Source organism: Leptinotarsa decemlineata, unplaced genomic scaffold, assembly GCF_025532065.1.
Source record: "Leptinotarsa decemlineata unplaced genomic scaffold, Ldec_3_MD MMD2_tig00078422_RagTag_RagTag, whole genome shotgun sequence".
In the NCBI taxonomy this organism is placed as follows: Eukaryota; Metazoa; Arthropoda; class Insecta; order Coleoptera; family Chrysomelidae; genus Leptinotarsa; species Leptinotarsa decemlineata.
Window position 1 is genome coordinate 4,077,156 of NW_027412747.1, and position 60,948 is coordinate 4,138,103.

General features: G+C 34.4%; 2 protein-coding genes across 3 annotated transcripts; one reads left to right on the plus strand and one right to left on the minus strand.

Annotated features, from left to right (window-relative positions):
- Positions 1–8,308: 8,308 nt before the first annotated feature.
- Positions 8,309–38,694, minus strand: LOC111511470 (flavin reductase (NADPH)). The gene is given in 4 exon segments (XM_023167481.2): positions 8,309–8,788; positions 8,791–8,829; positions 26,402–26,788; positions 38,494–38,694. Coding segments are annotated over 4 exon segments (606 nt in total). The 5' UTR covers positions 38,567–38,694; the 3' UTR covers positions 8,309–8,681.
- A 368-nt stretch (positions 38,695–39,062) lies between these two features.
- On the plus strand, positions 39,063–59,510 carry LOC111515633 (uncharacterized). Of its 2 annotated transcripts, XM_074186481.1 has the most exons (5): positions 39,063–39,349; positions 39,398–40,768; positions 51,414–51,546; positions 58,243–58,442; positions 58,499–59,510. In XM_074186481.1, the coding sequence occupies exons 1-5, from the start codon at positions 39,215–39,217 to the stop codon at positions 58,661–58,663; spliced, it is 2,004 nt and encodes a 667-aa protein (XP_074042582.1). In that variant the 5' UTR covers positions 39,063–39,214; the 3' UTR covers positions 58,664–59,510. The 2 variants fall into 2 exon arrangements, with proteins under 2 accessions (XP_074042582.1, XP_074042581.1); XM_074186480.1 differs by having other exon boundaries at positions 39,064–40,768.
- The last annotated feature ends 1,438 nt before the right edge of the window (positions 59,511–60,948 follow it).

A 60,948-nucleotide genomic window follows, 5' to 3' on the forward strand; every position in this document is an offset into this window, starting at 1 on the left:
GTTGGCTTCCCGATTCTCCATCTTGATACGAAAAAATGTGAAAATATCTCTAAGAAAGAAATGAAGCAATCAATTTCGAGTAGAAAGCCAAACCTTTTCTTTATCGGAAATCGATATCTCCTAAATATATATCTCCTTTCAAATCAAACAAGATTTTTCAAATTCGCTTAGACAAAAATTCATTTTCATTCAAAAACTACCTGCGATATGATAGAAGATCATATCAAAAATTAATATGCGGAACGGTATCATTTTCATCATGTACTTACTAAGTTCATAATATCCACATTAACTTCAGATCATTCATCTCATCAAATTTTCAAGATTTTACCTGAACCTGTTTTACTCATCTCCTATTGGCTGAATTTACCGTTAATCACTCACAAACCATTTATAAAAGCATTACAGGTATGCAGCCCCTCATTTAAAGATTGACTCAGTACGGTGATTGTTATAAATTGAAAATATATCTGCGAGAATTGTTTATTCTTTCGAAAATCCAAGTTCCAGAAGAAATACGCTTGTTTTTTTCGCTTTCATCATCTGTTTGAACATTTTTCAAAATGAGTTCACGTAGAGGACTATCAACGACATTCTACGGCCGAGAAGAACAAAACTGTAAGAAACGACTACATCAGCGTATTTGGTCGCTGAGCTCTCTTCCGTGCACGAGATATGTGCCTCAGGTAAACCGCAAACGAGGAATGGATACCATATCGAGTCTTCAGATGCGGCGGACATCACGAAGAATCGAGCGAATATCGACACCACAATTCAACACTTTTTCTATTCTTGAGTATGTATTCGTCACATTGCTTCAAAACTATTTGATCACATTCGACGAAATGGCAAGGCTAGGATACACTACTCCGATTGATATAGAACGTTTTTATTCCCAAATCGATAGAGATTCCACCGGAAAGGTCTTCTCGATTCCCGGTTATTCAAACTTCACGACAGCCAGCAAGAATAAACTCTCGAATTATAATTCTGCAGGATTTCTTCTGAGAGAGTCAGACCGTTATCACTATTCGAGGACATGCTGTAGGTGCGGGAAGACATTCTACACAACAGCCGATTTCTACCTCACAACTGAAAGATGTTGCTATCATTGGGGCAAACTGCGGAGGTCGGTTCACCCACAAGATCCTACTCGTTGCCAGATGACTCACGAATGCTGTAGAAGGCCGCCAGGTTCCATTGGATGTACCGAAAGTCGCGTTCACGTTTGGAGAGGAGCAACCGAAAGTTATGAAGATTACGTTTTCACGACACCTACTCGGAATCCCCGTATATATGGAACTCATGGTGTTTATGCTCTGGACTGCGAAATGTGTTACACAGTAAAAGGCCTCGAAGTAACAAGAGTTACTATAGTTGATTCGAATGGAAGATGTGTATATGAGTCGTATGTGAAACCTCTTCATGAAATCGTTGACTACAACACACGTTTTTCCGGAATAAAGGCCGAAGATATGATTCGTGGTCCTACTAAGAGTCTGGCTGAGGTGCAAAGGGATTTGATGAGCTTCATCACAGCAGAGACGATATTGATTGGTCACGGTTTAGAGAATGATTTACGAGCCTTGAAAATCGTGCACTACAAAATTGTGGATACCGCATTTACATTTCCCCATGACAGAGGACTCCCTTATCGTAGATCGCTGAAAGATTTGATTTCGGAAATCCTCCATGATGATATACAGTGTAGTTCGAAGGGCCACGATAGTCGTGAGGACGCTACGGCTTGCATGCGGCTTATGTTATGGCGAGTAAGAGTAGACTTTTCAGGTTATCTGTAGTCTTGAAGAACGGAGAAGCGTGCTCATTATGGTTTCGGAAATATCAACGGGGTGCAAGATGCAATGACAGCATTTATTATTTTGTGACAATATTTTTCAATAAAACTTTTGATCTGTATCTTATTTTTTAATTCATTCAAATCCTTCAATGGATCGTATTCACGAAAAATCATATATTCACATTCAAGGGCCCATATGATAAATATTTTTCGCCAATCACTATTATTATAATAGGTGCCCATAGTAATTTCATCGAATTCATCTTGAATTCGTGACATTATTTTTTAATGAAACTTCCGATTTGTTATGACATTTCAATAAATTTTGACATAATTTAGTAAGAGAACAAAGACAACTGCGGAATTTTCCATAAAAACAGTGTGTTAGTGGCATTCTGGTCACATGCCAGGTTAACTAATATCCTTTTCATTGTCGAAGATAAAGTGGACAAGATGGAGGAATCTGGAGTTTATAACCTTGAAATTCCGGACTGAGTGTGATAGTGATGCGGGTTAATGTGGCTGAAATTCCTTAAAACGATATGCTGAACATGAAAGGTCGTTCGGACTAGTTGAAAATGTTTCGACATTTTTAAAGAATCCTCTGCGTAACGACATTGTTACAGGTGAACAACATTCAGCTAATGAAGTCATTAAGTACTATCTGTTATAACTTACAATGGTGTATTGATATGAAAGGGTTAAACATTGTTGATTATTTCAATTCATTGTATTCGTTTGAGAATGTCCTTGCGGGATGAAACTGCAGTTACGTTAGTTGCAATTATGAGCGGTACAGAAAAACAGAAAGTAACATTTCTCATTTTTCAAAATGATGCTTTACGGAGAAACAGTGTTGGCTTCCCGATTCTCCATCTTCATACGAAAAAATGTGAAAATATCTCTAAGAAAGAAATGAAGCAATCAATTTCGAGTAGAAAGCCAAACCTTTTCTTTATCGGAAATCGATATCTCCTAAATATATATCTCCTTTCAAATCAAACAACATTTTTCAAATTCGCTTAGACAAAAATTCATTTTCATTCAAAAACTACCTGCGATATGATAGAAGATCATATCAAAAATTAATATGCGGAACGGTATCATTTTTATCATGTACTTACTAAGTTCATAATATCCACATTAACTTCAGATCATTCATCTCATCAAATTTTCAAGATTTTACCTGAACCTGTTTTACTCATCTCCTATTGGCTGAATTTACCGTTAATCACTCACAAACCATTTATAAAAGCATTACAGGTATGCAGCCCCTCATTTAAAGATTGACTGAGTACGGTGATTGTTATAAATTGAAAATATATCTGCGAGAATTGTTTATTCTTTGGAAAATCCAAGTTCCAGAAGAAATACGCTTGTTTTTTTCGCTTTCATCATCTGTTTGAACATTTTTCAAAATGAGTTCACGTAGATGACTATCAACGACATTCTACGGCCGAGAAGAACAAAACTATAAGAAACGACTACATCAGCGTATTTGGTCGCTGAGCTCTCTTCCGTGCACGAGATATGTGCCTCAGGTAAACCGCAAACGAGGAATGGATACCATATCGAGTCGTCAGATGCGGCGGACATCACGAAGAATCGAGCGAATATCGACACCACAATTCAACACTTTTTCTATTCTTGAGTATGTATTCGTCACATTGCTTCAAAACTATTTGATCACATTCGACGAAATGGCAAGGCTGATACACTACTCCGATTGATATAGAACGTTTTTATTCCCAAATCGATAGAGATTCCACCGGAAAGGTCTTCTCGATTCCCGGTTATTCAAACTTCACGACAGCCAGCAAGAATAAACTCTCGAATTATAATTCTGCAGGATTTCTTCTGAGAGAGTCAGACCGTTATCACTATTCGAGGACATGCTGTAGGTGCGGGAAGACATTCTACACAACAGCCGATTTCTACCTCACAACTGAAAGATGTTGCTATCATTGGGGCAAACTGCGGAGGTCGGTTCACCCACAAGATCCTACTCGTTGCCAGATGACTCACGAATGCTGTAGAAGGCCGCCAGGTTCCATTGGATGTACCGAAAGTCGCGTTCACGTTTGGAGAGGAGCAACCGAAAGTTATGAAGATTACGTTTTCACGACACCTACTCGAAATCCCCGTATATATGGAACTCATGGTGTTTATGCTCTGGACTGCGAAATGTGTTACACAGTAAAAGGCCTCGAAGTAACAAGAGTTACTATAGTTGATTCGAATGGAAGATGTGTATATGAGTCGTATGTGAAACCTCTTCATGAAATCGTTGACTACAACACACGTTTTTTCGGAATAAAGGCCGAAGATATGATTCGTGGTCTTACTAAGAGTCTGGCTGAGGTGCAAAGGGATTTGATGAGCTTCATCACAGCAGAGACGATATTGATTGGTCACGGTTTAGAGAATTATTTACGAGCCTTGAAAATCGTGCACTACAAAATTGTGGATACCGCATTTACATTTCCCCATGACAGAGGACTCCCTTATCGTAGATCGCTGAAAGATTTGATTTCGGAAATCCTCCATGATGATATACAGTGTAGTTCGAAGGGCCACGATAGTCGTGAGGACGCTACGGCTTGCATGCGGCTTATGTTATGGCGAGTAAGAGTAGACTTTTCAGGTTATCTGTAGTCTTGAAGAACGGAGAAGCGTGCTCATTATGCTTTCGGAAATATCAACGGGGTGCAAGATGCAATGACAGCATTTATTATTTTGTGACAATATTTTTCAATAAAACTTTTGATCTGTATCAATTCATTCAAATCCTTCAACGGATCGTACTCACGAAAAATCATATATTCACATTTGAGGGCCCAAATGATAGATGATTTTTCGACAATCACTATTATTATAATAGGTGCCCATAGTAATTTCATCGAATTCATCTTGAATTTGTGACATTATTTTTTAATGGAAATTTCGAACTGTTATGACATTTCAATAAATTGATGATTGGATTTTGACATAATTTAGTAAGAGAACAAAGACAACTGCGGAATTTTCCAGAAAAAACAGTGTGTTAGTGGCATTCTGGTCACATGCCAGGTTAACTAATATCCTTTTCATTGCCGAAGATAAAGTGGACAAGATGGAGGAATCTGGAGTTTATAACCTTGAAATTCCGGACTGAGTGTAATAGTGATGCGGGTTAATGTGGCTGAAATTCCTCAAAACGATATGCTGAACATGAAAGGTCGTTCGGACTAGTTGAAAATGTTTCGACATTTTTAAAGAATCCTTAGCGTACCGACATTGTTACAGGTGAACAACATTCAGCTAATGAAGTCATTAAGTATCATCTGTTATAACTTACAATGGTGTATTGATATGAAAGGGTTAAACATTGTTGATTATTGAATAACTTTTTTCGAGATCAATTGCCCTAACACCAAACTGATATTTTTGCACTCGACGCGCGTTTCGCCAACAAAGTTAGCATCCTCAGGATGCTATTTATAAATTGATATTTGTATATTGTTGTTATGAGAAGTAGTTTTAGTTGTTGAGGAAAAATTCCATATTAATTCCATATTTATTCCATATTTGAATGAGTTATTCATTATATAGGAAATTATTTTGGAAATATCTATGCATATTTTCATCAGACTTACTAGTATTTCGTCATCTATCTCCACACGTGTGTTTGTTTTTTATTTTCCGTCACAGATTCTCAATTTCTTCTTCAGTGACTGGTAGAAGAAACATTGATTGTGAATTATTTGAAATATTACATGAAAATTGGGTCTTATCTATTTTTCCAAGTATTTCACATTCAACAGAAATTCATTGTAGGTACTGATTGGGTGTTTGAGTTGGATTTCCTTCAAATATTGAATCTGTGGTGTTATTTCTGCCTACTATCTCTTCATATATGCTCCACATTATCAGAATTTCTGATTTTTTCTTGGTAACACTCACTTCTTTTCCTTTTCAAAATTTCATGACATTCCCTTTTTTTCATTATAGACACTTTTCAAGTTATCGTGATGCCTTGAAATAGTAAGCAGTATATCAAGTCTGTTTTTACACTCTTCTATCTCTGGATCTCTCATAATAGTTTTTTTCTTTTTTTCTTTGACTAGTTTTCGTGGAAAGCATTTATGAAAAATATTGAGAAATGAATTCATGAAAGCATAACATTGTTTATTTCCATCTATTTGGTTTAAATGATATATTTCCAACAATTTTGATCTTTTATTTTTTCAATAAACATATTTTGATTGTCTATCGAGAATATTCTTCTGTATTTATTTTTCTGTATTCTATGTTTATTTATTGAAAAACTAATTTTCTGTGCTGTATGATCAGAAATAGAAGTATGTAAAATACATGTGGAATATTCATCTTTTACATTTGTTAAAATATTGTCTATGCATTTTGTTGTTGTTAGGTTGATTCTTGTGTAATCTACAATAGTGAAAATAAATGAATATGAATTCAGTAAAAAATTCATTCTTGTAATGTTTTTCTCATCGTCTTTTAGATCAATGTTGAAATCACCTACTATGAGGATTAAATCACGTTCACTGCTGATTTTCTCAAGAATTTCCTCAAGTTTATAATAAAAATCATCAAGGTATTCGTTTTTTGGAGGTCTGTAGACTTATCACAATGATATTCTTATTATCTATTGAACATTCAATTGCTGCACATTCAAATATGCCTTCTTAAGATATTATGTGGTAGGTAGGTATATATGTCAAAAAGGAAAGGTGTCAACTAAGCTTCAAAGGTTTTAGCACCTCTTCAGCATCAAAACATACTCTCAAATCATAAATTGATGAATATAGGGCATCAAAACTCAGATTGACCAATTCCCAAGCCATTTTTCTTACTACATAATCAACCACTGCTTCCAGCCACTCTTCGTCTGAATATTGCATCCCCATATTTCTAGGAGAAAGAGTTCTGAAAATACACAAATTGCATTTATTAGTTTGGAAATTAAAATGTCAAAGAAAATAGAAATACTCACTTGAAATTTGACTATGTAGCACGATTTTTCACTATTTACAAAAAGATGTTGGAAATTGTACTCAAAACCTCAAATCTTACATGTTGAATTTGATCAGTGATCGGGTTTCAGCACCAGAATAACCCTGTGAATTCTGACCCATATAAGTAATAGCGAATTTGGCTTCGGAGAAATTCACTTCGTGAATGTTGTTTTCTGTGAATTGCTTTGCGACATGTTTCGAAAAGCATGATTTAAAAGAAGTACTACTTTCCCATCCAACAAAACTAATTGAATGGATTTACTTTTATCAATTTTATAATCTTCATCAATAATCAAAGATGTTATCGGTCTCTGCTCTAAAGCTTCACTTTGTTGAATTATAGCTAAATTAATGTTTTTTCAATGTAAAAATTCAAATTATTAATTTGTGATGATGACAGTAATGATGTTCACTTCTTGGACTGGAAGATACTAGCTGCTGTCATCATCACAAATACTCATTGTCTATTCACTTTAGATATCCTAAACTGAAAGTATGATACACTGAGCTTATATAAAAAAACATCATGAGAAAAGGGAGGGGTTTAAGGTAATAAAACGGTGACAGTAGAATTTCAGGGCCGTGCAAGCTATAAGACTATGAGTAGTTAACAGGATCGCCATACATCTCAAGGTCATGTCATTCAATTTCACATGCAGGACACAGCCTCGAATCCCAAGGTTGAATCCTCTGTTCAAGGTCATAACACGCACGTATCTCAAGGTCGACGTCCTCCAAGGTCAAGTGCCGAGGACAGTCCCGAATATCATTTTTGTTGCGGGCAATAGTGGGAGCTGTCTGGAATAAATCTGAAAATGCTAGTATTCTTCCGATATACATCAAATTGTAAACCCTTATCGGCGTTTCTCATAATTAGAAGATCCAAGAATGGTAACTCTTAATTTAGCATACAAAATTCTGAACAATGACGTTTCCAGCCTCTGATGACTGTGAACCAAATAACCTCATTTCAAAGAGTAGTAGTTACTGTTCTATTTACGAGCATGGCGTAGATCTAGTCAGTTATGATCGATTCTATGGCCATTTCAGCCAAGGCTGACTCGATAGATTTAGGTAATGCAATGTAAATTGCTCCTTTGATATCAAGTAATACGGCCACAAATACATACATTCAATAACACTGTCATGTCAACAAACCATACATATAACTTGGTGTGAATGGCTGGATTGTTGCAAATCATTTATATAAATTATAAAATGAACTGTGGGAATGAAAAAACATGATCACACATTTATTTGTGAGAAGAGAAACAAGCCATAAACGAAATTGTTTCAATACACAGTGAGAATAATGAACTTACTTTGATTTTGATTATTTCATTCATCATTTTGCATTTAATGTGTTCAGTGAGTGAATTGTTTCCTTCATTTATTTATATAAGGGCTTAGGAGCTTACTCACTGTGAAGTCTAATATCTCCTTTATATTTCTCTTACTCAATTTGACTACATAATCATGAAACACCTTGTATATAATGTAATTTATTATGAAATATCAATGAAATAGAATATATTCACCCTAGACAGTTCCTTAAAGACAGTTCTGGAATGAGATGTTGGATTATACTAACTTGATACAATCGAGCAAACACAGCTTAGAAATGTGTTGAAAATGAGCAATAGTTGCTTACTACACACATCCTAGTAGAACAGTGAAAACGCTGAAGATAAAAATTCTTCTTTCAACTCCTTAACGTTTTAACAACTTCATATCGTCCCCAAACACAATTGCTTATCCATGACAAATATGATAATACATAAAAACTCGTTATGTAAAAATTCTAATTCTGCAACTAAAATAAATGCAAGCACCATCCAGTCCTTCATACCAGAGATAATTTACTGATGTTTTGTACAGATTCCGACTACCTTATTGTAATGTTCTGGTTGGGTAAGGCAGTCTATCAAGAATCGACCCAAATCATGCTTAGATATAGTATTGCCCGAGATGTGTCGTGTTGCGTTTGGTAGTCACTACTGGGTTGATCTGAAAATGAACAATTTTGGTGCAAGGTTTTATACTTTTAAGTGAATCAAGTAAAATGTGACGCAGTAACCGATTTTCATGAAAATTTCTGAGAAGTTTCAGAGTAGCCCAAAAAGGAGAATAATTTTTCACTCCAGTAGCTCAAATGTTTGGACTTACGAAATATAGTATCTAAACAGTCAAAACTGTCAATGATTCAATTATTTCAGGAACTCAATTCTGGTCATGAAAACTAATAAAACGACACATTCTTTTCATAATTATATGCTGCCGACTGACAAATGGTTGTATAATTTTACTGCATTATGAATTACTGAAGTTTTAATTAATTCAGATATTGGAAGGTGTAATCTCAAATTGTTGATTCGGAGAGTGGATCCAAAAACTAAATCATAAAGACCCTTGTTTTTATGTACTAAGCACAGAGTGTCAAGTACGTATAAATAAGGTAGAGTAAGATTTTATGTTTAAAGGTGATTGACAATGTTTCATTATGAATTTCATTAGTTCGGACTTCCATTGTCTGATATAATATAAAATGATTTGAAATCCCCGAAAGAACTAATATAAAAGGAAGAATTAAAAAAAAATAGTTGAAAATAACAATTATATTAGGCCAAAAAAATCTTAAATGAAGTAATAGTGAAATAAAATACAAGTGAAACAGAACAATTGAACAAAAAATGAAAATAAAAAGTGAAGAGATTCCAAGCCAAGTTACTTCACGACGTTTCGATTGTTGGTATCCGTCTTCCGGTGACGACTGGACTTATTTCTCCGAGAGATGACTATATATGGGTCATTCGAGTACTTTCACTTATCTTGGCTTTCCTATTTCCGCTTCACCGGTTTAGTGGAGGATGACTGTTTGGCGGAAGTTGGCAATTTTTTGCTTGATTATGGGTTGCCTTATGCTGCGTAGCTTGGCTGAATACATTGTTGGACAACATGTATGCGGCTTCTCCTCCTCCTAAACCAATGTTCCTCCCTGTGTATGATCTCAACTTGGGACCACTCGATGTTATGTTGATGGGTCCAAACATGATCTGCTACTCCTGATTTGCGGGTTTTCCCTCGCTGTGTGTGTTTCTTGTGCTCGGCAATGCAAACATTCAATGGCCTCTTAGTTTCACAAATATAGGATTTTCCGCATCGCATCCGGTAAATGCAATTCTTGGAATCGCAATCCGCGTTTAGTGGCCTGGTTTTCGTGAGGCTGCTAGGGGTAGTGTTTCCAGATATAAAGCAGGTTCTGATGTTGTTCACCGAGTGGTCTCAAGCTGAGATCATACACAGAGAGGAACATTAGTTTAGAAGGAAATTCAAAAAAGCCCTATACATGTTGCCCAACGATGTATTCAGCCAAGCTAGCGTAGAGATACGCAACATGGAATCCTATAATCAAGCAAAAAATGGCAAACTCCCGCCAAACAGTCATCTCCTACTAAATCAGTGAAGCGGAAAAAGGAAAGCAATACTCGAATGACCCATAAATAGTCATCCTTCGGAGGAATTAGTCCAGTCATCATCCGAAGACGATAGTGGATACCAACAATCGAAACGTCGTGAAGTAACTTGGCTTGATATGTCTCAACTTTTTATTTTTATTTTTTGTTAACTTGTTCTATTTTACTTCTATTTTATTACACTATTATTTCATTTCAGTTTTTTTGCCTTATATAATTGTTATTTTCAGATATACATATTTAATTCTTCCTTTTTATTAGTTCTTTCAGGGATTTCAGATGATTTTATATAATATCAGACAATAGAAGTCCGAACTAATGAAATTTAAGAATTTTATATCTACAATTCCTAGCAGCACGTTTTTGAAGAGAAAAGTTATGACTCACATTTCAAAACTCCTTTGACGTATGTCAAAGAAGTTGAAAAATAAAAATAAGTTCAAGTGATTACTATTATAAAGTGTCATCCCCAAAGTATGCACCATATGGGAAACTTATTTATTAAGAGTTTTTCGACAATATGTTACTCTTGATAAAAGTTTGTGCATCCCCTAAAACTAAACCTGCATCAACAAAATATAGTAAACCCACGTAATATACGAGGAGCCTTCAAATATTTGATTTTGAGACAAGAGTAAAGTATTCTTATTTTGAATAATTTTGAGAAGTGTTATTTAAAGTTGTTCAACATTAAAAAATACATCCAGATTTGAAGTCATGGCCATCTAAGTGAAGTTTTATTTTATTACTCATTTTTTAAATGGGGACTAGGAAAACAATACATTTACTAAAACAATAAATAGACAGCATCCTGTATAAGACGGTTCATTATGTAATCCTGTAATATTGCGAATTACACAACTATGATGTTAACACAACTTTTTTGAAGAGTAAAATAATTTTCAAAGTTTTTGGTGCAGTTATTTTTATTTTTTGTTAACACCGAAAATTACTCAAAATTATACTGTAATGTAACAATAACTCAATATTCAATAATATCAAATCACAAAACATCAAAATAGAATAGGTATTTCGGAACAAACTCATTGATTTTCTGGAGATTTTCTTGTCCAAAATAATTCTCCAAAATAATCTCCAGAAAATCAATGAGTATTTCCAAAATACCTATTTTATTTTGATGTTTTGTGATTTGACATTGAATATTAAGTTCTTGTTGCAATGCTGTATAATTTTGAGTAATTTTCGATGTTAACAAAAAATAAAAATAATTTTGCACCAAAAATTTTGAAAATTATTTCAAAATTGACTGTGGTTAACACCATAGTTGTGTGCTTTGTAATATTGCAGGTTTTTAAAATAAACCGTCGTATACACGATGCTGTCTATTTATCGTTTTAGCAAATTTTTTTTCGAAGTCCCCACTTTAAAAAAATCGATAAAATAATTAAACTTTACTTGATGACTTCAAATCTAGATGTATTTTTTAATGCTGAACAACTTTTCTTTATAACATTTCCCGAGATTTTTCAAAATAAGAGTACTTTACTCTTGTCTCAAAATCAAATATTTGAAGGCTCCTCGTATATTACGTGTATTTCACTGCATTTCGTTGGTACATTATTAGTTTTAGGGGATGCACAAACTTTTATCAAGGATAATATTTTGTCGAAAAACGCCTAATAAATAAGTTTGCCATATGGTGCATACTTTGGGGATGACACTGTACATACCATACCTAAAGTGCGTCTCAAATAGCTTATGGGCAAAATTTGTGAATACAAGTTATCTACTAAATGGCCTCTACATTGATTTATATCACGCAGTACCTTTTTGGGGTGACCTTTAATAAATATAAAGCACCCCTTCTGTGGCAAAATACAATGCTCATTCTGATGGTGGTTTATTTTGAACTTTTTGGACCTCCAAGCGACTCCTTGTGGAACACCCAACTCGAGGTAAGAGTGAGACAAATGGTAATATGTGTGTGTGTACGATCGCAAGTCGGAACTACACGGGTGAGGTCATGAAGTCGGGCCATAGATTGGGCCATTTGAATCCGCTAAGAGGTCTGAAAAAGTGTAAAATGAACCTCGATAAAAAATAGCATGGCATTTTTCCTCAGCAGCGGTGCTGCAGAACTTTAGCAGAAAAACAGTAGAAACATTGACTTCTTCACAAAAAATGTATTTCAAAGAAATAAATAAAAAGTTAAGCCTTATGCTACATTAAAACAATATCGCAGTAATTATTCAATATAATGTATGTTCAGTTTTTGTCCACTCATAACTTTGTACCAGCATATTAAATGAATTTTATGCTATATAGATAGATAAGATATTTATTTTCTCCTTCATTGCCACTATTACATGGATTAGGTAAGTCAGAAATACATAAAATGAAATGTAAAATGTATAAGGTATATATACTAAACACATCTTCCATAGACATGGATTGTGAACGTCAACTAGGATATAAACCAAGGTAAGCTTATGGAAATTACATAAAATATGAATTGTGTGCAATTAAATAGCATACAACAGAAACAAACTTAGTATACTGGAGATAAAATCCATGTATATACTAATACACTGTGTACACCGATACACTATTTGTGTGTTAGTATACACAGATGTGAGTTATGTATAACTGAAAATCGCAATTAAGATACAGGTCCAGAAAACATTACACATTAGCATAATTAGTGGGTAATTATACCCACTAATTATGCTAACAAGGTTTATTTATTGGTTATGTACTACTATTTATAGTTTTTAAATAATTTTCAAATTCTTGTATATTGTAGAAGCAACCTTTGTTCATAATCTTTCTCAGTTCTTTTTTGAAGATTATTACAGACGAACATTTGATATTGTGAGAAAGCAAGTTGAAATAAGAACATCCTCTGTTCCTCTGTAGATTCCAGTTTTTTTAAAGAATGCGTGATTAACCCTGCCCAGTCGCAAATTTTTAGAATTTCTAGTGGCATACTTTGAAATATCCCCGACTTTCTCAAAGTAATTGACGTTTGTTTTGACATACATTAAGATTTTCATGAGATATAGGGATGTTCAAATCAAATCAAATTATGCTTTATTACCCAAGATATAAACATCTTATTGGCAAAGTCTGAAAGTATCTCGGCATGATTCCTTATAGGAAAGATCAAATATTACACGAATTATCCTTTTTTGTATTACAAAAGGTCTTTCCATCCATCCATTTTTTTTTATATCCCTAAAATTAATTTCATAGCTCACCCGGTATAGGGACCTATCATATGGAAGTTATGTAGGTATATGAAATTCCCCCTTTTGTTTGTTCTCACTTCATAAAATGCCGATACTAGTTGGGCTATATATGCATCGCATCTTTACGGGAGCGAAGAGTTCTGTCAGTACCTTTGCAAGAGAAACATCTTAAACAAAGAATAGCCTATAAATACAAACAGAAGTCTGGTTTCTGTAGATCGGATCTATACATGCAGTTTTTTTATCATGTGGTAACATTGCTATATTCTAAACCTTAACAGATACGAAGACAATTGTATGAGAAAAAAGGTAACTGTCATCGAGAACAATACAATGGTCAAAGAAAATTTACGGGGACTCTCGCCCTTCTCGAAAACAAAAAATGCTTGTTTTTCGTTTTTTTCGAATGGAATTGTTATTTTGAAGAATATCAAAAAATGGAAAAGGGAAATGTGATTGTATTCGAAGTGCACTAGCCGATATACTTGCAGGCATATTCAATTTGAATACTCAGTCAGAAACTTTGCCCCCAACGGAAAGAACTGATTTGCCCCAGCCCATCAGTCAAGCGTCATCTTCGAATGAATCTCACGAATCTCAGAACAATGTTTTTTCAATATGTTCCTCTAATTTACAATGTTTATTTTTTCATGAGTTCAATTTCTTTGGTTGTAATAACTACAATAACTAGCATTGTAGAAAAAAATGTTTTTTTTTATATGTTTCTTCAATTTTTGATGGTTTTTTCCAATTTTAATGTTGAGTTCCATGACGAATAATGTTGTCTTTCGCTTTGCCCCAGTACTGAATCCACTTTACCCGGGGTGCTGGGTAAAGTGGATATTCATGCCATCATTGAAAACTGATCAAGGAAAGTCTAAGGTATTCACGTTGCCCGGGTTTCCCCTATATATTCAAATGATGGAAAGACTGATCTGCTATTCAGTTATGCAAAATCAAATAGAAATCCTCTTTTGGCACGGAATATGTATGTTGAGCTATGCAAGAATCGTCGTATTCCGAACATCCAAATGTTTGGACGATTAGAAAGAAATTTGATGGACTATAGTGCATTTGACAGAAAGAAAACAAGAAAATGTGTGGTTACTGGAAGTGAGAGGAATCAAATAAATGTTATGGGTAAGCAAATATTATCACATACAAATTTCCACAGTGAAAACATCTTTTCTTTTTTCTATTTAGGATTGGCCAGTTACAAAATTTATGCTAATCAATATTGTTATTTACGAGAAATTGCCCACGAAATGGGGATTTCTGTAAAATCCACCAGAACTATTTTGAAAGGGATTACGGAAGGAGAGTACGATTTGCGAATTGGTTAAGACATATAAATAGGGAAGTTGGAAATATTTGTAAAAAAAATAATATGGACGGACGAATCAAAATTCAACAACAATAGTTGGTTTAACAGAAATATCCATAATAGGCGGAATGATACAAATAAAACCAATTTCCAAAAAATGTTCGGAATAAATGTTTGACTGGGAATTGTGGGAACAAACATCCTTGGCCCTTTCTTTCACGATGATAATTTGAATAGTGAGCTGTATCTTTATTTTCTATTCAATGAATTCGAGCATTTTATGTAGATTACCATGTAGTTTTCATTTTCCGTATTGGTTTGATTTTTCGCAAAAGTTAAGAGAAAATAAATTGTTTTTTTGTTTGATTGTTGTCACTGATGATGTTGGTTATTTCAAATGACACGCTATAAAAATATCAAATGTGATATACCCTTGGGTTGTAAATTTATCGCTTCATCAATATCTGTAATGAAAAAGACAGATCCGTATTTTAAAGAAAAGTTGATGGCGGCCATGTTGACACGAAACGTTTTATCGAATATTTATCATTGCATCGTCATAGTACACTTCGCCGAGAGTAGAATAGCGAAGGAAGAACGTCCCGAAGAAACAGTTTGATCCATCCATCAAAAGAACCGGATCATCATACCCAACCACGTTAGACCCAGGCAGGAATTCCGACACACTATCTCATTAAGTTGAGATTCACTACCTATTTCCAACGATTTCTTGAAAATTTTCATCGTAAATATTTTGTAGAGGTCTCAGAAAAGTGATTATAATAATTAAAATTGGTGGCCTGACTACAGAAGTCAAATAGATAGGAACAAAATCAAACAAAAAATCAACTATAGATCGAGTAACTGAAAATAAAGTAATTGTATAAAATCTAGTTATTCTTGAAGAAGCAATGAATTTAGTTCTAAAGGATGAAAATTTCAGACAAACTCAAAATATGATTTTTCAAAATCGTCCAAGTTCCACCGCGAGTACTAGTGTACAAAAACAACAACCACAAATACAAAACTATAATTACTTTCCACAAGTCAGTCGTTGCTGAGACTTTGAGATAAAACCTTTGTCGTGCCACTGATGATGTATGCCGCAGTGGCGGACGAAACGTTTGGTACCAGGTTTTATTCCACCACGGCCTACCAGCTTAGATTTTGTTCTGTTCAGTCTCAATTTTTTTTATATTGGAGAACGAATAGGTTCTTTTAATGAGTTCCATTGATTTGTAAATGTGAATTTTCTTCAAAAAATACACTATGGCCAAAGACTGTAATTCAAAACTACGGTATTCAGATTGATATTTCGTTATTTTTTTGATAAAGAAGAATTCATGATGAAACTTTCTGTCTGATCGTTTTTGGCGTCACAGTGCAATTCTATTCCACTCGAAGGATAATAATTAGCCAAAATTTCATTAGTTCATTGTCTAATATTATATAAAATGATTTGAAATCCCTAAAAGAACCAATGAAAAAATTGAAAACAATAGCTGAAAATTTAATTATATTAAGCAAAAAAACCCTGAAATAAAATTACAGCGAAATAAAATACAAGTAAAAATAGAACAATTAAACAAAAAATAAAAAATTTAGATATTCCAAGCCAAGTTACTTCATGACGTTTCGATTGTTAGATATTTGTCTTGGAATCTCTTAATTTTTTATGTTTTCTTTAATTATTCTATTGATACTTGTATTTTATTTCACTGTAATTTCGTTTCAGGGTTTTTTGTATAAAATAATATTTATTTTCAGCTATTCTTTTATCAATTTAAACACAAGTAAGTTCACTTTCCGCCATATTTGGGTCAAGATTTCCAACCTCGAATTTTATGCTCAGTCGACCTACAGCACAACCGACTGAATCTGATGCATTTACCAAGCGAGCCAAGTTGAGGCATGGACTATTATTACAGAGTGAGTCGTTGTAGTGGTGGTTTTGTATTTGTGGAAAATTTGTGTGTAGTTTCAAAATGAACAAGTGTCGAGCTGTGGGTTGCTGTAATTTGCAGGGTGATGTCGGCATTCAATTTTTTCGAATTATTTATTGAAGTAATGAACATATAACGAAAATCATAAAATAAATTGGTATAGATCAGCAGCAACAGGAACGGCTACATTCATTGAAAAAATGGATACACTGTTTGATATTTTAAATTCAAATAGATTTGACGATGTGAAAGATTTCAATAAACCTTTTTTTGGAACATCAAAACAAATTGATTTTCTGAAAGAAATGAAAATATTTTTCAACAAAATAACTGTAATATCAAAAAAAAGGAAAAAACGCGACTGGACAAATGAGATTCGTTTTGGCATTTCTGCAACTTTGGGAAAACCTACATAGTGAAGGACACTCCTACATATTAACGAGGAATATACCTAACTCCTATTGAAATTACCAGCGTTTTCAAAAACACTTTACTCTTCAGTATTTCACACTGGCAGAAGGAACTAACTGTCTAGAGAAGATACTAGTGAGATTCTATCTAGTATTATAGATGCAGACATAAATACAATGAAGATTCTTGTGGAAGTTCCAAAAAATCCCTATAAACAAACCTTTGAGAGTAGAGACAAATGATTATAGAACTCTAGCCACTCCAGAAGGCAACAGCTTGGGCTATGTTTGTGGATATCTTTTAAGAAACTCATCATTCTAAAAAACCTTTAAAATATATTAGCATGAGTTTTTGACCTAAATTGTATAATCTTACTATATAAAATATACGTTTATTTCACCACCTTGTCTTATTTTTTATCAATTCCTAAACAGTTCACAATCATATGAGACATTTATTGGGAGCTCCTCGTAGCAATGATGAAGTCAGATCATAGTCACATATTTTTTGATCGAACCTCGTGCAGAGGTGTACAACAGATCTTAGCCTACACCCTCCTGCCCCGCCACATGCCAACAAAAAATAAAATCTTGACCCGAAACATCAAAGAGGCGGCCGACTGGAGTGAATTTACTTCTGTTTACTTATGTACGGTGCCGATATAAAGCTGCTCCTACCAAATGAGACCTAGCCGGCTCCAAAGCAAATGAAGGAGACCAATTGTGGAGTGTTGCAGTAGTTTTCACATTTTCAATTCATTGTTTACCCAAAGATAATTTTCTCTATTGAATGTCTGGATGCTCTTCAGAGAATCAGGCAAAATGTTATATTTTCAAACAATATAATCATTATATTTGCAACTCGTTTTTTGATACTTATAAGCAATGTGGATAATTTTTTCCATCTATTAACGATTCCCAGTCTCCAATCAATCCATAATTAAACCTTATATTACCCTTAACTTGAATTATTGCCATTAGAAGAGGAACCCTGTTCGAGAATCGAAGATATTTGTATCCATATTCTAAATAATGAAATCTCCAAAAACTGTTCACTGAATTTGTCAAACGGAAATACCAACTAGTGCCATATTATCGAACCAGTAAACAAGGCTTAGTTTATTGTTATCCTCATTTATTAAATTACAATCGAGAAAAATTCTAAGGAACCTGGATATGAGGAAATTATTCAGCCACAGCTGATTCACATCACATGTAACTTTACTTATAGGTGGCGAAATATATTTCAACTTATCAGAAATACGCGACGGACTGTTGCTGCTCATGTGTTTATGTGGAGTAAATTTCCTGTGAACGTTTTTCCAAATGGATTTAATCTCCAGCGATCCAATGTAAATCGCTACTTTCCCACAGGCACTGCTCTGAGAGCGCCTTAAGAATTCTCCTGTAGTGCTTGTGTTTTGTTCTCAAAAAAAAACTATGCCCCTTCCATTCAAGCAAAACCCTTGCAGTTACCCAAAATAGATACCATTCAGATCCATTCTGAAAACTACCTCATTCGAGTTTAAAAGAGAATCAACCTAGACAAACTAACAAGACCTCAGGACCTTGCCAAAAACTAGTTACATTGACTTCAAGCCCTCGTAGACTTCTTATATATTATTCTATATCTGTATCTTCATTATTATTTTGACTGTCACTTGATCCACTTAATCACTTAGATTCCAAAAATTGAAACAACTTAATCAAATGTGTTAAATATATGAAATTCTCCTTTTTGTTTGTTCAGCACTTCATAAAATGCTGACACAAGTCTATATAAGCATCCCATCTTTACGAGAGCTTGGAATTGTGGCCCCAACTTATAATTTGCCAGATCAAGGAACCAGTAGTAGGAAAGTAGCATGATATTACTTCGGATGCAGAATTGAAATGTAAGCTATTTAAATTCGATTTTTCATGCACTTTTTCTAAATTAACTCAGCCACTACCACTTACGCTCAACTCTTACATCATACAGTTGGAATTGCATCATGGATTCTATAATTTAGGTTAGTGTATTTTCAATTTGGTTTCATTATTTATATTCATACGAACTGCTAGAATGTGTAAAACTATTATTTTGAAAAATGAGGTGAGTACAACTCTTAAACTATGTTCTGTTGGGAAAAAGTATTTTCTCAATTATAGGATATTCTGATCTTTCCTGAAAATGTAATTAAAATTGGCTACTGCATCATATTTAGAAGAAGTGCTGGCTACATGAGGTGCGATATGCCCCAAAACGTGAAAAATTTTACCTTAGAAATGTTCGATTGCTGCCAGCAAAGAAAAAGGTGCATGTGCTTACAATTAAAAGTGTTTATTTCCAACCAAAAAAAATTGTCGATGTGTAAAGTTAAAAATCATCATTTTTGGTATGCAAGATTTTTCAAAAACAGTAAAAAAGAATCAGAAGGCAAGTTGAAGCTGAAGGGTTGTCGAAGTTGCGGAAAATATTGGAAAATTACATTTCAAAGAAAACTTCTGATAACTTCAATGTACACTATTTATTTATTGAGCAACATATGTGGAAAGTATCGTAGGCTAAAGTAGAAGAGATTCTGAGAAAATCTTGAGAAGTGTAAAAGTGTGTCAAATCTATTTTCCGGTTTTTTTGGCGTTGTGTACGGTTGTATTGTCAGCTTATAAATTCCACAAGTGATAAAAACCAATAAAAGGGGTTGCAAGTTCTCAACTACAATTTTTATCGGTGAGACTTTTTCCTAAGCAAAGTAAAAAGTTGTTTCCTCAAAATAGGTATGCTGAATATTGCGGCAAATATCCCTGACACCACAATGAGTACCACTAATATATAGAGTGCAGTCCAAAACTTCAAATTTCCATCCAGAGAGCAAGCCATACTCTTCAATTCTATCGAAGGAGTTAAAATTCAGGATTACATCATTGCCATCGGACCCTAACTTCAGCCTAAAAATATGATTTTCTCTTCTAGAATCTCCAATAACAGAGTTTGTATATACCACTCCAGTCTTACAGTTGTAGATACTTTCCTTTAACAAGGTGGTGAAATAGAGGTGATCTAACAACTACTGAAAGCACGGAGGTTAATAACTCCCGCAACTCGATTGATCCTATCAAATTTATGCCCATCAATTCCTCACACTATAATTGACAGTAGCCTTAAAGACTTATGTTTGAACCTTATGTCCCCTACTACCTTTCTCAGATTCGGAATTTCACAACCGGAGTTCCGCCATCTATGAAGTTTCTGTAGGCAACTCTATGTTCAATCCGACACCTCCACCTTCCCAGAATCAATTGTCATTCCGTTCGAAAACACTCGATATCGTATCTTTCTTTCCGAAGACAAGTAAACCTTCTTCAAATGTAAAAAAATTGTTATGTACTGTACTGAAACAGCTAATGAGATCCCTGCTACTGCTAGTAACAAAGGCCAAAGGAAAAATGAACCTATTGTAATACCAACACAAATCACCACCACAGCACAAAAACGTTCAATATCGGAGGTAGGTAGCCCAATGATCTCGAACACCGACTCCAATCCACCCGCTCAGCCCGAATTTGTCCAGCCGTCGCAAATTCATATAAAACCGAAGAAATCCACATCAAACCCTACAGTTGCACTTCTTTTTCCAGCAAAATTTTGTTTTTGACGAAGAATCACCTCCCTTTCCTCTAGTTTTCAATTAAATCGTCAGTTTTTTGGGAAATGGATCAGATGATCCATATGTATTTTCTCTCTTGGGTATATTAACAAAAATATATTCAGCGCTGACCAACGAAGTATTAAGGCTCGTATCACAAAATAAAAGAAAAAGTTGATGAAACAATTGAATAATGAACTTAAAATCCACCAAAATTATAATTGAGTCAGCATCCACTGTCGTAGGGAGAAATTCACAATTAGCACATCACTATCCAGTACCATGGTGGAACGACAAATGCCAAGCAGCAACAATTGAGTGTAAACGTTTTTTCAATAGATTGAAACGACACTTCTACCTTGAAAACAAAGTCGAATTCAATAGACTCTGAGCTCGCCAGCGATTTTTTCTGAAGCAAAGCCAACGGAAAACCTGAAAAAATTATGTAAGCACTTTGAACCAACACACTGAAGTATGGGGGAAAGTAAACAGGATCAAAAGGTCGAAAGGAAATCACATAATTTCCTTCCTTGTTGATGACGTCACATTAAACAGTCGCGAGATTGCTAACATTTTCTGATAATTTCCAACAACAGTCCAGTGACATCAACTTCGACAATAACTTTAAAGAAATGAGGAAAGTCATAGACGCCAAACCTTTTTTAATTGAAAATGACGATGAAAATTCACTAAATATCGATATAACCATGTACAAACTCAAAGAGATGTTGTCTAAAGTGAAAGGCCATACTCCGGGGCCTGATGACATTCCTCATATATTTCTTACAAAACTCCCACAATCTGGCAATTATCTTCTAGGGATTTACAACACATTATAACGTACCCGACAATTTTCCACATCGTGCTCTAACTCTATTGTACTGCCTCTTTTGAAACAGAATGAATCTCCATCTGATCCCAATTCATATAGACCTATTTCCCTTATCTCTACCATGTGTAAGGTGTTACAGATAATTCTGAACGCCAGACTAAAGTTTTTCCCAGAGGGAAATAACCTAATAATTCCCCAACAAAGTGGATTTTGCAAGAACCGCTCAACAACAGACAATCTGGTTATCCTACAGTCAACCATCCACGAGTCTTTCACAAACTGACACAAGGTTATAGCCTTTTTTTTTAATATTCGTCGAGCATTCAATACAGTTTGGAATCGCAACATATTGGAACAGATGAAAAAGTGGGATATCCAAAGAAACTACCTGCTTTTATAGAAAATTTCTTGAAAAACAGATCCTTTTTTGTGAGAGCTAATGGCATAGCATTGTTCTACGAGGACGACCTAGTCCTATTTCTAGTCCTAGTCCTATTTGTCAGTGGCAGAAATATAAACACATTGGAGTCACTTCTTTAGGAGGCGATTTCAAGTCTTTAATTATGGTCCCTCAATACAGGATTCCAATTTTTCATCAACGAAGACCAAATGCCTCCTATTTTCCAAAAAGCAAACAACTACTTTCCCAAACTTTACACTTAATGAATTTGTTGAGGAAACTAAATTTCTTGGCATGACAAACTAAATTAGATCACCCATACGTAATATTAAGAAATCTTGTCAGAATGGTATGAATCTGATGAAGGTTTTATCCAATCACACCTGGGGAGCAAACTGCAATACCTTGTTACAATCTATTGGGCTCTAATAAGACCCAAATTAGACTATGGGTGTATTGCCTACTACTCTACTGCAAAGAAGTCACCTCTTAAACTGCTTGATGTTATTCAACATGCCACCATCGGGATAGCCTTTAGAGCATTCTGTAGTGGTACAGTGGAAGGTTTATTTATTGAAACAAGAGAACAGCCTCTTGATCTTCGCAGTGAATACATGACCATGACTTATGCTGCAAGAATCTCCGCTAATGTAAACAACCCCGCCTATCATTATACCTTCAATAATAGATTTCCCCATCTATTTGATCCAAATTATTAGGTTGCATTACCCGTGTTAGGAATCACACGTTAAAAGGTAAGACCTCGTTAATACTTAGCTGGCACAAGTTTCAACTTCCGAGGGTTGTAGGAGTTCAACAGCTGGTTAACGGAAAAACAGATTTTAAACAGATTTGCAAAAATGTAAAAAATTCTTAATAATCCTGTAGCTCCTAAAAATGTTATGTAATCTGGTTTCTGCTCTTCACCACCATGGACCAACTCTCCGCTCTCCGCTCACAGGAAAAATGATAACCCACCAATTTTTATCCAGAAAGCTTTCTCTGAATCAATCTCCAACTAAAAGGAATACAATCACTTATACACAGATGCCTCGAAATCTTCTGAGTGTGTGGGAGCAGCCGTCATCACAAATGATACGGAGCTTGCTTATCGTCTGCCGTCAATCTATATAAGTGAATTGTATGCCATTGCCCAAGCCGTAGCACACTGTGAAAGACTAGAAGGTAACACTGTTATTTTCACCGATTCTCTCAGCGCAATCCACGGAATCAGACAGTTATACCCAAGCAATGCACTGCTTGTTTGTATTAAGGAAGGGTTAACCAAGCTAATGCAGGATCAAAAATGTATTAAACCAGTCTGGATACCTTTCCATACTGGAATCAGAAGCAACGAGAAAGCCGATGCAGCCGCTCGCAATATTACTATTACTCCTTCCGTAACTCTGAAAAAATTTCCCACACAGATTATTTCAATACAATAAGGAAACGACCAACAAACATTTGGAAAGAAAGATGGATGTTCATGAAAACAAATAAATTACGAGGGATAAATCCCGACATGCGCTCCCAAAACTACCATTCGACCTAAAAAAGATATCAAGTCATTCTTACTCGTCTTAGGGACACACAAGACTGTAGTGTGATCAACAGTGTGAAGCACATGATCGTGGAGTACCCAGTTTTTGAATATGAAAGACAAGAGGCAAGACTTCCCAGTGGTTTCAGTTCTGCATTGCGGTTGATGCGGTTATTTTGAAATTAAAAAAATAGCTCGTTGTTAGATATCAAAAATTCTTACGGTAAGTACTAAGTGACACTACCAAAGAAATGTATGCTAGACTAATGACGGGAATAGTGCATAGTAAGCCTATAATAATACTTCAATTCTAACACTTCTGTTCAATTTTTTTTAAAGATAGGTTGTCCTGCATAGTTTGTTTGGTAAGTAGTCCAGAAGATACAATAGTGAGAGATGAGTCAAGCATTACTTCAAAATGTTTCCTATTTGACTTCACTTCCATGATATAATTTCTAAGAGAAAGAACAATATAGTCAGTTTTTAAAGTTTTTTTAACAGAGCCTGTTTCAGTTGAACCCGTCATCAACCTTCAACTGTGCCTCTCTAATGTTCTACTCCGATTTAATTATGAAAACATTTTTTCAGTCAATGCTGTATCATCAGCGAAGAGGACAACCTCAGTGCTTGGCAATCCGCGTCATTAATGTAGATCAAGAACAGAAACAGACCTATTACCGAACCCTGAGGAATCCCATATCCCACCGTCGATATATTAGAACATTGTTTATTAACTGTGTGAAAGCTATTTTCCTGTTTTTCTGGCCGTGGTTTGCAGGTTTTCATGCCTGACGTTTCGTCTACTACTGCGGTATACATTATTAAAGGCGATGCAATAACGGTCGCAGTGTCCGAGTTGGTGTTCAAGTTGTTGTTCCAAACGTGGCTGGTATTTGACTCTGGTTTTATACTGTTATTAGTGGGCATGGCTTGGTTTCTCTTAGTTGGATTACCCGATCTTGTTTATGTACCTTCAAGTATTTTGTTAATATTTATTGTCTCTTCTTTTCTATTGAAATTTTTCCTGTGTTTTTGAATTTCTATGAATTACAATAGCGACAATAATCAAAAAATTGAAAAAACTATAAAATCTACAGATTTTGATACTGATGAAAAATTGATATCTTACGTGTTGACTCCTGACTTAATGATGTCAGGTTTTTCTTGAAAGATCAGGTGAATTGTCAGAAATGCTCTGAAATATGTACGATACGAAAATCAAAAGGAAAGCAGTTGATATTGAAGAAAGGAAGCCCTGAAAATATCAAAAACTACAGACCACTATCAGTACCCTCTATAATATCGAATATGCTATGATTGAACAGCTTACAAATTTTTTAAATAAGTACCAAATAATTGATGAAAATCAACATGGTTTTCGCTCAAAACACTCCACAGTGACAGCGATAACATCTTTCTATGAGGAGATTATTGAAGCCATTGAGGGTGGTGAGAGTCCTACTGGAATCTTTTGCGATTTCAGATGTGTTTTTGACTGCATTCACCATGGCAAGATACTAAACTTGTGTAGGTATGGAATCAGAGGTATTACTTATGATTGGTTTGACTCGTACTTGAAAGACAGATATCAAATCGTTAAAATATCTGAATTAGAGGTGTCCGTTTTCTCATCAATGGATATTAATGCACTAGGAGTTCCACAATGATCCATAATGGGGCCTACGTTGTTTATCTTATATATTAATGATCTGCCCATGACCTTATCAGATACCTCTACCACATTATATGCAGACGACTCATCTACCATTAAAAGCTAAATATAATGAATCACTACAAATGAAAATTACAAATTTAGTTAACCAGTTATATGCTTGGTCCTTTGACAGATCCTTTTTACTGAATTCAAGTGAAACTAATTATACAGCATTTCATACCCATCAAAATTTAAAAAATACTCTGAATATCAATTCAAATAACAGTATAATTGATATAGTAACAGATATTGAATACCTAGAAGTATTCTTCGATTCCACTCTGTCTTTTAGATCTCACTGCACTGAATTAAGTAAAAATTTAAACTCAAGTGCTTCCAATTAAGAAACTTAAAGAGTGCTCTTAGTGTGAACCATCTCTTTAGATAATACCATGCGGAAATCCACTCCAGAATTTCCTATGGAATTATTGTCTGGGAAAATACCCCAGCGGTACATAGTGTTTTTGTGTCTCAGAAGTGCATCCTAAGATGTCTCGTGGGCTGTCCACCTGATCACTCATGTAAAATTTTTTTCAAAGATTACAAATATTAACAGTTACTGACATATTCATTCTTGAGCTAATGTCATATATACATGGCAACCAAAATACCTTTTTAAGAAACAGTGATACTCATACTCACAATAGAAGGAAAAAAAAACTTTTACGAGCCCTTCAAAAACCTGGAATTATCCAAAAGAGCAACAAATATTTTTGGTTTGTACCTGTACAACTTCCTTCCATGCAATCTAAGAAGTCTGTCTACTTATTCATTTAAAAGACAACTAAAAAAAGTCTTGATAGATCTGTGTCCTTACTCAATTCAAGAGTTCCTATAAATGATTTAGTTTTAATTTCATACCATTTGACCTACAGATTGTCATAATCAGTTTAATTTTAGTTATATGCTTAGATACTCTCCATGTTTAGTGTTGATAATCTCAATGTTTTGTGTTTTATTTGTAGGAGTTTTTTCCAAATTGACTTGCTTTCTGATGATCAGGCTTTGCTGGCAAAAATCGATCATTTTTTTAGGAAAATTTGTTCGTGTACTGAGTCATTTCGCACTTAGACTAATTCTACACCTTTTCTGATTCAAGTCATACCTGCTATGTGAGGTGGAAAACAGGCAATATACTTCAGTCCTGACTCCTTCAGAACATCGTACATCCTCTGATGATCTGCGTTCAGTTCCTTGAACATTGGAGGAACCTTTTCTGGTTCCCGAAACAGGAAAGCTGACAAACAAACAGAAACTATTTCTACGTTCAACTCTTTCATGGCTCTGACAATATTTTTCATCCCTTCACTCAGATCGGTGGTGGCTTTAAGGTCATTGTTTGTACCCAGGACGACGACAACGGCTGTAACATTTTTTATTGCATTCAGTACATCTTTATACTCCAAAACATTGCCTTTGACTACTTCGACACTGTTTCTCAAATGGTCGGGCAGTTTAGCTGGATCTCTGAGAAACGCTCTGACGTTGAGACCTGGGAAAAGTTAATCATTATTTACATTATGCAAAATTATATTTTATTCTTTCAATTGAAAATCACAATTATCAAAATGTTTATACCAAAGGTGTACGATAAAATACACAATAGTTCAATATAGTATACACAAGATTGGCATGAAGAATAAAATAAGAATCTCCGAAGTTATTACAAAATGGAATACAGATTGCATAATTTGTTGGACTAGTCAACGTACACACATATAACCTACTAAAAGCACACATACAAATATAATACTTGTCAATTTTCTAAAAGTAATACAGCACAATTTAAAATCAATATTTTAAACGGGGTTTGTTAAAAAACTCCTGCATCAAATAATTTTTTTTCTGTGCTGGCAATTTTTTTGCATTTATATTTGAAGCATCTACAGTATCATTAAGAATTGCAGTAAATTAATTGCAATGCAGAGAACTACTTCTTAATAATATTTATTTAAATTAATTTTCATGATGATTTGAAATATTAGAAAGAGTGAACTGTGAGTGAAAGCAATGGCCTACAAGCTGATCTGGTTAATGTGACTTGAGCTAACCATATATTAAGATTTTTTGTACTAACCCATAGTAAGTTAGTTCCAGGGTTTCAATTGTTACTACATCCTTCTGCTATCTAATAACAAAGCTTACTTTAACTCAGTTCACTCACTAGTTCTGATGATGCTCTCATGTTATTTTGTTTTCTATTTTAACTCCTAAGAACCAATACTTCTATCATTGATCCTAAAGAGTGAGGATCAATCATAGATGTTGTTTCTTTTTCTGATTTATTCGGCCGTTACTTGACGAAGATTAGTAGTAATTTCATAAACTACACCTCACGATTTGATCTCCACAAACTTTATTTGAAAAAATATATCACATGTTTCGCTAAGCTACTGTGTTAGCGAAACATGTGATATATTTTTTCAAATTAAGCTTGTGGAGATCAAATCGTGAGGTGTAGTTTATGAAAAAACATAGATGTTGGCTTTCAGAATAGCTTCATATAGATTTCTTTCTGAAATAATTGTATCACCAGAATATACAGCGTGACTCACGTTTCTGGAAAAAGCAAAGCATGATTTTTCTGAAAATATCACCTCTCACATTTCCTTACCCAACTCACGTTATTTTAAGGATGATTATTGGTTAGTCATGAAGGACTTTCTACAATTGGACTGAAAACTACTTCGTCATCGTCAGTAACTTCACAGGGATTTAATATTACCAATAGCACGAACTGCATGTGTGAACTTTTCTAAATGATTTTTTGGTAGGTGTTCTGATTGAAGTGTTTCTATTAAAGAGATTTTCAATACCAGTTGAACAAAAAATAATTTTTAAAGAATTTGATTTCTAGATAGCCGTGGAAATATCAAGCTTATGACAGTTTGGTGACTTTTATAAGTAATTGATAAATGGTTATTGGCGGTATTTAAAAAAATCGCCAAAAATGAATGCAAATATTGATTATTCAAACGAAGTTCTTATGAAATTATTTATTATACACGGACAGTGTGATCAAATCATTGCCAGAACTTGTAGAAAATTCAACCAAATGTATCCTGAATTAACACCAATGAACGAGAGGAAGTTTGTAAGATTACAAAATAATTTCCTTAACTATGGCTCCATGTTAAAAGCGCCTTCAACATTACCAAAACCTGTTACTTCAAATGAGGACAATACTGTTAACGTTTTGGCATATTTTTATGCATATCCAGAATCTTCCATTTGCAGTGCAGAAAAAGATTTAGGTGTATCACATGCTTCAGTACAACGAATTTTGAAAAATCACGGAATGCATCCGTATAAATTTACCAAAGTTCAAGCTCTAAAAGCAGAAGACTTCGAACGTAGAATGCATTTTTGTGAATCCCTTTTGATTCTTACACAGGAAGATCGGGAATTTTTGTCAAAAATAATTTGGAGCGACGAATCAAAATTTGCGAGAGATGGTATTTTCAATAGAAGGGATAAACATCTTTGGGCTGATCATAATCCTCATGTTACAAAAGAAATGGGTTTTCAATAAAAATTTAACCTGAATGTTTTCTGTATTCTGAAGAACAATAAAATTACCTTTTTTATTTATGAAGATACACCGAATGCAGAGAGATATCTCCAAATATTAAGGACGACTGTAACCGATTTTCTTGAAAATTTGCCTTTAGAGGAATATAGGAATTCGTGGTTTCAACTGGACGGAGCGCCAGCTCATTCCACCCAGGAAGTTTCCAGGAAACTTGACTAACTCTTCGACGATCGTTGGTTTAGGCGTTTAGGGCCGTGGGATTAGCCACCAAGATCACCCGATCTCACGCCACTTGACTTTTTTATGTGGTGTTTTAAAAGAAAGGGTATACAGTACTCCAGTGCCTACCAAAGAAGAATTGCGACGGCGAATAGTGCGGAGTATTGAAGATCTGGATCCCCAGGAAATTGAAAAAGCAACCACAAGTCACGTACAAAAAAACATTTTAAAGCGTTTAGAATGTAATGGACACACATTTATTGTGAAAATGTGATATTTTCTTTACAATTTTGTTGTTTTGAATCATTCTATTCTGTTATTGTCTGTACTTTCACATATTTTAGCCCACAAAATCTTACTTTTTACCTAGAAATGACTGATTTTTGGTACAGTTGTTCCCTAGAAACTTTTAGCCATAGTTAAGGAAATTATTTTGTAACGTTACAAACTTCCTCTCGTTCATTGGTGTTAATTCAGGATACATTTGGTTGAATTTTTTACACGTTCTGACAATGAAGAAGCGACTTTATTGAGAAAACTTGACGATTCAGGTATAGGGACATGATATATCATCTTGAAGCATTTTTCACCATCTTTCAATTTACCGACTAATATACAGGGGGTTTAATTTGAAGAAATGAACTTTTGACTACTTTTATGCACAATGGAAATAATAGTAATTTTAGCACGCCGTGTATGATATGGAGTCGATTTCTTGGTGTTATTTGAATATTTCGAGTTTGTCAAAACTATCATCAGAATATCAACTTTTCATGAAATGAGAGTACTGATGTACTTAATTTCAATTAAGGCTATGTTTTGGACCATATTTAGCACAATTTATTTTTTATCTCGAAAACAGATAGAGATAGGTATAGAACATTATCAACAAAAAAGTATTAAAATACCAGACTGATTCCAAAAATGTAATAATATACGGGGGGTTCCATTTGAAAAAATAAAGTTGCTAGGACTTTTTGATGGAAGTGGCAACGCCGCAATGCTGATAATATTTTAGATCGATAAAACAGGTAAGGAAATGTGAGAGGTGAAATTTTCAGAAAAATCATGCTTTGTGTTTTCCAGAAACGTCTAACCTACCATCGACCGTGAGTCACGCTTTATAATTACTTTTCGGGCATGCATTGATGAAAATAATGAAGAGGATTGGAGCTAAACTTGGGGACGTCCAAGTTTATTATGTTTTCTGTCGATTTGATATTGTTCATCCCAAACATTTGTTTCCGATCCTTCAAGCAAAATTCTAGTATTAATTCATTAGCTACCCCTCGTATCCCTGCTCCTTGTAACTTTTTTAGCAGGATAATGTGATTTACCATATCAAACACTCTGCTTTAACCAAAATATATGGCTACTGTATTTTGTTTGCAGTTCAAAGAGCCATATACAATGCACTCCATTTAAAACGAGCCACCCTGAATAACTTTTGGTACAATGATTTGCAGGAAAAATAAAAAAACACGTCAACAATAGTTTACAGGGGGGCACATTTTGACATTCACATTTGGTGTTCCTTCCCCTATCGCACACCCAAAGCATGAATCAATTGTTTTGCATTATCAGATGTTCCATGATGAATAGATTTCATCGAAGTAGAATACATTATGGTCTGAAGCTCATATTTTGGAAGCTAAAAATTATTTGAGTTGAAAAGTAGCCACCCTGAATGAACTTCTGTGCAATCTGTTACCTTAGTTTCATAGTGATTTTTGTGAAACATACTTCAAAAAGTCTTATTTTGCCTAGTTAGGTTTGAATTCGATATTCTCTTCATTTTGTATTTGTCTCATTCTACAATAACGATTTCCTAACAGGTGAAGTTACAATTGGTGTTTCTGTTTTTGTGAATTCTTGAGAAGCAATGGTTTATACGCTTCGAGAACGAATTGAAATAGTGAGTTTGTACTACCAGAATGGAAATAGTGCTAGAGCTGCTGCCCGTATATTCAATAATCATCCAGAAAGAAATGTACAACACAAATACGTCACGGAATTATCGAACAAATTTATGGAAACTGGAGCTGTTAACAATAAAAAGCTCAGTTCGGATGGATGTTTTTGGTTGGTTGGTTGGTAAGTGATATACTTCTACATCGCTCAACCGGTCGTGATGAGACTTGACATGTATGAGTAATTTTTCATAGAGAAGGTTTTTGGGCTATCAGTTTTTCTATAACTCGCCACTAGATGGGACTGTAGAACACTTTTTTGAAAGCACTGTTCTATAACGATGTGCACGCCTAAGTTCGTTGATTCTGATTCTACCAAAACATTGGAACAGCAGCGATACAGCAACATAGTACTAATTAGTACAACTACCAAATACTACGCGGGCGAAGCCGCGGGCAACAACTAGTCTAATATATAAAAATGTATGTTTGTTGGTAGGTTGGTTGGTAAACTTCTACATAAACTTCTAGATAACTCAACCAATCGTGATGAAACTTGACACGTATAAGTAATTTTTCATAGGAAGGTTTTTAGGCTATCAATTTTTCTGTACTACCGCCACTAGATGGCGCTGTAGAACAATTTTTTGAAAGCACTGTTGTATAACGCTGCGCACGCATAAGTTCGTTGATTCTGATTCTGTCAAAACATTGGAACAGCAGCGATACAGCAACATAGTACTAATTAGTACTACAACTACCAAATTCTACGCGGGCGAAGCCGCGGGCACGCCAAGCCACGGACAACAACTAGTCTAATATATAAAAATGGATGTTTGTTGGTTGGTTGGTAAGTGATAAACTTCTACATCGCTCAACCGATCGTGATGAAACTTGACATGTATAAGTAATTAAAAAGATTAACCAAAAACAATAATTTTATTAAACAAAAAACTGAAATTACAAAGAAATAACCTACAAGCAACAATCAAAAAAATAAAAATTGAAATATTAATAAAAGGTGAAAATAAAAAAATAAAAAATATTAACAAAAAATGAAAAATAAAAATTAAAAGATTCCAAACCAAGTTACGACACGACGTTTCGATTGTTAGTATCCATAATCGTCTTCGGGTGATAACTGGACTTATTCCTCAGAGATCTGACTATTTATAGGTCATTCGAGTGCTTTCACCTATTCCCTCTTCCCTTTCTTCGCTTCATTGGTTTTAGCAGGAGATGACCGTTTGGCAGAAATTGGTCGTTTTTCGCTTGATTAGAGGTTTCCATATGTTACGTATATCTACGCTAGCTTGACTAAATGCGTTGTTGGACAACATATACGCGGCTTCTTTGAATATTCTCCTAAACCAGTATTCCTCTTTGTGGATGATTTCAGCTTGAGCCCACTTGATGTTATGTTGATGTGTCCAAACATGCTCTGCTATTCCAGATTTGCTGGTTTCTCCTCGCTGTGTGTGTTTCTTGTGCTCAGCAATGCGAACTTTCAATGGCCTCTTGGTTTCACCGATGTATCCGGTAAATGCAATTCTTGGAATCGCAGTTCGCATTTGGTGGCCTGGTTCTTGTGAGGCTGCTAGGGATAGCGTTCCCAGATCTCTAGCAGGTCCTGATGTTATACTTGGATCCAATCCTTCTTATCCTTTCCGATAATCCTCTGATGTAGGGAAGTACAAGTACTGGTTGTGGAGTCTTCTCTTTCTTGTGGAGAGCTTTTACCGTCTTCTAGCTAAAGCCTGTTCTACCATCACTCTGGAGTAATCATTCCGTTGAAGATAATTTTTGATGATGCCTAGTTCTAGGGAAACATCTGTATATCGAAAACCCACTCACACAGGACAGTATCTGAACCAGAAATCCAACCACCATCAACTAAGAGAGGAATCATCAAGACTCTACTAGACTGTGCTTTCGGGCTCTGTAATACAAAGGTAGGTCTCGAAAAAGAACTAGGCAAAAAAGCCCTGCATGGCTGAATCTAAGGCATCGTCAGGTGTAGCTGACGTGCAAAAACCCTCATATGGGACGGTTGTCGTGGATATCAAGGTGGGAATATTGCAAATTGACTATCCGACTACCTCATTAACAGAGCATATACTTCGTGCCTGCCCCGCTGGGGACCGAATCAGGTCTTTAGAGTTCGGCAGAGCCGCACTCTTACCATCTGGCCTGAAAGACCACTCACCATACAAACTAATCGGCTTCGTTAAGAAACTGAGTTTGTTTGGCCGAGTGAGAATAGGTGTGAGCCACAATAAACCCTTGCGGGGTTTATTGTGGGTTTATTGTGGCTAATCATATGCTTCATCAAATATTTTTGATATCTGGCTTTGTATACTGACATTTCTATAATAATCGATTTCGTTTATTTATTCCTTTTTCAAAAATGACTCATTGATTATGTGGGCCAGTGGTTTACTAATAATTTATTTTACATATTTCAGAGTTTTCCGGAAATGTCATCAATACCTGGTGTTACTTTTCTGGTTGTTTTTTTTAATATAATATATTATACAATTTTGTACGAGTTAATAGGACATAAAATAACAGTACAATGATAATTGGTAACTTTATTTAATTTTGTCAATGTTTGCATAAGGACTTGGTATATCCATGAAGTGGTTGCTAAATGGATTACATATATACTTGGGTTATTGCAATGAAGAGGTATTATTATGCAATCTTGGATAAGCTCCTGTTCACATTGATGTTTTTCTTTTTCATTATGTTAGTACTTTCTCTTCATATAATATTATCGCCACTCAGTAGGTACTCACTTTGCTTATTTCGAAAGCATTTTTCGCTGTTTCACCCGGCCTCATCCAAATAATGAAAAAAACTCATTTGAAAACTTAATATTTATGAAAAAAAATGAGAAAAATACGCTCAGAAATGAACTAACATTGAATAATACGGAGAAAAATACAAAGAATCGCCAGCTAATTCAACCAATTTTTTATTGTTTCCTTTGATCTCATTTTTATAGTATTCGCCATTTTACATAATGTTCTTTGAAGTTCTCACAGCTCTTGAGTATACCAAACTTTTTTTTTCGTTAGTTTTAATTTTTCTTAAAGAAAATAATGGGGTATCATAGTGATATTTGAGGATATTAAAACATGTATTTCCAAGGTAGGAGCGTTATGAATATTCACCCACTGTTCTTTGAATAGGTTGCCAAATACTATCATGTTATTTTCAGAAAGACCTCGTTTGTGAAATCATTGTTTGAATTTGTTTGACATATTTGAAATGAATGGTCAGAAATGTTATTGTTTTTGACTACTTGTGTATGCATCTCAAGGTTAGAGATCAGATTAATGCAAGTTATGTTATATGGTTTTCCATTTTAAATTCATTAAATGAATTCTTTAGAGTTGCTCTTTTCAACAAAAATATTTCTAGCGAAGTCACCACAAACTATATAGTAGGTTAATAGGTAAATATATATCAACCATCAGATCATACAATTTATCTATTAACATTCTAAAATAACCATTTGGTGTTCTATAAATAGTAATGACAAATAATAATCTAGTACTACTCTCACCAAAGTTTACCCTAACTATTGTCAACTCAAAATGTTTTTCAACTTTAGTATGATGATTTTTTCAACCTTATGATTACCGTCTAATTCTCAAATTCCATCATGTAATGTAATTTGTTTTAATGAGTATGTTGATTTGTTTCAATGAGTATGTCTTCGTATTTTTTATTTCTCAATTCATGACTACCATTGATTGTGGAATCTTAAGATGTATATAGCCTGATTTTAATTGCGCCATTTGTTTTGACATGTCTATAAACCTTGTGTTTCTCAAGACGAATATATTATTATTATAGAGAATATAGAATATTATATTATAGAATATATTATTATAATAGAGAATTGGTTTAGATATAGTATCATACTGGGCTCTTATGAATATATAGACCCTTCCATTGATGAAATTCATCACGACATACACTGCTGATCAATGAAAACTTTGGCAATTTGAAGGTAATATTTACTGTGATTTAAGCTAATAATCTGATATGCAGCAAATATCTACATCATCGTTAGGTGAAAAAAAAAACGATATTAAGCAATTCTTTCAGCTTTCAATGAATTCCAAAGTAATTATGAAATCAAATACATTTTAATAATTAAATTAGGTAATTAACAGGTAAACTAACCTAAATTAATTCTACAATTTTTCCTTATCTCTTATTTTACAATATATGTTTAACTGTTATAGCTGTATATAAAACAATTTTTAGCTATATTGCAAAAATAAATTTAGATAGGCAATATTGTGAAATTAATTTTTATATAGCTGAAAACTGTTTTATATACAGCTATAACAGTTAAACATATATTGTAAAATAAGAGATAAGGAAAAATTGTAAAATAAATTTAGGTTGGTATACCTGCATGGGTGGTACACCTGGATGGTTTACCTGAATGGGATATCTATATAGCATAAATAGGGTTAGCTTCGCGTTAGTCTCTAGTTTTAATCTTTCTCTTTGAAGATGATCACTTGGTGATCGAAACTCGTGTCGAGGTGTTAAAAATAACGATTTGGTGTTGGGAAAAAACTCCAGTAATATTCAAAAGTAAATAAAAATAATCTAAGCGCTCGACCAAAAACATCGAAAAACTGATAGTTCAAAGGAAACACAACATTCTTTAAAAAAAAAATCGATTTTAGAAATCCCAATATCAGAACAAACATTATTCAAAGTAATGACACCCTTTCTCCATGTGTAAATATAAAACAATTAGATAAAATTAGTAATTTTCCAAACAAACCTAGAAACCTAGTTTTCTGAGGATATTTTAAACGTTAAATCGTTTATAGAATATTATTTCAATAAAAATTGAAGAAAGTAGTAATTCCGATAACACAAGAACACTTCAAAAAGTTATTCTTTAAAATTGATTCAAAGTAACTTTCGCGTAAAAATATTTTGGAGAAAGAAGAACGAATTGAAAAAATAAAATACTATCATTACTGGCCCAACACGATTAAAGACATAATGAACTGCATATATACATGTATAACATGCCAAAAATCCAAATAATCATGTTACGAAGTTTAATACTACACCTATTAGGGAATATCCATTGGAACATATGTATATCATTAACATATATGTTGATGTGTTTTGATAAAATTATATTTTAAAAAATCATTGATTGTATCTCACGTTTTGCTCAAGCATAACGTATCCAACTGAATGAAACTAATATTTTATATGGTTTATTAAAATGCATTACCTATCATAGTACTCGTATTCCCAATGAAATAACCTGCGACAGGCATTGACTTCAAGAATAGCCTCAATGAAGATTTTTGCAATCTCTTCACTATATAACTCTGAAAAACCTGAATAATAATAATACGAATTTAAGTGTTTTGAAGAAATTAAAACTTTGATATTAGAATCTCCCTATTGACCAATTACAACACAAATGTTATATGCAATTGGATTGTGACACAAAAATTGAAACCTAGCAATCAAAATATCATTGAAGCAAACTTAAACCAAAACAAAAGATAACAAAGAAACAAATTGTTTCAGAATATAACGCTTTACCTTCTACTTCTAGGGATCCCCGCAATGACAGAACAACAAAAATCAATGTCAAGGGTAACTAATCCTATTCTCCCCTTTTCTCTAGAAAAAGCAAAAACAACTTCCCAAAATCATTTATTTTTAAAATGCTTCGACTTAAACAATTCGATCCTCCAATAAAAATTATAGGTAACAATGCAGAAACAATAGCCGACTTTATTTCAATAGAGCAAATAAATCAGTAGATAGAACAAGTAAATGGCTCACTGGCACTTTAGACAATGGAGAAAAACATGTTACTTCATGATTTATAAAACTATCACAAAAAAAATATGAACAAAGACACGAGTAGTTTGTGACAAATTGTCAACTAGTTGACAACCAAATGAAAAGTATAGTTGAAAATTTGAAAAAGTGCATGCTTTTCTTAAGACTTCAAAAATTACTTGATACCATTATTATAGATAGCCAAAACGAAACAAAACAAAACATTGATGAATTAAATATTATTCATAGTAAAATATTACCATTATCAGATATTAAAGACCTAACAAATACAGTTTACCAAATTTTGAGAATATTAGTGATGCAATAAATTATAATCCATTTTCTGATATTTCTGGGAAATGTTCATGGTTATTTCCATTCATTCCCGATTCTAATCTTCGATCTAGCCATAATTCTCTTGAAACATATCCTTAACTCAACTTACCACCATTACGAAGATGTACCGTACACGAGAATAGAAGATTCACATCTCTACTCGTATCATGTAGATAATCTAATCTCCAAAGATTATTTACAAAAATTATTAAATGAAAATGCCCACCACAAACCTTCAATATATCAGTTTCCTGCTTCAAAAGCCATATTCTTGACCTAACTATATATATAGTGGTGTGGTGCACAGGAGATAACCAGGTAAGTCTGTCTCTGTACACCAGAGAGTGTTACCGGAATCATTTGCTGGCAGTTTGTCCATACTTCATCACTGGTCCAACAATCATGACATATATCCAATGGATATTTTTGGGATGAGTTCCAAGATTTTCCTCAGAAGCTTTGACATGTCCATATGGGATAAACCAGTTCTAGCTTTTTCAAGTTATCGTTCTTGCCGAGGTTTTTTATAATACCTAGATACCTGACCTCACCTCACCTCAACCTCACCATTGAAGGAAAGTAGAATTGATCATCCTGGTGGGATTTGTAGACATCTGCTCCGTCTGGCACTAATGATGAACTTTGTCTAATGCACTTTCCTATGTAGATCTTGATAAGATGACAAGATTGTCTACATAAGCTTGCAGATCTACCTCTTCTGTTAAGGACGTCAAGCAAAATGTACGTTAGAAGGGAGAATAAGCACCTCCAGTAGTACCCTACAATCCCTGTTGACCTTGAAACAGGGAGTCCCAGTAACTTTCCTGTTGTAAGCATGGGTTAGATCCGGCCAGAAATGCTGATGAGATCCATTTTCTTACCAATAAAGTATGTATTGAAGGATATTTCTATTAAAAATGGAAAAAAGCAATGCGCAAATGCAACTTTTCAATAATGACACTGGTAAACCATCAGGACTATGAAAATTTCAATAGAAACGTTCAATTCTCAAATATTTTGCTGTATGCCATATATCCCTTGAAGTTTTTTCCTGAAGTGTTGGTGAGTATAATGTAGGTAAATACATATCTGAACTGAAAATAAGGAAGACCACATAATTTGCCGACTAATCTGCAAATCTTGAATTGTTATAAGTTTTCTTCTAATTAAATATAGATGTTTATATGTGTGTTTTCTTTTTTATCTTATTTATCATTTTGCTAAAAACATGTTCTATATAAACTTTCTGTATTAAATATATAGAGAGTAAAGAGATATATTGTACTAGTATTAAACCTTCGCTTCAACTAGTAATCTATTATTTGTAAGATTTAATTTAAAAAAACTCGCCTTTTTTTACGGCTGCTTCTACGGCACAAATACCTGTCATACCGGTAGATCCGAAAATCACGACTTTTTCCATGGTTATGAATGTTTCTACACTTGAAATGACTGAATGACTGGTTGGAGAAGGATTAAAATAATTTTAATACATCATCCTGACATTGCACTTCCTAATTTCGTAATAACAAATTGTAACTGTCAAGGCGTCATTGTAGCCAACATGTTCCAACAAAAATTATCTTATTGTAAATTTTTTAAGAATGTCGGTATTTTCAATAGTACATTTTACCAGAAATGGAATTAATAATTCAATTCGTAGATATATGTGAGTACCATCTCAATCCGGGTTGAACCCGTCTATAGTTTTCATTTGTTTTTCTTCATGTCTTTTTTGGAAATTATGGCTAGGTTATATAAATAAGTATAATATATTTGAACTGAAAAATATTATATAATTCAAATGTGGGATTGATTCCTTAAAATATTATCCTGAGGATAAAATCGATTTTGGAATAAATTTTTTTTCAGCTTGGTGTAATACCTACAGTTGCTCAAATGACTTGAAACATTAGACGGTTCGCTTCTCCACGGCAACAATACAAATTCAAATGTTTTCTGCCAACAGAAAATGATTTCTGATTCTCACCATTAATCAATTCTTTTCATGAAAGCAAAGCTGCTTTGATACAGTTATTCCTAGCGTTCCATCAAAGTAGTTCATATAGAAATGAACAATCTTGATAAAATCGTGATCAAAGTGCACAAGATTGCCGAAAATGGGACTGTGGTATATTCCTCCAGATTCGAAATCGACCCGAACATGAAAGAACCAGTTTCGAGCACCTATCTCTCGCCGGAAAAAGTAAGTTTTGCGTTGTCTTCAGAAAATAAACTGATTCTCAATTACCAGCGCTTCGAATCTGACGAGGAACGCCTGAAATGTCTAAAACTTAACGATGACGAAGAAGGGGTTATGCCGATATCTGGTAAACTAGTCTTGAATATCCCGACTATGATAAGATGTCAGAATTGTGAAACTAATTTTCCCACTAAATACCAATATCAAAGACACCAGTGCGAATTCAACGCAGACAAAGTAGTTTTCAAAACGGAATTTGACCACTCGGATAAAGACGTTCGGGTAAAGTATGTCTGCTCTATCTGCGAGAAACAGTTTGTGAGCAAGAATAACCTGGACCGACATCAGTCCAGTCACGAGAGCACACAGGAAAACATTTGCGAGCATTGCAACAAACACTTCGTGAGTGAAAACAGACTCAGAATACATAAGGAAAACCACTGCAAGAAAGCCGGAGATATATCAAAGTTCTATAGGAGCGACGTCACGGTTTGGAAGTGCAAAAAGTGTCACGAGGTTTTTTCGTCCCCTGTAACGGCCAACTACCACGTGACAATTTGTTCGGAAGTCGTTCTCGAAACTAGAGAGCCTGCTGAGGAGATAGATGTACAAGACAGGGAAAATGAAAAGGATGCCGTAACTGACAAAAGAGTTGAAAAAATGTTGACGGAAATCCTGCTTCAGTGCGAGTTTTGCAACAGAACGTACGCCGATAAAAACTTACTGCTTATGCATCAAAAAAAACACACCACTTCAAAAAATTACGAATGCGTCAACTGTTCCCAAGTGTTTGATTCCTATACAGCTGCTTCACAACACTGGATGAAAAAATGTTCAGAATACGTGAGTTTGTTTTACCTCCCGAAACTGACCTATTGCGAGTATTGCGACAGGACCTTCAAGTCCCACGAGCTCCTATACACGCACAAGATAAAAAAGAAGCACTACACTTCGAAGGTCCACGAAGCCAACTTCGAAGAAGAGCCTATTTCCGCACTCAAAGAAAAATATATAGACAACAAGGAGATTCTTAATAAGCTCATCGAGGACGTCTTGAAGACTCTCGACGTTCCAGTCGAGAAGATTGCCATCGCACGAAACTCCACGAACGACGAAAATGTTGAAAGGAATCTTGACATCGAGGGGAACCCCATGATCGAAATAAGCGAAATTAAAACTGAAAACGAGGATATGGAGTGCATAGAAAATATCAGTGACGTGGTGGAGAAGAAGAAGAGAGGCAGAAGGCGCAAGTGGAGTAGGAGCCAGAATGGAGGAGCGAAAAAAACTTGTTCGGAGGTCAATCAAGGTTTCAAGTTCCAGTGTGAACGATGTGTCAAAGTATTTGATAATACTGGAGATTTGGAAACACACCGTGAGAAGGAACACGCTTCTAGTTTCTCATGTGAGGAATGTGGACAGGTATGTTTCGTGTTACTATTACATTTGAGTTTTTCGTTATGAAATTTTCAATTGAAATGTTTTAGTTTTGAAATATTGTTTATTTCAACAAAGCTGTGAAAATCGCTGAAACTTACAAATTAAACTTAATTTTTTTCATAATACAATATTGAACATTCCAAACCTGCCAAAAACGTATTCTTGGCGGTAGGTGAACAAATGGATCGTTACTTCGATTTTTCACAGAGGCGTTTCGGTTGTCAATTTTTTTTTCAAAACAGATGAACACGTTGAACTGGTTGACGAGTAAACAGTATAAAAAATATGAACCATCTCAAACAAAAAATAAGAAATGTATATAATGGCATTACTCACACCAATCTTGCTAGAAAATTGCAACATGATCAAATATGGACCACCCACACTTGATATTTTTATATATATTCATTTAAAATAACTAGCATCATCAGTGACAACAATCGAAAAGGAAAACAATTTATTTCATTGAATAACTTTTTTCGAGATCAATTGCCCTAACACCAAACTGATATTTTTGCACTCGACGCGCGTTTCGCCAACAAAGTTAGCATCCTCAGGAGAAGAAAACTGATCAATCAATCAATATCAATTTTTTTCTCCTGAGGATGCTTACTTTGTTGGCGAAACGCGCGTCGAGTGCAAAAATATCAGTTTGGTGTTAAGGCAATTGGTCTCGAAAAAAGTTATTCAACTTTCACACCAAAGGTTCCAATCTCATCGTTAATTTATTTCATAATGAATTATTGGGGAAAAATAAAACCAATACAGAAAATGAATTCTATATGACAAACTACTTTGAATGCTCGAATTGAAAACCTCTTTGTGTCGAGAAAATTCAATATTTTATGTATGCCCAGATAAAAGTTAAAGTAGGGTCTGGGGATCGAGCTGGCTATGCAATTGATCCATTGTTACCAATTTATTTTGTTGGGAACATTGCATTTTAATGTCCCCTTAATATTTATGTATTATGTAAATAGGTCTCGTCTTGTTGATATTGTATTTCACCGCGGATGTTCGGTGGCAATTCATCTAAGTAGTCATCAAACTCCACATTATTCAAATGCTCATCGTAAAAGAAAGGAACTAGTTTATTTGTATGTAAATTTCCCTACCAAACATTCATTCTGATCCTTTCCTAGAAATTGGTTTTTCTATGTTAATGATCTTTCGCATTATTCCACCTGATGAATGTGTCTCCATCCATATTATTTTTCAACAAATATATCCAACTTTCCTATTTATACGTCTTAACCACCTCCGACTCTCCTTCCGTAATCCCTTTCATTAAGGTGATCTTAGGAACACATCAAGTAGAAAACAAATCGAGCACTACATTCCTGGGTATACACATTGACAGAAAGTTAGGGTTTGAGGAACATATAACGTCCTTAAAAAAAAGACTAGCATCGGGTTGTTATGCTATTAGAGTAGTGACAAACGAGCTTGGTACAGCTATTGGCAGAAACACATATTTTTCACTCATAGAATCCCATATTAGATACGGACTACCCTTTTGGGGTTTTTGTAGGAAAACCTTATGGAATTCTGTGTTCATTTTACAAAAGAGAGCAATCCGTTATTTGTACAAGGCCAAAGCAAGGGATCACTGTAGACCAATATTCATCAAGCATCAAATTCTTACGCTTACATGCCTTTTCATTATGGAGACTGTATGCTTAATTCACAACAGACATTTATCGAATGATAACCCATTAAATCCCAGGCACACCAGAAATAACTGCCATATCTCCCTGCCAATACCTAGGTCGACTCAAATTAAAAATTCAATAATATATGAATGCAAAAAAATGCGTATTATGACCTGCAGGAATATTACAATGACCATTTTTAATCATTTATATTTGCATAAAGATATAGGTTTCAACTTCATGTCTAGATATTGTTTTGTAATTAGTTTCGAATATATGTGAGTGAATGTCATCATTCTATTTGTCATGGTTGTGTTTATTTATATGGACATTTTATTTATACATGTATATATATATATATATACATGTATATATATATATATATATATATATATATATATATATATATACATATATATATATATATATATATATATATATATATATATATATATATATATATATATATATATATATATAATTATTCATCTTTACATTTTATATTTTCATATTTTTTGTCTCTCATATGTATTGGACACAGTGGATATCCACTTCATTGTTATCTACTCACTTTGTCAATAAGAATAATTATTCTTGGACAATAAAGTACAGTTTGATTGATTGATTGATTGAACTTTGCGTATGCTGGAGCATTTTGATTTGTTCTTTTGAAAATATTTCTGATATATTTTACAGAAATCCCTAGCTCGTGGGTAATTTATCGCAAAGAATAATCTTGATTGGAAATATTTTTGTAACTGTCCGTAACAGGCTGTTTTTTTAGCTGATACCACTATTGCTCTCTCGCAAACGGTGAATCCTACAAGAACGGGTAAATAGAACAGAAGTTGCCTATTTAGGGATGCAAGTTAATGGTATTTTCAGAGATCGATAAAATCACCAACCGTTTCTGAAATATTCGCGAATATTTCAGCGCAAAAAACTGAAAATGACAGATTTAATTTTTTGGCAAAGGAACTTTTTGCTTCATTTCATTTATTTTATAATCTGATTCAACCTACCTTCCAATGCGACGTTTCGTTCATTGAACTCTATCATCAACATATTTTTTTTTACGAACTTATGTGTTTTTTTTTAAATTTTGGTAGTCATTGTGATCACAAATTCAATGATATATTACAACATATGTATTTCTCGACGAGAAATCAAATTTCTGAATATCGTTGCAAGCACATAGTAATACGCCTCGTTGAAAAAGAAACAGTTGCGAAAGAGACTGTAACGAAATAATAAATCGTAGAAAATGAACATCAGAACGGAATGCCTCACGTTAAATTTTTTAAGTTACCACCTCACGCGATACCGCTTTAGATGTTCAAATTGTCTTCCATCATTCTCTTACATCTGAGGAGTGATAGCCGTGCAGGCTCTCCTGATTGAATCTTCCAATTCCTCAATATTTTCAAAATTTGTTCTGAATACTTCATCTTTTATGAAGCCCCACATCGAAAAATCTTAAAGACAAAGATCCGGTGAACGTGGTGGCCATTCAATAGGACCATTAAGTCCTATCCATCTTCCTGGAGTTGTTGTATTGAGGAAATATCTGCACATTCTCCTGCGATGTGGTGAAGCTCCGTCGTGTTGGAAATATTTTCATTTTTTCATTAGGCTAAGTGGCAAATCTTCTACAAACTCGATTAGAATCCCTGATAAGAAGTCCAAGTATGAATCTCTGGTCAGATATGTTGTAAAAAAGTGGGGGCCAATAATTTTATTATCAAGAACTCTAAGCCATACGTTAACACCATAGATATCTCTTTTGAAAATTTGTAACTCTATATAAATATTAATTTTCTTGTCGCCGGTGATGATGTATATTCCTGTTGAACCATCCGTTAGTGGTAAATCTACTTTAAACACACCACACATTTTTTTGCTAATTTCATTATTTTTGCGAAATTTCCTGAAGAGCCTTTACAGAAAACTTTTCTCCCGTAGAAGTCTTTCAAACGCAGCTTTCCTGACTCGATAAAGCTTGAATTTACTTTTCTTTAAAATTTTCCGTACAGACGTAGTGGATATGGCGAATTATGAGCAATCTCCCTCCGGGATACTTCTTTGTTCTCAATTTTTTTATTTTCCACAAATCCTAAATCAAATGGATGTCACTTTATCATTATTGTGAATTTTTTTGAACTCACTTTTAAGACTTCGATTTCATTATCGCCACGACGTTCAGTAACCGTATATTTTCGATACGTTGAAAATATCTATGATTAGGAGAGAAAGTTTTTGGCTTTCTACTACTCCATCTTACTCCATCTGAAAGTTACTTCTTTGCATGATCTACACATTTATGTATAGAGTTAATTCTTTTAAAATTGATTGCTTCATTGCTTTCTTTGGAAGATTCCCACATTTTTTTTGTATCAAGATGGAGTAGTAGAAAGCCAAAAACTTTCTTTCCCAAAAATTAGTCACTCATAAAAATAAAACCCTTTCAATTTAATCTATGATTAGGTTGTCGTCGTTTAGGATACAATTCCTGATACATTGCCAGAAATTTGGTAGCATTTCTCAAACATCTCGAATGAACAAAAAGCATGCCCACTTTGTCGTAATTGAAAAAAATCATGTTTTTCCATTAAAATCGCTCTCCAAATTGAATAACTGTTTTATTTTGTATTCGACAGGTAACTTGACATTACTTTTTTGATACAGTATTGTTATTAGTTAATTCTTGTTTTTCTACTCATTTTCTAGACACAAATATGTGGGTAGCTACAAAATTTCAAGAGACAAATTATGAATGGCTTGGTATTGATACAAAGATTATCGGTATCTCATTGAATTTTGTCAATAGTCCCTACATCGTGATCAACTTTATCAAAAGTCTTTTTGAACCCGGAAATTCATTTGTTGTCAGGATTAACTTAAAGATATGTAGCGGTGGTGTTGTCGGGTACCGCAAGGCACCTGAGCAAATGCAAGATAAGCTCATGCGTTATTGTATCAAATACCTTACGGTAATCGATCCAGGCCATAGAGAGGTTTCGCTTATATTGTATGGAGTCCTGCATTACACATCTATCGATAAGCAGGTTCTCTTTACATCCAGCGACTCCTCCCTTCGACCCTCTCTGCTCATATATCCGTTCGAACAATCCATCAAGCATGTTATCGGTCTGTGATTCTTAGGAATCGACAAATCTCCGCTTTTGGAGATGAGAACGATCCGCCCCTCGACAAACCAATCCAGAATCGGCTTTTCTCCGTTCAGTCATGAGTTGAAAACTCTGGCCAGATGGCGGTGGGTGCTTGTTAGTTTTTTCCACTAATAAGTGTTCAGCCCATCTGGGCCTGGAGCAGCAACGTTCTTGGAACCCACAAAGGCTCTTCGAACGTCATCCGGGGTTATCGGGTTGCGGGTTGAGCTCAGGCTGTCGAAGCTCTCTGTTGAACGCTTCAAACTGCGCTAGGGCTGGAGTGTCTAAGTTGAGTGGCTGCGGGTGTTCATAGATATCTTTCCAGAAGTATTCCACCTGATCAACGGTCGGCGGATTATCCACAACACGTGGAGGCTCTAGGAATAAGCGAGAAGGTTTCTCGCGGAACCTGAGGTTTTCCAAGTTACTTCTCGCTCGCCACACTAGTGACTTCTTAGCAGCCACTAGTATTCGTATCCTATCAAGGCAGTGCTGTTTGGTGGTCAGCAGCACACCTTGACTTAAAGTGTGATGGATACGTCGTAGTTTGACGGCTATTCGCGGCACTGCGGGCGTGAAAGGCTTGTTGGCCGCCCTGTAATCCATCACACATTGGATACGAAACGCGTGTTGTCTCGACGACGTGATCTTAGCCTCCATCTTGTGTACACGCCGTTCAATCTTTCGAATCGCAAGGCCGAAATTTCGTCCTTCCGATTCGGAAAGCGATTGGACGACGCTATACACGGCGGTGATTTGCCAGATGTCAGCCTCTTCTGTTAGAACACTATGAAACTCCGCATCCAAACAAGCCAGTTCTTGTTCTTCAGGGGCCTAATTCTGTGGAGCACCCTGCGTGTTCTGATTGACTCCATTGGTGGCATGATGCGAGTCTCCCCTACAGCCGTGCCAGTAGAACTGTCACTTCTACCACTTCGTTAGCAGGCTGGGAAGGAGCTATATAGCCCTGCCACCAAATATAGAACACGTAATCCCTAAGATTTTGGGCGGAAAAGGCGACATGCTCCGGATGTGTTCCACACCACAGATCATGAGTGGTGGCGCCACTCACCAAAGGCCAAGGGGTGATAGTGGCCATCCCAATAAGCCGATGTCGTTGTTCGAATGTAGGGTGAGTATGGAAGGGGAGTGTTCGATTCTGTTGTCTAAGTTTCCATCACAGTGCTTTTTTAGGTGAAGTTATTCAAAGAATGGTTCATGCAGTGGAGCGTTGAACAGAAGGAAAACTTTTCAACGCAAATCTCGGAAATAGGTTCTGTTTTTGCAGAAAAATTGAATGATGAGATTCAGAATGGTGGCACTCATCAGTCAAATCACGAATTGGTTAACGGAGAGGAAATTTTGGAAGATTGAAAATTCTATAGGTTTAAACTAATTCGAATACTTATACTTTACTCATATATTAAGGATCTGTTCATTAACATTGCATTTTTAGGGATTCGATGGTTTTTCAGCTATATCTTCAACTAGATCTTATATAAAATGCAAACGTTCTTGAGGTCTAATATTTGATCTTGAGCAGATGTATTTCCTGGTGATTTATTTATTTATTTTTGAGAAAGGAGTTACTTTTTAGTGGATTGTTTATTTAATGCTGGTGATGATGCGAATAGTATTTGATGTGATATTTTCCTGGACTATTTTTAATCCTTTTTCAATAAGATAATTCATATTTGGAATTTAAATAATAATAATAATAATGAATTTATTCAAGCGAAGACATAAAATACAATGTTACAGGCACGTATAATATGTGAAATACATTGATACGATACATTGGTTACAATGACCCTAATTTATTCTGAACAAATTCAAGAAACCCACAAAGGAAATCCTGTGCATGGGTCTATTTTTTATTTATAGATGTATTAAATGAATTTAGAAAGTTAAAATTGAGGTATTATTCATGTTGCATTTTTATAGTTAGGGAACTGAAAATGTGTGAAGGAAAATTAAAGAATAGGTTGAATGAAGTGGTATGTACCCTTTTGAGTATCAAAAATCTCTCATATATATATATATATATATATATAAGGTTCGTTCCAACCTTGAGTCACCAACAGATTTCCAACAGTTTGTAAATCGTTGTCAACGCGCATGTCTGGTAGATATTGGTTTCTGATTAATTTGAAATTTCTGATTGGAACAGCTGATAGTTCAATTGAGGTTGGCATGGAATTTCAACATAACCTTTAAAAATAAATCTAATCAAGTGTATTTCTGGAGAGTAGTAGTAGTATACTTTATTTTAGGAATCCTAATATACAATATATTTATGCATATATGAATAATTTATACACGTATATAATTTTACAGTGCATCATGTATTACAATTTGATATATTCTAATAATAACTTTTTGAATACTTTTAAGGAATTTACATGTTTTATTTCATCAAGTAACTTATTGAAACTAGCTAGACCTTTAAAGAACAATGAATTCATTCCACTCTTATAGTTTGTTCGGGATCAATAAAATGTATTACATTTCTTGTGTTATATGAATGAATGTCACTATTTCGAACTAAATATCTGCTAAGATAGTCTGGTTGTATCCCACTCGAAAATTTTGAAAATCCTAGGTACTTAATTTCATTTACAATTGTGAGTTGATTATTGAATATGCTGATATTAACGTCGTTAGTATCAATATTTCTTTGATTCGAATTTGTTGTAACCATCATTGCCTTGGATTTATTAATATTCAATTTGAGTTTATTCACTTGTAGATATAATTCAATGTTCTTTAAAGATATATTGATATTTTGTACAGCTTCTTTTAAATCACAGTTTTTCGTATATATATTTTATATCTCTATTCCATTTACTAATCAACATGGAACTGGGAGGTAAAAGTAGGTCACCGCAATAGTTAATTTGTGTAATTAAAGATGTTCATATTTCAGGTTCACTTGAAGAATTCCTAATTTTTCCTGCGCCAGCAAATACATAAGTTATTTTATAACAATTTTTGCAGGTTATGTTGTTTGCAAGTTGCATGAACATAAAACAGAAACAGTAATACGGAAAACGCATGCGTCAGATTAATGGTTAGAAGATAATCCTCAAACATTTCTGATAGATTTCGAACAGGTTTGAATCTTGGATGGAACAGAAAACTGATAGTTTACTAATGGTTGGAAACTCACGTTGGAACGCAATCACATTACTGCGCAGAATCCTGACTGTCAGAAACTGTTTCTGACGCTGGTTGGAACGAACCTATATATATATATATATATATATATATATATATATATATATATATATATATATATATATATATATGTCTCACTTCTCATGGAAACACCCCCGTATCTTCCGTAATATTCGAGGTAGAACGATGAAACTGATGGAAATGCTCAAAATGCACCTACCACCTGAATGAGGTTGGCCAAAGTGATATACACTGTCCGCCACTCGCGATGGACCACCCCATTTTTACGGTAAAACATATTAGAGGGCAAAATAGGCTCAAAATTCCTTCAGATTCGTGATCAGGACTACCAATTTACTACGATTACACTTTTTCCTGAAAAAATGTCAGTCCTGAAAAATCTGAATTTGTGTCACTTCTTATGGAAACACCCTCGTATTTTCCGTAATATTCGAGGTGGAACGATGAAACTCTCAGGACTGATGGAAATGTTCAAAATGCACCTACCACCTGAATGAGGTTGGCCAAAGTGATATACACTGTCCGCCACTCGCGATGGAACACCCCATTTTTACGGTAAAACACATTAGGGGGCAAAATAGGCTCAAAATTCCTTCAGATTCGTGATCAGGACTACCAACTTACTACGATTACACTTTTTTCCTGAAAAAATGTCAGTCCTGAAAAATCCGAATTTGTTTCACTTCTCATGGAAACACCCCCGTATCTTCCGTAATAATTGAACTAGATTTTTTTTTTGGTTTTGACATCAAAACATGAACGAAATTGTTTAAGAGAAACTCGACTTTTGTTTTCACATAAATAATTTATTTTTTATTTTGTTGTCAGGAAAGTTATTCCTTCTCAATAAGAGAGAAAATGGTAATTTTGTAAGAGGAACGAAAACATGTAATCAGTGAGGTTTTAGGTTGGGTTGGGTTGGGTTGAGGTTTTGGTTAGTTCATATTCTCATTTTCCCATTATTTAAAAAAAAACAAGGATATTTTGTGGCGAAAAATGTTATGTAGTTCAAAATTCTTTCGAAGTACTACTTTCAAAATCACATTTTCAATTAAAAACAATTTCAATTTCAAATGATTTAACTGTTGACAATTTTATATTTTCGTGCCTTCTATGAAATTTCCCTCCAATCGAACACATTTTTCTATGCGCCTTCAATTATTCCCTCCAACTCTTCTCAGTTCTCTAGGTGTGATTTCTCTACACGCTTGTATAATTCTTGCATGGAGATGGTTATTTTGTTGGCCTATCCTTATAAACTTTATTTTTCAAGTTTCCCGATAAATAAAAATCCAGTGGAGTTAAATCTGGGGATCGTGGTGGCCATATTACGAGAAGGCTATTGGGTCCTAACCATTTCATAGGTTCCTCATAGATTCCTATTCAACCAAACCCTTGTTATGCCACTATTGTGAACTGGTGAACCATCTAACTAAAAAATCATGTTGTGTCTCACATCCAAAGGTAGTTCTTCCAACACATCGGAAAATGCATTTTCGAGAAAATCATAGAAGGAAATAATAGAAGGCGCATAGAAAAATGTGTTCGATTGGAGAGAAATTTCATAGAAGGCACGAAAATATAAAATTGTCAACAGTTAAATCATTTGAAATTGATTGTTTTGTTTTTTAATTGAAAATGTGATTGTGAAAGTAGTACTTCGAAGGAATTTTGAACTACATAACATTTTTCGCTACAAAATATCCTTGTTTTTTTTAAATAATGGGAAAATGAGAATATGAACTAACATTAACCAACCTAAAACCTCACTGATTACATGTTTCCGTTCCTCTTACAAAATTACCATTTTCTCTCTTATTGAGAAGGAATAACTTTCCTGACAACAAAATAAAAAATAAATTATTTATGTGAAAACAAAAGTCGAGTTTCTCTTAAACAATTTCGTTCATGTTTTGATGTCAAAACCAATAAAAAATCTAGTTCAATTATTACGGAAGATACGGGGGTGTTTCCATGAGAAGTGAAACAAATTCGGATTTTTCAGGACTGACATTTTTTCAGGAAAAAAGTGTAATCATAGTAAGTTGGTAGTCCTGATCACGAATCTGAATGAATTTTGAGCCTATTTTGCCCCCTAATATGTTTTACCGTAAAAATGGGGTGTTCCATCGCGAGTGGCGGACAGTGTATATCACTTTGGCCAACCCCATTCAGGTGGTAGGTGCATTTTGAGCATTTCCATCAGTCCAGAGAGTTTCATCTTTCTACCTCGAATATGACGGAAGATACGGGGGTGTTTCCATGAGAAGTAAGACACACTGTATGTATATATATATATATATATATATATATATATATATATATATATATATATATATATATATATATATATATATATATATATATATATATATATATAATTATTCATTTGATTATTATTATCAATCTGTTGAAAGTATTTTCAGAAATAAGTTTATGAACGTGAATGAAAGGTAAAGGAAACGGAATCATATTCATTACTGAGATTCATTGCGTTATTTTTTAATTATTATTATTTCAATAAACATATGGCCATAACACGCAAACATGCAATACTGTTTTTTAAATTTTTTTGCTTTATGTGATTGAGGCACAAAAATATTTCAGGTTCTTCACAGTGCCAAGTCTTTGCTGATTCATAGTCGGGCCCATAAAAGTTTGAAACCTTATGTGTGTGAAACTTGCGGTCGTAGTTACTCCCAAACTTCTCATCTTTGGCAACATATGCGATTTCATCAGGGTGAGTATATTACTGTTAGCATTTTTTTTTGCTTGATGCCAATCGATTTGTATTATATTTGGAATGAAGTGACAGAAAATGTTTGTATCGATTTTTGTGGGCCTTTTACGCATATTTTGTTGACAGTTGACATGTTAGTAAATTTACGTTTCGCTACTAAATTTCCTCCCGAAAAACACGTGAGCCAAGTTGAAACTGTCACGGAACGCTCGTGTGTATCTATGAGTTTATGTTCGCTAATCTTAAAAACGGCTCGACCGATTTGGGTGCGGTTAACATTCATCTATTGTGGTAAAAGCTTCACTTAGCATTTAGTTATCGAATTATTTCGATTCACTAAAAAACCAAAACCCAAACAACGCATTTGTGATTCAACACCTATAAACAGCGCGTTTCTTCCCATCATGAGTCTCATCAGTGTTGCAAGGCTGAACCACAAATGCATTGCTGGACTCAGCTGCTGTCCTTAAAGGACAAGTCTAAGTAGGTGAGGATGATAACATCTCCCATTAGGAGTACGAAAACTCCATCTACTGATGTCGAAGCTTGGCTTTGCAACTAACCACCTTGGGGAGTTATGTGTATCTTTGATATTCCAGGATTGTGTTCTCTGTCGATCCCGTAGAGGGCGTCGACCTCAGTTATTTCAATTGGTTCATAAATAAAAAAGTTGTGTGAATTTGAAGAATCATGTCAAACATTTTTTCAGCAAACATACTATGAATTACTGTTCAGTTAATTTGTCTGAAACTCTGGTTAACTATATTTGAGTTCGTGAAACGATTTTTTTTATAAATCAAAATTAGTTACAGTTATAAAATCTGAATAAACTAAAAAACTGAAGTTCATGCGATCGGGTCATATAGCTTATACATAATGAATTTTTTTGTAAATCATTCATTCATAAAGAGTTTACTTTCTTCAGTTCATGATTTATTGTAATTTTTGTGGAGGATGCATTAGCACACTTTATTTATCGAAATGCTTTTCTGAGTGGATGTTACTGAATGTGATAAACTAATAGTAGGAAATTAACATGCCCTAAAAACAAGAAAATAGATTTTTGATTAAACAAAGCTCATACATTTTAGTGCATCTAGTGAATTCATAGTGCCCTTCTTCAGTAACAAAAACTGTAAACTTCCCGGTATCTTCGGAAATTCTTATGTTCCAAAATCCACCTTTCAAATCAATTTTTGTAAAAAACTTACAACCGCCAAATTTTTCAATACATGCATACATACATACAATTTTTCATACATGAGTTCTTGGAAATGGAAACGGGTCTAATACTGTTTCAAAGTTGATTTTTCTCTAGTCTATACAGAATCTGAATGTTCCATCGTTTTTTGTAGTCAATACAGGTGAATCATATGGTAAATTATATTTTACTAGTACATATATTCTTTTCTAACAATTCTTTTATTTTGTTACTCGTTCACATTCGTTTCGTACTGGTTGATCATTCCCAAACTGATTTCAACTTAAGAACCACCGATAAACACCTGTTTCAGCCTATTGGGCATCGTCAGTACCGGGCAGGCGGTCCTCGATTGAAGACACTATGTGAATAACCAAGAAAATTACTTAATATTCACATATTGTCTTCAATCGAGGACCGCCTGCCCGGTACTGACGATGCCCAATATGTTGAAACAGCTGTCTGCAGGTGGCTCTTAAGTTGAAATCAGTTTGGGAATGATCAAAATAGTACTTATCCATTTATATTTTGATTTTCATTGAATTTTGGGGTTGCAATCTCATGGTCATCATCTATTCTTTCACTTCCATTTGGTGAATTTCTCCTCATTTGGAATTTTTGTATAATATGTTTACCAATTAATAATTCCAAAGGTAAATTATTGACTACTGCAGGAAAAATTTCCAAATATTTTCCGTCAACTTCTAATTTTGCCTTCGTTTTAAACATGCACTTTGTGACTACTCCTAAACTTCTGATGGATAAGTTGACATCCATTTTTGAAAAATCAATATTGAAAAATTACGATCTCTCTCGACGCGCGTTTCACTAACCGAGTTAGCGTCCTCAGGAGAACATTATAATCACTTTAGTCGTCGTATTCTCATCAAAAATTTGTATAAAACTTGTTTTCTATTATATCCAAATATTCTGACTATTGGACTTGCGAATGCATCTGTCTTCATACCATTTTTGGTGATACAGCTAGGAGAATGCTGTACTTCATCAGTTCGGACATCCATTGTCTAATATAATATAAATTGATTTGAAATCCCTGAAAAAAATTAGATGGATTAACCGAAAATAACAATTTTATTAAACAAAAACTGTAATTACAAAGAAATAACATACAAGCAACAACCAGGGATTTCAAATCAATTTATATTATATTAGACAATGGATGTCCGAACTGATGAATTACACCACGAAACATTGTCAACCACCTTCAACATAGGAGAGTTCTGAGCCATTCCTTATGGAAAAACACGTGCCAATTTTTTCAGCAGGTGAACTCTGGTGATTTTTGGAGCTCAGGCCCAGTTCACACGGAAGGAACTAAGGTCCGCGCCTCATCTCTGCCAGATTCAGATTCTAATCAGTAGATGAACAAGGCCGGTACGAGCACAAAATCCCATGTATTTTCTTATGGAGCTAATGTTTTTGCAAATTCCATGACATCCGATCGGAACCTTGTGGAACACACAACTCGAGGTACGTGTGTTTCAGAGAGTGGTAGAGAGAAACGTGTGACGTAATCGATTCAGAAAAGGATGGAATGAGCATGGGAGAGATTCAAAGAACGTGGGCCCCCTTGGGACTCCGAATCACCCCTCGGACTCCCTTACCACATACCAGTCACGTAGTCATCGGCAGCTGAATACAATCAAATTAAAAAATGTATCGGTTTGAGACTCGAATCCAGGTCGTCGGCGTGGTAGACGTTGTCCTAAGCCTCGACACCAACGTGGACTATTGGAAGTAATTGCGAATTGTTGATATTTATAGCGGTTGTTTTGTCGGGACCGAAATTGACTTATTCTCTATACTTGATCGCATTTTTTTATTTCCACATTTCCATGTGTAAGATAGGGAAATATTCTTAGATTTGGAGAAGTATTGATGTTTCATTAAAAGGTGTGTGGGTAAGAGTGAGAGAGGCACGTGGTGTGACATAATCGATGCAGTGAGAGATGGTATCGAGGTGGTACGTTGCTCGCTCATGCATGGCAGGTTCGGTGTTGTCGGTTGTAAAATAAATTGTTATTTATGGGGCGATGTGGCTTTTGAAGCGTTGCCGGTTTCAAAATTAAGCATAAAGGGTTAGAAATACGACTGATACGATAGAGTTACTTATTTTCAAATTGATTACTTTCTTCCTTTCTTTGGAAGATTCCCACATTTTTGTATATCAAGATGGAGTAGTAGAAAGCCAAAAACTTTCTTTCACAAGATATGTTTTCACTATCACACTGTCTCCACTAAACTGGCTAGGTTGTCGTGAAGTTGTGTCTAGTTGATGGCCGGGTAAGTCCAAAAATGAATAATAAACATTTCTAGCTTGAAGCAAAATGACCACCTTCTGATAAAATACACGACTGCAATCGATTTTTCATTGATTGTCTAACAAGTTCAACAATACCCGGAGAGTTCCTTATGATATTACAATTGTCAATTATTCGATTCCTCTAATCATTTACATCCAGTTTCATGAACAAGAGCCTTCAGATGACCCCATAAATATCAGGGCTGTGAGCTGGCCAATTTTGAGGTCCTACACGTCCATTCCAGCGATTAGGGTAGGTGATGTCAAGATAATAAAAACAAGCGGTCATTTCTGTCATGAATATTGCATAAAAAAATTCACAAAAATATAACGCGCTGAAACGGTCATTTTGGTCACTTTAACCGCAGGCGTTTCATCATTGGCAACACTGATATTTGACATATGATATTGAGAAGACGATATGATGTGATTTCTGTGATTGTAAATAAAAAACTTCGAATTTGTTCAAGTATAACACCTACATCTGGTGCCGTGAAGTTGCTGTTCATTCATGAAATGCCATCCATTCTGTAATAGGTATCTGTTTAAAATCATAATATGGCATACTTCTGTGGTTTCCTTTTTATGTGGTTTCCTATATATTGAAAAAATTCAGCGAAAGTTTCTCAAATTTATTTATTTCAAACTGTTTAGTGTATATCCTAAAAGAGGAAATCTTTATAGTCAATTACTTGAAGATTTGCTGTTCGTTTTTACAACTAGTTACATTTTTTCAAAGGTAGCATTTTAATTCAATCTACTAGGTACGGTTAACCACGTAAAGGAGACTGTGTATGTGAAAAAAACCAAAAGGTCTCCCAAGCAGGAGACGACTTCAAAATATCAAATTGTTTTTATGTTGAAAAACACCACTTTTTTTTGTTCTTTCACCATATTATGGTGAAAGAACAAAAAAAACACGATTTCAGACAGTGTAATCCTCTGTGAAATATTCTTGATTAAATTGTTACGAAACCACCGCATTGCTAACAATCATTGATTCAAAATTAATTACTATTCTATTGACATATATAAATGGATAGAAAAAAGTAACAGAAAACCAGCCATTAATTATATTTCAAATTACGCATACCAATGTGACATAATATCTCTGTACGTTGCACAAGTGACGTAATATCTCTGTACATTCCACAAGTGAAGTCACATATCTGTACCAGTGTATCAGTAGCTTCCGTAGTATAGGATTGCTTACTTTTGCGATTTTGTTTGACACGTCACGTGATCTCGTGACGTAACAGTGGTGACTGGATTGATTCGGTACTGCAGTTTTAAATTAAAATAAACAAATTTCATGTATATTCCTTATTAAAATATTATTTTTATATGGGATTAAATACTTAATATAAATGGATTAATACTAAGTAAAAATTTTTCTTTTGTGGATGATAGGGCGAGCTATTTTGCCCTTTTTGAAAGTAAGAGGTTTCATCAGTTTTTTATTATTTCCGTGAAAACTATAACTCCACAAAAATTTTGTAATGAACTTTGTTTCAGATAATAGTACCTATTATCTAAAAAATTTTTTCATAACTTTTTGTTCCATCTTTTATAACAAACGCTTAATAATAAAAAATATATATTAGTAATAAATTGTTTTTAGGTGTAACAACTTTTTTTATTTATCTGACAGAAAATACATGATACTGTTTTTATTTTTTATTATTTTCCTTGTATATTTTGTTGATCTGCTTGAGGTTGAGGAGTTGCAATATTATGAGGAGAACAGCAACTTTAAGATGTGAATGGCTTAAAATTATCCAAATTTGATTCAAGTAACATACTGATAGTTTCAATGTGTTTTTTCTGTAAGGCTTTAATATTGCGACTTCCCTCTCTTTATCAATTGTTGGATAATTTAAGTTAACACTAGGTACTGCAGTTTTTTTTAATTTACGACGCAAAAGCAAACCTATAAGAAAACTATATTTATTTTAAGCAGTAAATTAATATAATGAGTTTTTACGTAACAATTCATTTTCAAGGTCTCGTTCATAATCATTTTCTGTAAAGTGTTTGGAAAAAACAAATCCACTTTTGAGAGTGAATTTATCTCCTGTTTTGCAGTGGCGAATTCATTCTTTTTGCAAAGTTGTGGAAACCATATCCTTAGCAATAGGAAAAGAGTGAAATATTACATCAGTAACACCACTTTTCTTTAAAGTCAACTGATTGCTTTTGCAAGTTTACACTGCACAAATACGACCAGGCATTTTAACCAAAAATCACAAGGTTATTTAACGGTTAGACAATTATTGCTATTACTTACAAACATGTGAATATTTCCAATTTTTACCACAATGGCAAAAAACAAACCTCAAAACGGAAGAAAATAACAAAATCATATATGGCGTCTACTCGTTACACCAGTTCAAAAAATGTTCAAAAGCACAAAAAAATACGACTTTCACAATAACAAACTCAATGTTTCAGAAACCTAAATAGTATAGTTAAATAAAAATTTAATCAAAACAAACAAAAACAATGTAATACTGTCCGAAAATAATCCTCAAAAAAATGTTAAAATAACACACAGTCTTATGGCTGGTACTAAAAGTGTCACCAGTGTTACGTCACATTTGCTCGGCGCTTGTTTAACGTGGCGATATATGTAAGTAAGCAATCCTGTATGTACATAATCGTTGGCAACGTCCAATCAATTTAGAGAGAGATCTCCATAGGTTATATGTTTTTATGATGAAATTTTAAGTTCATAGGTAATTTCTATCAGTTGTCACTTACTTCAAAGATAATTGTGCACGTTCACTAATTATCTTCTGCTAGTAAGTGTGGATGCAGCCTAAATTACCATTAACATTGACATTAACAGGTGGAAGTATTATTTTCGCCATTTCACTTCATGCAGCATGAATTAAATTCAATTTACATTGGGAGTTGGTCAACTTTCAACTTCTCGTTTTAATGTTTTTTTGGTATAATATAACTCTATGCGAATAGGTACGCATGTGTATTTTTTTCTCAAGTATGTATCATTTACATGCAATGGAATCGTATTTCTTGTTGATGTCAATTTAATTGTAATATGATGGTGATTTGATTTTAGCTGCATGTTTCCAACCTACCATTTATCGTCGAATCCCAAAAACATCACAATAATACTAAACCAGGTACTCACAATTTCCTATGATTCCAGGAATAAAACCATTTGCTTGCCCTCACGAAGGATGCGAAGCCAGATACACTATCCGACCCGACCTGAAAGACCATATCAGGAAAGTCCATACCAGAGAACGACCTTTCAAGTGCAACGTTTGCGATAAGTGCTTTCTGACCGGCTCCGTTTACTACCAGCACCGGTTGATACACACCAACGACAGGAGATATGCGTGCGACGTATGTTTCTAATATCCTCTGACTTTGTATCTTTTCAATGTTTTACGAATTTTCAGTTGTGCCCGAAACGTTTCTTCAGAGCCGACGCTTTGAACAATCACAGGAGAATCCATACAGATGAAAGACCTTATCCATGCCATGTTTGCGGAAGAGAGTTCAGACAGAAAGGAGACCGGAACAAGCATTTGCGAACCCAGCATCCGGACAGCTTTCTAGTTTAGGAGTGTTACTTTGCAGTTTTAAATAGTATTTTAAGGGTTTTTGTTCATCTTTTTGTTCAAGCAGTTGAGAATGTATTGATTTAAGGCAATTCTACACCTTTCGATCCCATCCGATTTATCTGGAATCATTTATGAAATTCATTCCCGCCATACATTTCGCAATGCAAACGTGTTTGTGTTTTTAAATCTATAGAAATATGACTCCTACATTAACATAACTACAGAAAGTTCCAATGGGAATAATAATATCGAATAGAGTAATTAATACACGTAACAGGAGAAACATTAAGAGGAATGATAATGAAATTCACTTACAATGAAAAAATTTCACGCCTCTGAAAATGATAAAGGTTTTGAGATCTTATCATTTTCGAACGAATGAACGAAGAATGTTTCTTACAATTAATGACTATGCTTCATTCATCCAAAAGCAATATACTTCGAGACGTCGTGAATGCCAAAGAAAATCTAACAGCGAATTTGTGATCCTTAGCTTCAGGTTGCAGCTATGTAGACTTACTTTTACAAGTTTAAATTGACTGGGGCAAAATTTTCAAATGAGAAACCTATATGGCAATTTATAAATGCTTGAAGGACTTCATCATTTCAAAACGCTGTAGATTATGTGGTAGTAATTGTGACATGACGTTCGTCAGTTCCATATATTGTCCAATTTTGGATACGATGTTAGAATAGTAGTCGGATTCATTCGATCTTCCGTTATTGTCGAGGGTTCAACTAATAAATTAGGATCGGATCGGAAGGATTAGATCGGCTTTTACTAAGGACTCCTTATTTCTTCAAGATTTTGTGTTTCAATTTTAAAATAAAAGACTTCATGTAGCAATTTATTGCTTCAAATAAGGTTATCATCATAGTTTGAACACAATATTCATTAACACAATTCAACTATTTTTCAATCACCTGTAGTTGTCACACCTACTTGTTGCTTCTTGCTTTACTCACTTGTCCGAAGTCAGAACTACAGTAGAAAGCAGTCTTTAGTTTCCTACTGTGTCGGAACTGATGTGCTTTCTGATAGGGAAATGCCACACAAGTTGCCAACCTAAAAAATTATTAAAAAATATAACAATTTATTTTATATCACTTTTATTTTAATTTGGTTGTGTGGTAAAATATATATTTACAATATATCATTACTCCATTGTTTCTAGAAATATTCATAGGCTAAACTTCTAGAAATATACTTTTTTATTACTACTCAGCCAAGTCAGAATAAAAATAATCAAAGACATATTTTTTGACAAATTTTCAGTTTGACAACTTGTGTGACTCTTTTATTTAAAATGACTTGCAGCTTTGCACTGCCTCATATACCGGGTGACACGAAATCGTTGTAAACGGCACACCATTCAATTATCTGTGAGATGAGGAATTTGGAAGAAACATAAATATATCCATAGCTGGGCATCAACTAGATTAATCTGTTATTCATTAATTAACGAAGCTAACATTTCCACTAACGGATATTAACTTTTGAGTTAACTTAAAATAACGTTATAATAACATTGAACCTCAGCAAAAATCCAATGTCAAGAAGAACTTTGAGCAGACGTATTATTGACGAACGTTTTCGATTGAAGCAACACTTGATTAGGTAGGTAAGAAAAATAAATCGAACCTGTTAGATTGAAGGAACACTTGATGAGGTAAGCAAGAAAAGTAGGTATTTTTTATTTTTAACAGTACTAAAAGTCGTCCTGCACGTATATACATGTTGTATATAATTTAATATGGTGTAAAGTGATGTCTTTATAAATTTCATTTCAGAAATATTCTGTGAAATTAAAAAAGAACGCACAATCGTCTTAACGAAATCTTACAACTATCCGCATATTTATAAAAATGAGTAATGTCTCAAATTTTGAAATCATTAGAACAAAATATAATACGACCATTAGTTTCACTTTGGTCAGCCCTAGTTTGGAACATACCTGAAAACTTGACGCATCTGGAGAACACAAATGGCGCGGTGTAATTGTCTATTGCAAAATGGAATGAACTTACAGTAAGTAGAGGAGCAAAGCGGAAATTGTGTCTCTTTCCCTAGGGGATGATAAATATCCTCTACCTAATATTCTAGACTTCTAAATAAGTTACGAAAGTGTCAATAATTTACAACACTTGACTTATCATCAGGATTTCAGCAAATTGAAATGTGTTCTAATGACATGGAAAAAACCGCATTTTCTATAGAAAATGGTCTACGAATTTCTGTGGACGCCTTTTGGAAAGAAAACCCGAGCATCTATGCTTCAACGTAT

Bases quoted from the DNA above. Each gene is read 5' to 3' on its own strand.
- LOC111515633 (XM_074186480.1), top strand. From the start codon at position 39,215: ATGAACAATCTTGATAAAATCGTGATCAAAGTGCACAAGATTGCCGAA. The intron at 40,769-51,413 runs GTATGTTTCGTG...AAAATATTTCAG, and splicing joins CATGTGAGGAATGTGGACAG to GTTCTTCACAGTGCCAAGTC. The intron at 58,443-58,498 runs GTATGTTTCTAA...ACGAATTTTCAG, and splicing joins ACAGGAGATATGCGTGCGAC to TTGTGCCCGAAACGTTTCTT.